General features: G+C 41.9%; 4 protein-coding genes across 6 annotated transcripts; 3 read left to right on the top strand and 1 right to left on the bottom strand.

Moving 5' to 3' along the window:
* Positions 1-4,189: 4,189 nt before the first annotated feature.
* LOC138596681 (uncharacterized) lies at positions 4,190-17,312 on the top strand. Its single transcript, XM_069667974.1, has 15 exons — positions 4,190-4,215; positions 4,754-4,803; positions 7,475-7,804; positions 7,883-8,191; positions 11,453-11,734; positions 11,815-11,962; positions 12,787-12,956; positions 13,060-13,341; positions 13,462-13,761; positions 13,850-14,134; positions 14,228-14,390; positions 15,261-15,421; positions 15,550-15,625; positions 16,778-16,805; positions 16,907-17,312. Exons 2-15 carry the CDS (start codon positions 4,782-4,784, stop codon positions 17,054-17,056), a joined length of 2,706 nt encoding a protein of 901 aa, XP_069524075.1. The 5' UTR covers positions 4,190-4,215; positions 4,754-4,781; the 3' UTR covers positions 17,057-17,312.
* A 487-nt stretch (positions 17,313-17,799) lies between these two features.
* rrp8 (ribosomal RNA processing 8) lies at positions 17,800-22,690 on the bottom strand. 2 transcript variants are annotated; one of them, XM_069668456.1, is made up of 8 exons: positions 22,506-22,690; positions 22,318-22,431; positions 21,640-21,901; positions 20,712-21,561; positions 19,096-19,225; positions 18,909-19,015; positions 18,723-18,819; positions 17,800-18,234 (listed from the first exon to the last, which is right to left on the bottom strand). In XM_069668456.1, the coding sequence occupies exons 2-8, from the start codon at positions 22,420-22,422 to the stop codon at positions 18,121-18,123; spliced, it is 1,665 nt and encodes a 554-aa protein (XP_069524557.1). In that variant the 5' UTR covers positions 22,423-22,431; positions 22,506-22,690; the 3' UTR covers positions 17,800-18,120. The 2 variants fall into 2 exon arrangements, with proteins under 2 accessions (XP_069524557.1, XP_069524558.1); XM_069668457.1 differs by having other exon boundaries at positions 22,544-22,690.
* Positions 22,691-23,760: 1,070 nt separating this feature from the next.
* Positions 23,761-39,452, top strand: LOC138596966 (integrin-linked protein kinase). Its single transcript, XM_069668458.1, has 13 exons — positions 23,761-23,855; positions 25,300-25,565; positions 33,374-33,539; positions 34,510-34,605; positions 35,289-35,385; positions 35,474-35,557; positions 35,795-35,880; positions 35,968-36,077; positions 36,270-36,397; positions 36,594-36,715; positions 36,874-36,973; positions 37,734-37,864; positions 37,955-39,452. Exons 2-13 carry the CDS (start codon positions 25,477-25,479, stop codon positions 38,102-38,104), a joined length of 1,359 nt encoding a protein of 452 aa, XP_069524559.1. The 5' UTR covers positions 23,761-23,855; positions 25,300-25,476; the 3' UTR covers positions 38,105-39,452.
* A 430-nt stretch (positions 39,453-39,882) lies between these two features.
* apbb1 (amyloid beta (A4) precursor protein-binding, family B, member 1 (Fe65)) lies at positions 39,883-50,708 on the top strand. Of its 2 annotated transcripts, none has more exons than XM_069668449.1 (14): positions 39,883-39,992; positions 40,667-41,320; positions 42,501-42,706; positions 42,790-42,846; positions 43,277-43,356; positions 43,463-43,529; positions 43,916-44,062; positions 44,449-44,576; positions 45,288-45,402; positions 45,522-45,603; positions 45,695-45,775; positions 47,049-47,164; positions 47,601-47,777; positions 48,016-50,708. In XM_069668449.1, the coding sequence occupies exons 2-14, from the start codon at positions 40,684-40,686 to the stop codon at positions 48,169-48,171; spliced, it is 2,049 nt and encodes a 682-aa protein (XP_069524550.1). In that variant the 5' UTR covers positions 39,883-39,992; positions 40,667-40,683; the 3' UTR covers positions 48,172-50,708. The 2 variants fall into 2 exon arrangements, with proteins under 2 accessions (XP_069524550.1, XP_069524549.1); XM_069668448.1 differs by having other exon boundaries at positions 40,662-41,320.
* The last annotated feature ends 10,240 nt before the right edge of the window (positions 50,709-60,948 follow it).

Genomic DNA, 60,948 nt, shown 5'->3' with positions numbered 1-60,948 from the left:
AGCTGAAATCCAGTAACTGTCATGAGTTTCTAGTTTAGTTCTGGTTTTGTCTTGTATTTCGATGTTCAGTTATTATTTCTTGTTTTACCTTGTCACTTTGTCTCCCTGTCATGAGTTCTCATTGTTTAGTTTTGTATTTAGTTTATTCTGTGTTCTTATCAGTATTTAGTCTTGTTTAGTTAAGTATTTCACTTGTGTCTTTTTGATTAGGTCATTTCCTGTTTTACTTTGTCACCTTGTCTCTCGTGTTGGTCCACTTCCTGCCTTTGTGTTTCCCGCTTGTTTGATCATGTGCCCTGTCCTGATTGGTTTCACCTGCCCCTTGATTGTCTCACCTGTGTCTGATTAGCCTCACCTCCTAAGTTTATTTAGTCTTTGTGCTCCCCTGTCTCGTTGCCTGTTCATTGTCGTCCATCGTGTGTGAGTCTATGTCCCTGACCTAACTCTGGATTATCTTCGTGCCTCCCCTGATTTCCTCGTTGCTCCTCATGTTCCCTTGGATTACCTTTTTTCCGGTTTTGTTTGTAAGTTTTTTGTTCTGTCTTTTGATTTTCCTTTTTGTCTTTTGTTGGAGTTTAGATTTTGTTTGTGCATTTTTGCCTTTTATTTAATTAAATCCGTATAAGTCTGCTTCTGGGTCCTCACCTTTTTGTTAAATTTGAAATCGTGACAGTAACGTAGTATACGTCTATAATTTAAAATGCAGTACTTTTGTACTGGCTAAAAATGTAGTTTGAACAGGATACAGAGTGAAATAAGAAGAGACGAATGGCTTCTTGTTGTTTGTTCAGTAAAAGTTACTGAAAGCCGCTGGTTAGCTTAACTTAGCTTAGCAGCTAGCATGGCTCTGTTGTTTCTACATGTCTGTTTTTGTACACATCAAACAAACTAGATGTAGCTGCCGTTAAACAGTCGGCTTTAGAAGTTGGGGTAAGTTGATATTAGCGTCTTTGGTCAGAACCAAGCTAGCTGTCTCCCCGTTTTAAATTAAGCTAGGCTAACATGCTGCTAGCCATAGCTTTACATTAACCAAACAGACATTCATCTTTTTCTATGACTCTTGGTAGAAAACGAATTAGCATATTCCTCCAAATTTCAAACTATTCTTTCAAGTACTTTTACATCGCTGTACTCATCCTGCTAATGCATTAAATGTTTGGAGCAAAGCGCTAGCTAAAAGAACGTATTTAGATGTCACATTGTGCCGGCCGTTTGAACACCTTTAAAGCAGGAAAGCCAAAAGCTGCTTCACCAAGACATAGAAAGGCTGTTTTAAATTTAAAAAAATATTTGTTTGCCAGATAATGAGCCTGAACAAATAAGAGGCCTTCCAACTAGACTCTTTGTACTTTATCTGTGGCAGAGATCACTTGTCCCTTTTGCAATCGTGAGTGGTTTGGCTTAAAGATATAAAGCCAAAAAAGAGGTTCATGCTAATTGTACTGATGAATCTATTTTTTTTGTTCCTCTTTGTACACAAATGCTGGCAGTTTCACGCGCAAATACTGATGTGACTCAAATTGTTTATTGTGGGCTTATCAATTAAGTTGTGTGTCAGTGTGGAATCTGCTCAAGCGCTTTGTGTGTGTGTGTGTGTGTGTTTGTGTGTGTGTGTGTGTGTGTGGGAGGGCTTCAGGCTTTGGTGATAATTCAGCTGTAAATGAATAACAGCAGGAAGAGATGGTGCAGATGATCAGTGATTTCCCTCCTCTGTAGAAAGTGATGATAAGGCTGCGCAGAGTTAAGTATGTTTCCACACATCCTTAAACAGGCCGGTTAGCAGTTTCTTTACTGCACGCACGTTTTTACTGGCTCATCACCAACTTCCCTTTTTCCAGCTGATTTTTCCACATGTGCACGTCCGTAGAGAAAGTGATAAAGAGAAAGCCAGCAAGGTGAACAGGATGCCAGTTGTACATCTGTGAAATATATAAGTACCTTGTCTGTGAAATGTTAACAATACATAGTCAGTAAAATACATTATCTTGCAGACAAAAGATTGAAGGTTTCCAGACTCCCTTCCCAATCTCTGCTCCGCCTACCTTCAGGGAATAACCACTTCAGGTAATTTAATTAGCAGGAGAAATGACCACCAGCTCCGTGTTCATGTGATTACAGAGTTTTAAGAGATAAACTCCGCTTTGTGTCACGTGTTTGACCTTGAAATCTAACCTCGCATGAGATTTCCGTAATAGACTGAACTGTGTTTTACCTTCCGCAGATATGATCGGCCACAGAGAGAAGTCGAAGAGCAAGACTGGAAATAATAAGAGCTGTAATCTTGCTTAAATCTTGCAGACAAAACCTCTTTTATCTGTCTGTGTGGTTCAGAAGCTGGTATCCTAATTTGCTTTAAAGGGCCAGTTCGCCGATTTTCAACTTCAGTCCTATCATGGTATTATGGGGAGCTAATGCCATTATGGTAGGAAAAAAATGCAATTTCGCTCTGTGCCTTTGGAGGACGCTATCTGCTTCTCCAATGGGCCCTGGAAAACCTCCGCAAGACTACTTAAAACGCGCCAGGGAGCTCGCTAAATTACACTCCCCCAATCGAGTACGGCCGCCTCCGATGTCATGTCTCGTTCAAAATTGTCAGGTTTGAAATGCAGACTGCAGACCTGAAGATTTTTTTAAACGATCCACCGGTATATTCTCGTCATATTTCAGATTCTGTACCGCTCTGAGCCGTTGCCTGCAGCGAAACAAAGTATTTCACTCCAGCATCTCTCGCTGGGCCGTTCCTTTCAGAGGGAGGGGTGCAATGCACCTGGGTGTTGTAGGAATGTAGAATGGGCGAAACCACAAGCTGTTTGTACAACTTTCTCCACAGCTATGGCGCCAGTTTCAAACATTATTGCTTCTATTGATTACAGAGGACACCAGCTTTGACTGACAGTGGCTTTTTCAAGGGGAGAATTGCTCCTTTAACTCATCTTCTTTTAAATCTGTCTTGATAAAATATGGTAACACAAGTTTACAACTTTCTGAAGGACTTTAAAAATGGAAGATAAGTTGGAACATATATGAAATACATACTTTTAAAGGGATTATACATCTAATTTAGACTAATGTTAGGCCCTAAATGTTGCTCGGGCTCCTTCCTCTGCTCTCACATAAATGATTCAGGTGTAGTTAAGCACCTTGTCTCCTACCATCCACATAAAGATACAACAGAGGCTTTAAATTCTGCATTTTACAGGAAGTGCGCTGATGAAAATGCATTTCAGACTTTTTAAAGGGCCCTTCCTGCTGCAGTGAGAGCAAAGCGAGAAAGAGGATGGCAATTATTTCCTTTGTCATAAAACCCACTTTCACACGCTTCAAAACGTCTGGCTGCCAGTTTCATACCAGACCATTCAAAAGAGCCGTTGCAAACCACACGCATTTGAAATGGTATGATGTATAACCTAATTTTTTCGGTCAGTTCATTTCATTCAGTCATCCCCCTGTGGTGTTGATGAGTCAACGCTGAAGTTGATAACAGGAAATAAAAGATGGCAACCTGTCGTAGGCACGGTCTGAAATGATGCAGCAGATTGTCTGCACCTTTCTCACCCACATTTGTTTCTGTTTGCAGTTTTCCTCGCAGGGTGAGAAACTGTGCTCAGCAAAATAAGTAACAGCCTCAGAGTGAATTAGAAAAGCATTAAGCCATAAAATAATACAGAGATGTGAGTGATTTCCCAAACTGCAGGGCATGAGCGGTGGCAGACAGGCCGTCTCCGCAGGCCTGAAAAGAGAAGGGATGGTATGAATGATGCATGGACTCACCAGCTCCCTCTGCGCTCTGCTATAGGAGGGAGGCTGAGTAACTGAACAGACACAAAAAGCACTAAAGAAAACAAGAGTCTGAGATCTGAAAACTGCAAGGGATGCAATCTGCAGAAACTCTGCTACACAGACGCCCAGTTATTGTTTCACAAAGCCAAAGAGGGAACACAGCTCTCATGCATGTGTGTGCACATGTATGTGGGTGTAAGAGTGGCAGCGAACGTGCACACAGAGGCACAAACTTGCACCATTCTCGGTTTCAGCTGTAGAGGGTGTGTACATCCTAACCAGAAACCACACAACACAAATTCACACACACACTTTAAATACCCTCATGCCTTACGTGCAGCCCAATCTGTTCACTCAATGACTCCATCATGGGACGCTCAGGGCTGATTATTCTGGGTCTTGTCCTAAATGTTGCTCACTGCCTGGAAATTCAGGGTAAGTCTGCAGGCTTGTAATCCGTCTGTGACTGTCAGCTGTTTATGGGCGTATTTTACAGGCCCTTAAGGTCTTGTTTAACCTGTGGCATTGACACTAAACAGAGCTGTTTTGGTTTTTCTTACTGATTAGTCCAATTATAAATGCATACAGGACATAGAGTCACATGCAAGGATGCACTTAATAACTGCAATTTCTGCAATATATTCCTCATGCTATGTTGGTATTGTCGTTCTGGCAGTCAGCTCATGATTATTGATCAGTTGGTGTCACCTAAACCCACATTAGTTTCTTTACAGCCCTTTAAATCTCATATATTAGGGTCGTATTTAATTTGTGAGAATCGTTAGAGGGGTTTTTTTTCTGAGTGTGAGGGGGAAAACCCTCTCCAGACTTTCACTTATTTAAAGTTCCTTCTGTGCAGGTTAACTTTCAGTCTCTGAAGTCTTTGTTTCTGCAGAGTCACAGAGACTTCCAGGTGCAGATGAAAGTTTAAGCTGTCGTTTAAACAGGTCTTATTTGTTTACCACATCCCCAGTCTGCGAAGGAAGAAGTTACCTTGTGCCATGGTTGAGTGGTTGCTGTTTGGTGAGAAAAATAAGCCCCTCAGGCTCAGGAAATGTGATGCAGTGCATGAATACCTGCTTTTTTCTCTCAGTTATAAGTTCTTTCCTTAAGGTGCGCCTTTTCCATGCTTGGCTGACATTTATTTTGGCAATAACCTGCAAGGATAAATGAATTATAAACCCACAAGGCACAACTGAAGCCGTGCAGCATATTTATGTCTCACCCTGTGTGTCCTTACCTTTAAAAAGGCTTTGGAGGCTCTCCACAGTGTTTCCATTTGCTGTGATGTATAGTGAGACAAACAGCATTTCAGCTCTAACAGCATTAATGCAAAATGTTTAGACTGCAGCAACTGCCTGTGTGTTCAAGGGTTTACAATGAAGCAGTGCAGCAGCAAGTTGTCATCATTTACCTCATCATGTACCTAAAGCTGAATGGAAGTTCTTGGCCACGGCAGGCAGATAGAACAAACGGTGTCCTCGTGTGCACTTTGATGAAGTCAGCAGGATGAGAGGGACTTTGTATGCATTAGAGTCTGCACGCTGTCCTCTCTGCAAGTGCTGAAACCTGTCAGCTTCTATTAAACGTCCATTTCTCTGAAACCTCTCTAATCACGGCTGATTTCTCAAGTGAGGATGGAGGAGGGCGTCTACGTCTAGGTTTGGATCAGGGCAAAGCTTTGGGTTTTTATTTCATTAACATAATGGAGTCCTCTATTAAATATACACTGAGGGGACGAGGCCACATTTGTCAAATGTCATTGTGTGCATAAAGTCTAATTCATGTCTTCAACCCTGACTATCAGAGGGCTACATCATCTTTAACGTACATATTTCTGGCTGCAGCTGCATGTTGTTTAGCCAGGCTGATGTGGCTGCACAGATGGAAATGTTGGCCTGCAAAATATCTCAACAACTATCGGACAGATAGCCACAATATGCAGCAGTTGATATTCATAGTCCCCAGACGATGAACACTTTGGTGATCCCCTGACTGATCTATGGCACCATCAGCAGGTCAAACTTCTCCCTGATTCAGCAAAATATCTCAACATCTCCTGAATGGATGATTGCAGAGATATTCATGCTGGTCAGAGGATGAATCTTAATCACTCTGGTGATCTGCTGACCTCTTCTCTAGTTTCTAAACAAGGTTGAAATTTGTGGTTTTGAGTGAATTGTCTCAACAACTATCGCATGTATTCAGTTCAGATACTCAAGTTACTCCAAAGGTAAGCTTTTTAAACTTTGGTAAATGTCCTGACATTGATTCTGCTGCCACCATCCCTTTGGGGAACAATAAAGTTATTGTTATTGTTAGTTATTGTTATCATCAGAAACATTTCTGTTTGTCCGATGCAGTAGTTTGGTTTATACTGTATTGATTTGTAATTTCACATTCTTCCATTCTCCATTTCAATTTGAATTCTTGCACAATGTCACCTCCAGCCCACCAGGACCCTCTAAATCAGTGGTCAAGTCTCAGATATTTTCAACCACTCAGATTTATTTAATGAAAAATGGTGCAGTTTACTACAGTAGTATTAACAGTACTCTAGTTTAAACAAAACAGTGAAGCAAAATGAGCAGCAGTGCATAAGAGGAAAATATTCCCTCTACAAATCAATCCATGAACAGCCTTTTTTCAACACTCAAAATGCAACCACTGTCGGGCTCATCAGGTTTCAACTGCCACAACTTTTCTTATCCAAGCACAGACCCACTGAAAACAGCTCCGCGACCCACTTTTGGGTCCCGACGCACCAGTTGAGAACCGCTACTCTAAATGATAAATAAGGTAGCCTTAAGCTAACAGATGTACATTAACTCTGGGTACGATGATGAACTGTATGACCTGCAAAACAACATTAACACCAGCTTCAGCTATGCTTTGCAGCGCTAATTAAATAATTTTGGTGCGCTAATATGCTAAACGTAGATAGTGAACATGATAAACTTTACCTAGCATTCTCATTGTTAGCGTGTTAGCTTGCTGATGTACGCATTTAGCTCAGTGCACTGCTAGTCTGGCTCACTCTTAGTGTTGTGTTTATTGATTTGTAATTTCACCCATTCTCCATTTTGATTTGAATTCTTGCACAAAGTCACCTCCAGCCCATCAGGACCCTCTAAATGATTGATGGGTAGCCCAAAGCTAACAGATGGATATTTATTAACTCTGGGTAAAATGATGACTAACTAAACTAACGGCATTAACATCAGCCTCGAATATACTTTGTATTTAGTGCTATGAAATAACTAGGATAGTGAACATGGTAAACTTAACCTGCTTAATGTTCAGCATGCTAGCATTGTCATTGTTAGCGTGTTAGCATGCTGACACAAGCATTTAGCTCACTGCACTGCTAGTCCAGCTCACTCTTAGTGTTGTGTTTATTGATTTGTCTTTGGCACGTTCTAATTATGATAAAATGAGTGAGAACACATAACCACTGACCCGGTGAGCCTACCTCATCCATCACAGTTTCATTTAACCAGTGAAAGACAATAGAACAGGCAGGAATCCCCTTTCATAGGCACAACAGCAGACATCTATCAGCCTGCTGTCCGTCCTCGAAGAAGAGGAACAATCACATTTAACGCAGGAAGAGATTTCTGCTTTGTTGGAGTTTGCAGTTTCAGGACTGTTCAGGTGAACTTTTGACCTTTTACTGCGTTGTTCTGTGTCTCAGGTCAAGGTGTAGAGCTGGTTGTTGACATCACGCACATCACAGCCGTCCTGGGTGAAGACGTGTACCTGAGATGTAGATATACGGGCGAGAGTGAGCTCCTGAGCGCCACGTGGAAACGAAGGATTAACTCTAAAAGTAAATCAAAGTCGCTGGCAGGATTTAATAAGGACGAGCTGTTCAGCCGACATTCTGATTTCTCCAAACCGGAGTCTGTCACCAACCTCACAGTTAGGATGAATGTGTCCAGCGTGGACGCAGAGGGAGAGTACATCTGTGAGTTTGAGTCAGACGAAGCGTCTTATTCTGACAGTGTAATCGTCACTGTAGAAGGTAAGACAAGAATAAAAAGTGTTATTAAAGTGTTCATTCATAATTTGTAGATTTAACGACATGTTCATTCACTCACAGCTCGGCCTGAAATCCAGACCCAGCTGACTTCAGAGACGATAAACGGCTCTCACTACCAGTCAGTGTCATGCTCTGCCATTGGTGGTAGGCCCAAATCAAACATCAGCTGGTTGGTCGGCGGCCTTCCTCCCTCCGACCACCCTTTCACAGTCGACGTGGAGGAAACTGCACACTCAAACGGCACCTCCACCCTGAGCAGCCTCCTCCGCTTCCCCACCCACCTGCAGGATGAGGACAGCGTCGTCTGCGTGGTCGAACATCCGACCCTCCCATCCCCCACACTCATCACAGTGAGGGTGGAAACGTACAGTAAGCTCACATTCACAGCTGAGGGAGTGTGTTGTTGTTGTGTGTGTGTGTACATCTGTGTTGCCTGGAGGTGACAGATTGTATTGCATCACCAGTGAGAGTTTTTGCAATCATGTATCATGACTCAGCATCTCTCAACACAGTCACTTTCTTATGCAGATTTTTCTTCTCAGTCTGCTTCACACACTCAGTGACAATAAATCACACTGCATTTTGTAATGCACAGTTTTATGGAACACAATAATGCATTAACAACCCAGTATACTGTATAATTAATAACATTTTACTACAGGGCAGGATGTAATTTATTGGCTGCATGTGTCTAGTTCCTGTTCTTTAAAGCAGACTGTTATTACTTACATAATTCTTGCACCTGAAGGTCTCGAATAAAGGTGCAAAGCAGCAAAAAATCAAGTAAATTTAGAACTTTAAATGTCGCTTTTTTATCATTTCTTTGGCCTCTTTGCCTTTGGTAGATAGGACAGTTAAGAGAGACAGGACATTTTGGGAAGAGAGAGTGGAGATGACATGCATCAAAGGGCCGCAACCCCGAGTTGAACCATTGGACAATATGACATGGACTTTGCCTCTGTACACAGGGCAACTGCTCCGATAAACCAGTACCCTGTAAAAGCTGCTCTACTGTAACTAACGTTTTCTATGGCTAAATGTTTGTAGCGTCTTTTTGGCTTGTGTTCATATAAGGCACCCCTCTAAAACATGCTTATAAGTTCACTCTTATAAGTGTGTTTTAGGCGACAGCAGGCAGCTGTTTCTACCGACTAGTTTTGGTGAAAACAAACTGACAATTTCAAATGACTTAAAGTTATAATATCGAAGATTTCAGTTCCGTTCTCTTTGGCGACACCTATGGTGATAAACGCTAATTGCTGGAGCACACTTCCCAGATATCCAGACAGTGTTGCATGTGTGACGTCCACGGTTGGCTCTGGTTGTAACTCTTGATTCTCCTTTTTAGACTGTTTGCCTTCATCTGAGCGTCGAGTTTGTTTCTTTTTCTTTGGATTTTCACTTATTTTTGAAGTTGTATCTGTAGTCATCCATCTTTTCTTTGTTTGTTCAGCCATAGTAGATTACTGTTTACTCACAACACTTGCAGAGAGCGGAAAAGCAGCCGCTTAGCTCCGCCTACCCTCTCTGGCAGACCAACCACTGCTGGCTGATGGAAAACACGTCACTAACTGGGCGCCGCTTGTGATTTTTGCCGTGAAAGTCGCCACAGACACCAAGTCTGTAATACTGCGAATGCAAAGGCTTTCATCAGTGGGCCATAGGCTCAATCTCCATTGTGTTACCTCATTCGGCAACAGAAAGTGACTCAACAGACATTTATTTAAATGAACATTATGAGTTTATTACTTTAACTGACAGTTTGGCAGCTGAATTTGCAAAGCGTTAGGCTTTAGTCAGAGGTGAGTTGCAGGCCAACTACTGGTTTATTTCACAGACAACAAACACACATGCTACATAAATAATGCCATTAATCACAAGCAACGTGTGATCATGGCAGCAGCCACACTTAAAAGAAACTGGAAGTCACTGGAAATGATCTCATTCCTCCTTCAACATCCTCTTCTGTCTTTTGGCCTCTGCCGTGATGACTGCATTAAGAGTACCAAGCTAGCTTCTTCTTATTTCCTGCTGAATACTGATTCTTGGTGGTGTGTGACTTAGTGCTGCAAAGTATAACACACTTCTTGCCCAACTAAAGTTAAATGGTGCAAGAACAGGCCTTCAGGGCGCAGAGTGGCAATGCAAGAGGTGCCCTCATCCCAATTACAAGTCAGTGTACCTGCAAAATTATGTTTTTAACTGTATTTTAAGGTAAAATAGCTTTTTCTTTGGATTTTCACTTATTTTTGAAGTTGTATCTGTAGTCATCCGTCTTTTCTTTGTTTGTTCAGCCATAGTAGATTACTGTTTACTCGCAACACTTGCAGAGACCGGAAAAGCAGCCGCTTAGCTCTGCCTACCCTCTCTGGCAGACCAACCACTGCTGGCTGATGGAAAACGCGTCACTAACTACCAACTCCATGAAAGTTGCCCCTGACACCCAGTTCATAATTCTGCAAATGCAAAGGCTTTCATCAGTGGGCCATAGGCTCGATCACCATTGTGTGACCTCATTCGGCAATCGATGACTTAAAAGACTTTAAAACATTTTTTTTTAATCTGTTATCACTTTAACTCCCTTTTTCCGCCTCATGCACGACCACCTCTTCTTCTGGTCTTGTTTCCAAGGTGCTGGCACGTATTGTTAATACGTCACTAGTACTTTATCTCTAACCCCTGGTTACACCAGAAGCCTTGAAAATTCGTCACTCCCAGAGGCTATATCCAAGTCCGTGTCAACACAGATAGAGAGTCCCAGGACTGTGTCATATCCTAATCTCAGCCTCTCTTTCTTCACAAAATCCCTCCTTCTTTCCAGAGACCACCACCAACCAAGATCCCCATGTAAGGGCTCTGGTTTAGACCATAGCACACATCAAACACAATAGATTGTAGGTTGTACAGTCCTACGTGGTGCAGCATTATGCCATTTATAACCAGGTAACTTCTTAATTAGTTTGACATGTTTATGAATTGACTTTCATACTTCAGGCAGTGCAGAGCGTCACTGAATATTCATACAGCAGACTGTACGTTAACGATCCCATAAGCATGAGCCAGGCCAGCCGGCTCATTTGTCCGTGATACATTCACAGTCCACTGAAGTCATTCTCATCTGCAGCGGTTAGAGCCACACCAAACTGTAACAGATAGAAGTTTTAAAGCCAAAGTGCTTTAACTCACTTTAATCGTACGTACCCTTCCCCGACACCCGAGCTGTTACGAGGTGTTAGCTCACTTGTCTCGCTCATTTGGGATGTTCTTGCTATTGCATGACACCACAACTTTTATGTATTTGATAATGGACTTGATCTCGGCTGACTCCCTGTATTAAAGCCTGCGGTTCTCTCAGCTTCGGTCGGACGGCAGCTGGGCCAGACATCTGCTCTCAGCTGCAGCGCGGCCAACAGATGGGACAGGTGATAAGCCTAAGTCAGCACTCTCCAGAACCCAAGCAGAAGCCCCTCACGGCTCGTGTTTAGCTAACATTCGGCTCATCCGGCCCCGGCTTCCTATTTAACAAAAACACCCTGAGCCTGTACTTGCTATCTGACTTTTTAATTTGCTGGAAAAAACATTAGAGCTTGTGAAAGAATAACTCTTCTCGCCTGTCTTCCTGCTCTGCAGCGAGGCCAAATGTGACCATTAAAGAAGAGATGGTGCAACGAGGAGGAAGTGAGTTCTGGGTGGTCTCCTGCGTTTCGTCTGGAGGGAGACCTGATACTGAGATCTCCTTGGCTTTGAACACCGAAGAAGAGCTGCAGAGGGAGAACAACACAGACTCAGACACGCAAACAAGCTCTGTCCTTCTCCCTGCAGTCGTCTATGAGGGGCGCAATGTCACCTGTGTGTTTGATCATCCCAAATTTACACAGACAGAGTCACGCGTCATTACACTGCCGACTTTCTGTGAGTATCATCAGTGTTTCACATTTATACTCTGCTGATTCTCAAGAGGTTTCATAACAGATGTGTTTTCTATTCTGCAGATTTGTCAGGAGTTCGCTCACAGCTGCAAAGAAACAACGATGACTTAAAAGACAGTGAAGTTTTAGAGCTGCAGGAGGGACAGAGAGACACCGTCATCAGTCTGCAGGTCACTGGGAATGTGCCACGCTACAACGTTAGCTGCACAAAGTAAGCTACCATTGAGACCCTGTAGTACCAACTTATATATATAAATATATTGAAATGCAATATGGGAATCATTTGAGTTTGACACACGCTACGGACTTATAGTGTTTATGTGTTGACCTCAGCTGCTTCTATTTCAACCATTATTGTGTCTATTTTGAGTTGATTAACTTTACAGACAGTCTCCAAAGCAGCTCTTTAAAGGAGACATGTCTTTTGCATATTCTCATATTTTGCATGGGTTTCACATTTTTGGGTGTTGTTTGTTCAAAGTGAAAAAATGTTTAAAAAGGTCGCCTTTAAAGGTAAACAAAACAAAAAGAAAATTGATTGCATCACTAAAATATGTCCCCTTTAAGACACAGTCTCTAACTTTGTCTTTGTACTGCAATGCACCGATATGAACAATATTGGACTTTGCTTTCACTGATTATATCCTCAGTGACATCTTTTGTGTATGTCTGTACCTAGTTGCATGAAGAGACGAGTCTGGTGTAAAGTATGGCAACTTCTGCACCTTCTTTGATCGTGTCTTTCTTTGTTCTCTTTCTTGGTTTTGTTATGTTTTTCTTTTTCCACTTAAAAAAAGTATTCAGAAACAGGTTCCTCTTTTTTCTCTTATGTACAGTACATAACAACTGAAGAAACCTACACATCCTGAGGAGGATGTGGTAACGTGCACAGTGGCACCAAACCACGAGTGAAAGACTGCAGGAACCAGACACGTTTCCTGATCGAAATACTTTGTTAAAGATCTGCAATGTGTACATTTTGATAAAACTAAAGCATTAATTGCACTTTGTATCTCTGCTTTTGTTTACCTCCAGAGATGATGGGCCCTTACCTGAGGGTGTGGAGATCATTGGAAGCAACCTCACACTTTACGGTGCTTTGGGGCCTCAGCATGCCGGCCTGTACGAATGTTTCTTCTCCTATCACCATCTTGAAGCTACTCTGACGTTTAATCTCACAGTTAAACCTGAAGTCATACAGCCTGGTGAGTTTAACTTGTTGCATATTTTCCTTTAAAGGTTCGTTCTAACATCCTCAATTTCTCATATTGTCTGACCATGAAATATTAATGCTAAACCTCCTCTCAGTTCCTCCCACTATACGAGTCAATGTGCAGACCGAAGATGGACGCAGGGTGATTGAGTGCTCAGCAGCTGATGCCGTTCCTGCAGCCAACATGTCCTGGCTCCTACCAGAGGGTGTGTCTGGAGTCTCTTGGTTCAATTTCACTTCTCATAATGGAAGCCACTCTGTCAGAGGAGTTCTACTCCTCCCTGCCTGCTCGCCCCGAGAGCTCACTGCAGAGTGTGTGATAAATCATGCTGCGTTTGAGGAGCAGCAGAACAGAAGTATAACACTCCCTCTTTGCGGTATGTTCAACAAATCGTGCAACGGTTGGTTTTGTCTAAGTAGCGGACATATTTGGAACCATAGATGTATCTTTTCCCTTAAAGAAACCCCTCACTTCCTGTGGTTTCTTTCCCACACAGCTCGCCCAAACATCACCATCAATTCCAGCACCGAGTGGAAAGATGGAGACGAGTTCATGAAGGTGGACTGCTCTGTGGAAAGTGTTGGCCCTGCGGCAACAATAACCTGGCATGTTGGAGACAGTGAAAGCAGCATCAGTTCTCTATCAGAGGATGAAGTCCACTCTGATGGTTCGGTATCTTCCCGTAGCTCTGTGCACGTCTCGTCCTCTTTGTATTCCGGTCACAATTTGACCTGCATGGTGGAGCATCCGAGCCTGGAGGCGGCAGAGAAAAGAACAATACGCATTCTTGTGCACAGTCAGTACTTCTTTCTTTCACACATTTCTCTCTCTGACTCACACAGCTGCTCAGCCTCCTTCCTGTCATCCCTTGTTTTGTTTTCCAGAAGCCCCTCAGCTGACTGTGTCGGTGGTGAGACAGCAGGACTCTCCGCTCTGGCTGGCAGTGTGTGACTGCAGAGGGGAGGGTGTCGGGACGAACCTGGCCTGGGTTCTTCCTGAAAATGCCAAAGAGCAAACATCTTTGCATTCAGAGTACGTAGGTCGAGTCCTGAAAGCCAGGCTGACCTATCAGTTTCCTCTGGCTCTTCATGAGGGGCAGAACCTGACGTGTGTGTATCATTTCAACGATGGAACCACAGAGAAGACGACCATTCACATCCCCAGATACTGTGAGTTTAACACAAACAACACTTATGTGATAAACACCTGCACACTTCAGATCTTGCTTTCAGATCTTTAAGGTTCAACTGACGTCTCTGCAGATATTTCCTCTGTGAGAGTCCTAAACCACACGACTCCTCTGCAAAGCCGCTACGGTGGTGAACCCATCATACAGAGACTGTCTCTCCAAGAAAATCAACACAACCAGCGAGTGCTGCTCCGAGTCGAGGGCAACGTGCCAGACTACAGCCTCAACTGCAGAAGGTGGTTATTACTATTATCTACCATCTAATCATCAGGAGGAAGCACCTGCTCCCAGTGCACTGTGCAAAACTCAGTTTTCCCATCATTTAAAGGAGTGAAATGGAGTCTGTAATGAAACTTTGACATTAAAATATAGGTTTGTGATTTTCTATAAACAATAAATTAAAGGGCCAGTTTGCCAATTTTCAATCTCAGTCCTATCACGCTTTTATGGGGAGCTGATGCCGTTATGGTAGAAAGAAAACACAATTTTGCTCTGTGCCTTTGGAGGACGCTATCCTCTTCTCCAATGGGCCCTGAAAAACTTACTAAACTACACTTTTTCAGTCGAGGACGCCCGCCTCCGATTTCATGTCTCCGTTAAAATCGTCAGGTTTGAAATGTAGACTGCACACCTGAAGATTTTTTAGACGATCCACCGGTATATTCTCGTCGTATATCGGATTCTGTACCGCTCTGAGTCGTTGCCTGCAGCGAAGCGGTAGTATTTCACTCCAGCGTCTCTTGCTGGGCCATTCCTTTTAGAGGGAGGGGCGCAATGCATGCTGGGTGTTGTAGGAATGTAGAATGTGCAAAACCACAAGCTGTTTGTACAACTTTCTCCACAGCTATGGCGCCAATTTCAAATATTACTGCTTCTATCGATTACAGAGAACACCAGCTTTGACTGACAGTGGCTTTTTCCAGGGGAGAACTGCTTCTTTAATCCTCTAATAAGCATTCTCGATGTAAATGGTCACTAGAGCACAAGATATATAAATCCGCGGCTGAAAATAGAATTATGCAGCGCAGACAGAAAAAGGGGAACTTAGAATGAAACAAATGGTTGGTTTCGGTCCTTTTAAGTGATTTGAATAACTTGTGTTTCAGGAGTAGCGGCTCGTTTGTCCAAATGCTACGGAATGCGATGGTCTTCCGGTCAGAGCTCACAGAGCGGGATGAAGGTCTGTACACCTGCCGGGCTGTCTTCTACCATCACACAGCCGAGGTCAACATTCAGGTGGAGGTCACGAGCGAGGACAGACTGTTTGGTGAGTAATTTCTGCTACGTTCAGAGAACAGAGAGGCATGTTTTCTTGAGAAACTCTAATCACAATGAGGTGTGATATCCGTTTCAACATGATGTTTTCTGAGACTTTCATGTCTGCATGTCTTCTAGCAATGGTGGCCATGGTCTGCATCTCTTCTGCCTCGGCGATCCTCCTCATCCTCGCTGCAACCCTCTGGGTTTGCTGGTGAGTTTAATGCCTCCTCAGGTGTTTCAGGTGACAAGTTGCAGCTCAGCAGGTGATGTGTTGACGGGCAAATGAGGGCAGCGCTGCCAGTGACGTACAATACGAGACAAACAGGATGTGTGTATCATTAACCCATCTAACCAAAACCCCAGCACCATGCTGTGCTTCACAAACAGGAAGTAATGTGGCTGAAGCAGACAGGTGTCTTTCCCGCCGCAGTCCCGCTTTCAGACAGGTAGACAATGTTTGTAGACTTGATTCATTTTCAAGTTTCCTGCTTTGGCTTTGAGCAGTGTTACATCTGGCCACTTCTGCTGCAGACTGCTTTTATTTGGACTGTTACTGCCAACGCCAAAGTGCAAAAACGGAGGCTAGAAGTTCAAAATGTCGACGTCTTCGGAAGTTATTAGCATAATGAAATTCGATGACAAAGAAAATCCCCAAATCCATCTCTTAATCTGATTAGTGTTGAAAGAAATAAGTGAGTCACTCGTCTTTTAAGACTGATGTGGGATGTCTGTCACAATCCCAGATCTGTTTATGGTTTCTGCCTGCAGAAGTCTGCACATTTCCACGTTCACTGCCAGATCTAACTTCTCTAAAGAATGTGTGTCAGGATCAGATCAGGTCACGTTTGAATAAAAGCCGCACGGAGCAGCAAAACGCTGGTACAGAAGCTTTTTCAACAGCTCTCTGGTCGGAACATTTGGTCAAGGTGCCATTGGTTGACAGAGCCCGGGTCCCGTTATCCCGCGCTCCGGTGGGAGGGTCCTGTCAGGCTAATTTGGGAAGGTCAGTCGCACAGCGTACACAAGAAAACATGACTCCCCGGGAGAGAAGCTATTTTGGGACGAACACCGCCTCCTGCAGCACTGGGGACACTTTGTAACAGCAGCAGGTCTTCATTGAGCGGATGTCACTGAGGTCATAATGTACAGAGCGAGCTGCTGATTGTGACATCACAGATCAATGATGAGGACTCGGGTCACCACCACTGAAATGCCTGTCCTGTTATAATGCTTTCACGCCTGTACACTGTCCATCTGATCCGACTCAGGGTCAGGTTAAGTCATAGTGCCATCTAATGGTGATGTTCAACATTACAGAATCAGTCAAACATGCTTCACACCTTTTTTTGGTTTTGTTTTACAGCCAAAGAAGTAACAGGAAACAATATATGGTAAGTCCAAAATTTGCTTACATGCAAGATGAAAAATATGTCAGCATTTTCACAGCATTCACAAAAAGTCCGAGATTTCAACCTGTTTGTTTATAATCCAGAAGCGGGAGTCTCTCTCGGCCCTGACGACTCTGATGCAGGCGCCTGGCTCTCCTGATGCCAAGAAACCACCAGTGTCAAACACGGACAGTAATGTGTACGCTCAGCTCGTCAGTTACTCCATAGTCATCGACGTCAAGACTAACGTGTGAAGATAAAAGGTGGACTCAATTTTCAGATCTGAATGCCTGCTGGTTGTACTGCATCATGAATGATATCAGTGTGCTTTTTTAGCATTAGAAGTGAAGCATCCTCCGTTTGCGTTCTGAGAAATGTGTTGTTTTCAAGGTTTTTGTTTTGTTTAATTGGCATTAATGATTTTAAATGCATTATTTTCGCACTTTTTTAAAACTTACTTGAACTTTGTCCTGCTTTTATTCACATGTACTGTAATTTCTGATAATAAAATCATCCAGTTGTTGCTGCACTTTGCTCCTTTGTTTGATGCGTCACCACGTGGCTACAGCGAACAGGCTTAGCTGTGACTTTAGTAACACACCATCTGTGCTTGTGATGTTTTAGCTGCACTGAATGAACGAGGAACCGTGAGCAGCGTCAACAGGAGTAAATTAATTCTTGCAGACAGACTCATCTGCGGCTCATCCGGCCACACGAGGCTGCAGCGTTGTTACACCCTCTTGTGGTAACACTCACAACTGAGTGACTCAGGTTTTAGTCATGACCATTCCCGATACAGCAGCGTCGCAACGCAAACATCTGTTACGTTCAAGTCGCTTTGAGTACTCACTCAGATCTATTTTGTGTGAATGTTTCTTGTTCTTGAAACTTTCTTGTGGTAATTAAAACTTTTATTTAATAAAACTGTAAATTTCAGTGAATATGAGGAAGTAGGAGACACAAGGCATTTATTTTCAAACATATGTATTTAGTTTCTTTTCACTTTTCCCCAGAATATTCAGTATTTTTCCAAATCAGTCTTAACATTTCTACAACTTCTTTTCATATAAAATCTTCCAAAATCGTAGCCTGGAAACAATGTATGAATAGAGGTTTCTATCCCGACAAGGCAGGAATATTTAACTGATCACATTAAACAAGACAATGTACGGATAATGCAGATAATTCAACTCTGAAATCTGTTACCAAAATAGTAACCGAACACAAACATTTAGATATAAATGTACAACTACTGCTTGAAAAACAGTCGACCCAAACCGCACATACAATCACACAGTAAGGAAAATGTCACATAAAATCATCTCTTCTTGTAGACACACGGCCTCAGCTCCAGTCCAAACTTCTTCACGTTTTCTGGAGCATCTCCCGACTTCAGTAATTCAAACGAGTAGAAGTGAGTGTTCTCTGTGTCCTAAAGAAGAAAGACACAATCATTATTTACTACGTGTGTTCATTTTAGTTTTATCTTACACTTCTGTTAGAATGATTTCATCACTTCAACCTCTTTGTCACAAACAATGAACCATTTCACCGAATGTTCCTGCTAACAGCACCACAACCACACGCTATCAAACATGACAGATACAGCTGCAAACTGACTTCTTAAAAAGGAAAACAAACTATGATACCTGCACTGACAACTAGTGTGTATTTTTGGACATTGAATAAAATTGTACAACTGAAAACAAAGCATAAAATATAGATGTTTACATGCAAGAATAACTATTTAATTCATCTTAATGAGGGTTCTCATAGTTGGAGTTTAAGCTTTAACTTTATAAGACCTGTGAGAATGCCAACATGGCTAATATCTTTAAAAAAAAAAGTTTGATATGGAAGTAGACAAATAGAAAGTGTTTCCCTCTCCTTGTAAACATGTCTTTTTGTCTGCAGTCTCACCTTTGACACAATCTTGAATCCCAGGTTTGCCAGCCCAGTGACGAAGTTTCGCACGTTCTCGAACCTACTCGCCACTTCTGCTATTTTAAGGACACCCCTGCAATAAATGTGCAAAATGGTTATACAAACATACACTATACACATAAAAATAACATGCCTGTACTGAATCAATGTTGCATGTTTTACCCTCTCTTTAAGACGCGATTGGCCTCTGCTAGAAAATCTGCCAGGTTGGTCCCCATGAGAGAAAGGCAGAACACAGCGATGTCCACGGAGGCGTCACGAAGAGGGACCTGCACACACAGAACATGTGTTATATTTTCTTACAACCACAGAGACTGTAAATGAATAATCATACAGAAAAACGACTCACGTTGGCCATGTCACAGACTGTGACAAGCTCACAGGTGGCTGCTAAATCAAAGCTGTGCACTTTGTTCTTCACGCTGCGGGCGATTTTACAGTCACCACAACCGAAGTCAGCGACCACCAGAGAGGAAGGTCTGAAACAGAGACACACTTCAATTAAACTAAACAGCAAACATTTCCAGAACAGGACCACGGACGACCAGCAAGTGTCTGCCAGAGTTGTTCATCTTCTCCCAAACTGCTGACATTTACAACACCGTCGTCTCACAGCAGCCAAATGAAGCATCAATTAAACACCCACAGCGCAGCATCATCTCCTGCATTACCCTCGCTCCTCAGCAGAGTCATATAAGGGATTTACTGTACACAGCAGATAAATGGTGCAGATAACGGCAGATCTGGACTAAAAGCACATTTATGTGCCACAATATAAAGGATAATTTATTCCTTTTTCTCTGGAGAAGGCCTGTTAATGGCTCGGGAAAGGGCTGACAATAAACAAGTTTGTCCAAATCGCAGGGGTGTTACAAAGTATTTTATGATTCTGTATTGATCAGTGAAGCGTTTAAATCTGGAACATCTACTGAATTAAATCAATCACCAGCCCTGCTAGTCAAAATGTGTTGAATAATGCAGATGGTGAGCTTAAACTATGCAGAATCTTCTGCTTTTTCCAGGTCACTGTTTTATTAGGTTGTTCATTTCTAATTTCAAATTTCTAATGCTTGTATTTGTCCCTGTGAAGCACTTTGAATTGCTTCTGTGTTTGAAATGTGCTATATAAATAACGCTGCCTTGCCTTTTTAAAGTGCTGCGTTTCTTGTCTTTGAGATATTGTATACAGCTTTAAAAGATTCTAATGCAGGAATAAAATGGAAGTTAGTTCAGACTTCTGTATTAAACTGTACAAAATCATCATCACACATTGAACTTAACTATGAATGTTGTGTTAGTTGTAATTCAGGGCGTGTTTGTTTATCTAAAGGTGGCTGCACACTGCCCAGACAAATGGCGACCAACTCCAACACCAACTGTCGGGTCAGTGTGCGCCGACAGTCTGTGTTTGTCAGATGGAGTTGTTCAAGTCTGACATGTCCAGTCAGGTTTGGTGGAGTCGTGGAAAGTCGGACCAATGTGCGCCTTTTCCCGCAACATTCTGAGGGTGCGTTCCCTTGGCAACTAGCCTATACTCGCGTGCGGAACATCAGTACGCACGACTTTCTTTTTCTAATGTCGGTTAACTATCTGTCCGTTAAGCACTCACTTTATTTTAGGTTTTATAAAGCAGGCAACAAAAGTCTGTCCAGTCAGCTACTGTCTGGGCAGTGCGGAGCTGGCAGTTGGTGTTCTGAACATTCTAAAGACTGAAACCAGCAAACTTTAGAGGTGTTGAGGTGAGTTGGGCATCGTCTGGGCAGTGTGCAGTCACATGGAGGACAGAAATATCTGTGTGACTCTAGAACCATAGTTTCAAATCTTATGTGTAACTAAACTTTCACGCCCAGATCACAAATCTTAGCTTGATTTTATAAATTAAATTAGTGATTTCTACCTCATTACACAAAGATACTTAAGAAATCTGAAGTGCTGTAAAAAATTGAACTGATTATAAGATCTCACTTTTGTAGAATGTACGAGATGATGGCATCCACAGGATTAGCAGGCCACCTCTGAACCTGTGCCGTGTATCCTCTGTGGTAGATCCCAAAGGCCTGTGGATCCTGTTTGAACATGCGCTTTGCCTCCCCGCTGGTCGTGCTGTTCAAAACTTCATTGATGTAGCGGAAACGAGCCGACTCCAGACGCTGCTCCATGCGGGACCTGAGGGAGGCCGAGCGGTCCAGTTTAATCTCCTCCTCTGGTACTGCCGGCTCGTCTTTCTGCTCGGCTGGACTCTCCTGTTGGGTCGTTTCCTGGCTGTGGAGCATTTTACGGAGCTTTTCTCTTTTCAGAATCTGCTCTTTGCTCAGCTGAGGTTTTAGTCTTTTTGTTGGTGACTGTGGATCCTCTTTCATCTCCACTTCAGGTTCACCTGCTTTCTGTTTTGATTCAGTTGCACCTTTCTCAACTTTGCCACCTTTTGCTTCTCTGAGTATTTGTGTTTCTGTCACACAGGATATGTCATCATCCTCCTCAGTCTTTTTCCTTTTCTGTGCTTTACGTTCCTTTTCCTTCTCCTTGGCTGGTGTCTCACTGATTTTTTCCTTACTGTTGTTGTTGCTATTTGAATCTGTTTTAACTTCTTCCGTTGGTTTGTGATTTTCCCCAGATTCTACTTTTTTTGCTTCCTCCTCAGGCTTCTTTTGGCTGTATTTATTTTTACATTTCCTCTTGTTCTTCATTTTGTTTTTCCACTGTTGTCTGCTCAGTCCATCTGTGTTCTCTGGTTTGTTTACATTCACTTGTATGGCCTGAGTTTTTCCTTGATCCTTTGTCTCTTCCACAGATGTGTTTTTTACTTTCTGGGCCCCTTTAGGAAAGAAAACATGTTAATAAAATCTAATAAAAACGCTTTTAAATGTAAGTATTTAATCATTTTATTACTCACTTAATTTGTTGTCTTTTTTCCTCTTGTTTGTTACAACCTTCTCCTCTTCAGCAGTCTGATCTAAGTCCCCGTTCTCTTGCTGCTCTGCTGTTTTCTCCGCTGGCTTTCGCTTCTTCCTCCGTTTCTTCTTCTTCTTGCTCGGTGATGGGGTTAGCTCTGTCTCACTGTCACTGTCCTGCTGATGTTCATCGCTCTTCCACTCTGGTACTGATCCGAGCGTCTGCAGGGTCCGCAGCAGGCTCTTCTTTCCAACAGCTCTAGACTGAGCCGGGGATGAATTCAAATAATATAATAACAAGTTTAACTGAAACATGCAGCCTGATGATACGATGAATATTGTATAAGACAATTCGAGGCTGGTCATATACTGTTACAGTGTTACTTTGTCTCAGGACACTACATTAAGACAGCGGGGAAACAAGTATTCATACACTGACTTATGTAAAAGAGACAATACCAGAATATACTTCTTTTCAAGTATAAATATCAGTTAACTAAAAGATCAGGAGTATTAGTAACACAATGTTCTCAAATATAACTGTACTACTAATGCAGAATTGCGGCTCTAAGTGTTATACAGTACAGTACTTCAAAAAATGCATTACTCCCATAAATGTAACGTATGTGGAAGTCCTGGCTATCACTGACATTAACACAATTTGCTTGCATCATATGTACCTTGACATTTGTGCTGCTGTTCGCCTTTTGGGTGTTTCTGATGACAGTTTCGCTCGGGACCTGAGCGTCTTGTTCGTCACTCCAGTCTTCCTCTTCGATAAACATCTTCTTCAACTTTAAAAAAACAAACACCTTTGTAAATCACTGAAAGGGATGACAAAAAAAACTCTCCCAGTGTCACATCTTACCTTTCAAAGGCACTAGCTCTGCTAATTCAGCTACCCACCTTTCCGTCTAACAGGAAGAAAAACGAGTTTATTCACTCGTCATGCGGTTTTTATGGTTGTTCATATGGAAATGTTTTCTCTAATAAACATGTAATAACGTTAAATTGCTGCAGAGTGTCCTTCCCTAAAGCAGAAAGCCACGTTGTTTCGTGTCATGTGCGCGAAGGAAGCAAAACACTACTACAGGCGCACGTTGATGACGCAAGCACACGAGAGATTTATGGAACATGTAGTTTTTACTTTTCTTTTCTATTGTATGTGAGGAGTTTTGGCTTTCCTCGAAGTACGGCATAAAATCCATCAATTTTAATGAGTTTACCCAATCAAAAAAGAAATAAGCAATCAAACAAAAAAGCGTCTTAATCACACACACACACACACACACACACCTAGGCGCCTCAGATTAGCTTTTGTTTTTACTTTTTACTAAGATAAGTATACATTAAAGACTATAGCTTTCTTATTTTTCATTCTCTGTATTATATGTAACATATAAGCACACCTAGATCAACTACTGCACTTTACTTTAATGTTTTCAACTAGATTTACACACACACAATATTTTGGCCTTGATTTTGGTGCATAATTTTGGTGCATAACCTTTCATATTTGATAATAAACAAATATTTAAAAAAAGGCTAAACATACTCATACATAGACCTAGAAAAAGGGAAATGCAGTTGACTAAAATGAAGCTATGATTAGCTAAGATTATTTATTTATTTTAAAACAAATGTTTTGTCAGCTTTAAAACCTTTATTTCAGCATTTTATTCATTCATAATTCAAATGATAAATAAACTTAAACTTGGACAACAGGAGAAAGTTGGCAAGTTTTAACATGAAATATTTAGCATCATATCATTCAACATAATGTCATAACACTGTGGTAGAATGTAACTACATTTATTCAAGGACAGCACACAAGTAGGCCTACACATTCACGTTTACTTTTGATACTTTGCTGATAATACTTTATCTGAATACATCTCCAAAACTCTCATGAATTAAAAATAAAGATGCCTTCCCTTTAGGGCATGCACATAATAACAATAACCTTGGCTTTGTTGATGCTTTAAAAAACTATGACCTGAGGCTGTGAATATTTTGACTTCCTGCAGTTTGCTCTGGCGCCTGTAGGGGGCGGGGCGCTCTTTTCCTTCAGGCAACGTTAACACGTAACGCACGGAGGCCGGTGGCGCTGAGGGTGTGGACGTCCCACAGCCACAGCATTCAATCTACTGGATACACTCACTGCTAGCAACTTCTTCTCTCTGTAACTGCATTACACCGCAACAGGCGAATATACTTGGTAAGTCTATCGCTATGCGGGGTAATTTACTGTCAGTTTGAACTGTTTTTACGGTTTATTCAACATGTATCTCTGTCAAGTCGGCGTCAAAAGCGGAGATAGTCCACGGCGTCAGAGCAGTTGGTTAGCTTGTTAGCCCAGCCTGCCTGTTGTGTCTCATTTGGTCAGCTAAAGGATGCTAGCTAATGTGTGGAGCTAATCAACTCACTTCTACTTAATCGAGAGTAACTCAGTGAACGCACACTAACTCACTGCCTGGAGCTTAAGGAACAATCACTTACAATAGTCAACGTAAACGAGCTGTTGCCCTGTGTTAGCTGGATAGCAGTGCAGCTAGTCAGAGTGCTGTGAAGGCTGTGAGGTGTTAATGGTGATCTCATTAATGTGGCCACAGATTGTTGCTATGTTTATGTTGACACACAACCAACTAAAACACAGTCATTCGGTGACTTATTATAATGGTATAATACGTTGAACTTCAGCCATAGTTGTATTGTCATATAATGTAAACATACATTTTTATATATGAGGGCATGTCTTACTCTTATAACATAAGATATATTACATCATTCATCGTGATCCTCCGTGGAAGTAAAAAAAAAAGTCATCCCTGTTCCCATGTCATTATGTAGAGTCTTCAGTATTTACTTGCACAATGCTTTTTTATTTAGCCAACAAATACTGTTATCTGCTGTTATACCTTGTGTTAGTTTAGTTTTATAAACAAAAAGCTGCAAGTGAGGATAATTTTCACTTTTAATTAATCGAATAATCAGCAGCTTAATATTCAGATTGTTTATATTCTGACCAGAATGTTCCAAAACCTGTTTAGTATGACATTAGAAAGAGAAAAGCACCAAATTCTCATCACTGTCCAAGTACCTTTGGACCAGGACAGTCAGCCTTTTCCTATCGAGCAGCACCTGGAACACTACACAAAACCAGGGGACATTACATCTTTCAACTCTTTCTCCAAATCTGTAACACAGTGGTAGCTGCTGGACCACCAAATATGTGCTCATAATCTGGAGTAGTAGTTAGGTCACTGAGGTCAAGTGTTCATTGTGATGTGTTACTTATAATTTGTTATTATATTAAGTGTTCCGTCAAACTCAAACTTAGAGACTGCCATGTTGTAGCCATGCAAGTTGGGTGTTTCTGCATTATAGATAACTAACATGTATACTTGTTACTATGACTATGATATTAAGGAAGTACAGAGTTTGACCCTGAGTGAGAATATGTATCTACCCTGGTGTACAGGCTGCTATTCACGGCCAAGTGTAGTGATTCACAATGCCATAAACTTCCCACCCTGTATTACTAATAAGGGATAAGATTACTCAACATTAGGTTGCTCGGATATTCTCTTTTTAGGTTTGAACAACAGTCTCAAATAAGAGAGGAAACGTGTGTTAACATGCTTTTTTGTCCCCTTTTTCAGGCTTTGTGTCCGTGCTGCTGCGCCTCTCTGCTTCTGTTCCTCGTTGTCCCAAATGAGGGACTGATGCTGGCCAGGACTCAGCTGAACCCCTCGGGTCGCCTCTCTCATCTGCCCCACTTTGGTTTTGTGACTACTCCCGCGGCTGCACCTTAAGAGAAGAAGAATACAGCAGCCAAAATGGACGATATCTTTACGCAATGCCGGGAAGGCAATGCAGTGGCAGTTCGCTTATGGTTGGACAATACAGAGAACGACCTCAATCAAGGGTGAGCCAAGGTTTATTTTCTGTTTTTTATCTAGCTTAGTGTTTTGAAATTTCCTCTCTTCTCTACCTTTATGTTTCTGCCAGTGATTGCTGTTAGGCAATTTTATTTTATCAGCAAAACTTGCCACAGCATGAATGTGTAATGCTTGATAACGACGATCGGAATACCAAGGAAATCATATTGGTTACACTCCACACTACATCACCGCTTTCTTTGAGTGTTTCTCTCTCCAACCAAGTTTTTGGCGAGGCTGAGAGCCCGCCTTTTCAGTCCCCAGCGAGATCTTGGCCTGTGATTGAACCCATTTCCTTTGGGCACATGTTTATGTCCAGAATGCCAGCGGAGTAATTCAAACACGTGATGTTGGACAGGAAACCTGCCGTGATGGTAGAGTTAGTCATGCTTTCAGTTGTTGCTGCAGATAAATGTAGGCATCGCAGAAAGAGAAAAAATCTGGATATAGAGAGTACACTGCAGGCTTCTGTAAGATTTGACATGTTTAGTATACAAAATATCTGTCTGGTAGTTACAGATCATCAGCCAGCCCTGAGCTGCTTCTGTATCCTCAGCTGACTCTGGGAAGAAAAACTTGGCAAAGCGTGTCAGTAAATTAGTAGCGGCCACCCGGGGAAGATTCTCTTTGGATCACTTTGTCTTAGATTTAGACTAGTGTTTGTTTTCAGAGCAAACATAAAGAAAAATGATTAATTATTATGACTTCGTAGCTTGGAGCTGCTCTCTTTTAGTATTTTCCAATGTTTTAGTACATCAGTCGTCCAAAAGTATGAATTTTCTTTGATTGCTGAGGTAAAGTTGAACATTAAGATGTTCATCTTGGTGCCAACCCTCTTATTTCACATGTAAAGTTCTAAAACTACAGTCACTTGCAAGAAATGACTTAAGTAAGGCAGTGCATGCAAGATGCCAGAGGCTTTACTTTCACATTTTTAAAGGGACTCAACCTTATCTGTATCAACCTGAGTTAGGTGCATAGTATGACAGATACAGATTGTGTCTGGGCAAAATCTGCTGCGCTTTCGGCCGGCAACGCCGTTCTTTGATGGAATAGATGGCCCTGAAGAACTACTGTCTCTCTGCACTTGTATTGGCAGTCCGTCCCTTCGCTTGTATCGCCAATTATGCTGTATACAGCCACAATATAATGCCAAGATATTTAAGCTGGGGATGCAACCGATAAGCATAGATTTTACTGTGTTTTGGTCGACTCAGATATAATACTCATTTTTATGCGGGACGAAGAAATGCAGCTAAGCAAGGTTGCTGCTGCCTGTGCGTAACGCATTCTGGTTCATGTAGGCACTGCCTAAACAGCTCTGCAAGCAGGAGAACTAAGCTTTCTCGGTTATGTCCTCACTGAAGAATTTATTTCTTTAAATGACTATATTTACTTTGAACAGTCATGGACGACCACGTTTAACTGAGGAAAAAAATCCTCTAAAGCTTTTGCTTTTGTGCAGAACTGAAGAGAGGTCTGCTCTCTGTTTTTACTGACTTTGTTTATGTCTCTGCTTTTCCTTATTTGTTACATTTTTCCTGTTGTTGTTAGACTGATTGCTAGGTGCTAGTGTGGATACATGCAGCCTTACATGTGACTCGTCCATTAGCTGATTACATGTCAAGTTCCCTTTTCCAGTTGATATATCTTCCTACAGTGGAGGTTAAACACACTTATACTTCTTTATTTCCCTACAGAACTGCTAGTTCTTCCCCCGATATATTTCACTGAACCTGCTCTACCTCTATACTTCTCCTCAGCCTATCGGATCTCCCCCGTTAATATTTTGTGTGCTCCTTGATGATGGCGTGTTTACACTGATGTTACTCCCAGATGTATAGTAGTAGAGGAATGCTGAAACTCCTTACAAGGAATAACACACAGGCCTCGAGGGAACAATCTAGCACCTACCGAAAACACAGAGAGAGGGGGAGGAGATTATCGTAGAGGGGCAGGGCTTTAAGAGTTATGTGTGACGAGACAGGGAATCTTTGTCTGTGTGTGTGTGTGTGTGTGTGTGTGTGTGTGTGTGTGAGCTAAATAGTGAATTTTTGAGCAGAGAAATGGAGCACATCACCGCCCCCTCCTCCACTAAAGTGCTTCCGGTATTCGTCTCCCAGTGGTATTAGATAGCTCTGCTCATTTCCCCTCAACATTTCCGCCAACTTGAGAAGAGATAATTACAAAGTTTAAAGAATACTCTCCTAAATGTTTACACTATATTATCTCCGGTCTTTTTTCTAAATATGATTACACTTTCACTTTTCTGTACTTTTGTTTGAAACATTTGCATGTAGGGTAGTATCTTCTCTTTTTATATCACGGCCATTTGGTTTTTCTAATCAAGTTAGATAAAGGTGTAATAGAACTGCAACTATATCCTTATCGACATCAATTAATCTGCTGTTGATTTAAAAAGAAATGTGAAAAATGCTCATCCCTCATCTACAAAATGCTTTTTTTAATCCAACTAACAATCCCAAAAGAATTTCCATTTGCTGTTATAAATGACAAAGACGAGCAATAAGGCGACGTCTTCAGATCAGCTGTTTAGTCAAACATCCAGTTCACTATCACATGTCATAAAGAAAGCAGCACACATCTAACAACTCTAAATCTAGAGAATGTTCCGCATACCTGACTAAAACAATTATGTTATAAAGGGAGCAGTTGCCAGTTAGTCGTAATTGATTGATTTAGCGTCAAAGTTGTTTGCTCCGGCATTGCATGCAGGATGTGTCGGTTAAAGACTCTTGGTCAGACAAAAGTCAAAACAAACAATCTTTGGCTGTACAAAATTCTGAAGGGGATCTTTCACTTTTCAGAGTTTTAAAGAAAGCAAGCTCAGTAAGCTGACTTAAAGAAAGAAAGAATATAGTTGGCATAATGTAAACAGGGGTTTTCATACAAATATAAGTATTATAAGGCCCTGTGCCTGCCCTCCATTACTCTCAGTTTCCCATTAGTGTTGTGTTTGGTCTCAAAGTGAGGACTGGCTTAGATGCCCCTGTGCTTTCTTTGGCCAAGGAGTGTGTAATCATGGCTTAATGGCTATCTGTATTTAGCCTCATCAAAATGTACATCCAGAAGAAGCCCTGCATGTGTGTACACTTTCCCTGTCACTCATGATTGTTTTGGACAGTTTGATGGCACCTATATTTATAGAATTTCTCATGCGGTTTATGTTGAAGCTTGTTGTTAATGAAGGAACTAGCTTTACACTGTGAATACTGTGATGGTATGCGCTGCAGTGTCAGCCTGTGACCCTGCGATGGTGACTGTTGCTAGACAGTGGTGTAGTGGCTTGTTGAAGCACGCAGGCATGGCTGCAGAAGGAGCAGATCTGTGAAAGAGCCAAAACAGCTCAATAATATTAGTAGTGGTTTGATAGAGTTGCACCACTACTGTCTGCTCAGCTGCTGTGCTCTGCCACATGTGCTGCAGAAGTGCTGCGAGTATTGCAAACTGTTGAGTCAACACATGCTCCTCTGGTCAAACTGTGTAATAAAACGGCTTTAAAATCACCCAGAGTATTGTTTTCTGCATGATATCTTCAAGGCACATAGAAAAACATATTAGCTGTGACAGGGCCCATATATTGGCAGTAAATATTGGCCGACCAACATGTTGGTCGGGCTCTATACTCAATCAGATCAATGACTACATTCTGCCTGAAAATACGTTCTTTTAATGTACTGTATAATCAGCATTATTTAAAAGAGAAAACGTTATTTATTGACTCTTCAGGAGCTGTCAGAAAAAAGAAGAGAAATACTATAGAGCTGTGTCCTGCAGGGTAAAAACATTGCTGCATTACCCACTGTAATGTCAGCTGATGTGACATTTATACAAGTCTTGGGGAAACGTGTTTTTTCTGCTTCTGTGGGTGTGTTTTACATCTGTTAGACGTGTCTGTGAATTTGTTTCCCTGATCCGAGCCTTGTTACATGACCTGGCGGGGATGTCGGGGCAGAGACATACAGGGTGCAGACAGGGGCTCTTCCTCTGGCTTTTCCGTCTGCCAAGCTGAGCACTGTTGGCAGGTGGATGGGCCTGAAATAAATTACCGCAGCCAGTGTGGAGGGGCTGAGCAGGAGAAAACCCTGGCACTCAAGTGCCTTTGGGTTGTGGGGATGAAGCCAGCTTAATGGGGAAATCTATCCTATAAAAAGGGCGCCTGAATAGAAACACGGAAACCAGAGGCTGGAGCCTCACTGGATGGTAAAGTGGAAGATTTTGAACAGTTTTATGTAGACTGGAAAAATTTTTTGTTTTCATAATGAATCATTAGTCAAAACAATTTTGGACTGAATGGTAAAATGGGGGAATAAACAATTTCCTATCACATCTAATAAACAAAAAAGTCACATAATTTCTCAACCTAAATTCTCTCTCTACTCTGTATTCTGTTTCTTGTTGGTAAAAATAACTGAAAGGGGTAAAACACCTAATAAAGTAGTGAAAAAAAATTAAGCTAAAAATTAAAAGCAAATTAAAATCAGTGTTTATGCAAAGCTCTTCGGCAAACACTTATTTTGCTCACCTTTTTTTCTGATGTCTTAGATCTAGAAATGTGATGGCTTATCCTTTATTGTGTTAAAGACAAAAACAAATCAAAAACAAACGAGATGTAAAAAGTGAAGGTTACATGACTTGAGACTTTTCAGAAGGTACACAGCTGGAAATGTGATGGCCATTCATCAGCCTGCGCTTACCGAGAATTTTGAGTTAAAAAGAAAGAACATCAGAATTCCCTGAAGACAGAGGTCGAAACAAACAGCAACATTCAAAGATATTCTGGTTAAAGTTATCATCTCGAAGATCTTATAGTTTTGTACTTTTTGGCAGGCAAACAGTAATTGCAGGAGCACACTTCCCAGATATCCAGACAGTGTTGCATGTGTAACGTCCTCGGTTGGCTCCGGTTGTAACTCTTGATTTTCCTCGCTGACGGTTGCTTTTCTTTTTAGACTGTTTGCTTCATCTGAGCGTCGAGTTTGTTTCTTTTTCTTTGGATTTTCACTTATTGTTGAAGTTGTATCTGTAGTCATCCATCTTTTCTTTGTTTGTTCAGCCATAGTAGATTACTGTTTACTTGCAACACTTGCGGAGCCGCTTAGCTCCGCCTACCCTCTCTGGCAGACCAACCACTGCCGGCTGATGGAAAACGCGTCACTAACTGGGCGCCACATTTTTTTCTGCGAAAGTCGCCACAGACACCCAGTCTGTAATTCTGCAAATGCAAAGGCTTTCATCAGTGGGCCATAGGCTCAATCACCATTGTGTTACCTCATTCAGTGATAGATAGTGACTTAACAGACATTTATTTAAATGGGAATCTTCAAGATGATCTCTTTAAACTATCAATCAACCTTTAAGACAGTTCCAGATGCAGAGAATCTCCTGTCATAAATATAAGAAGGACAGTAGTTGTGTTTATGTGTGCACTCTGGTTTCCAAAGAATACAGTCCTTCTTTATTTCATAACATTTACTCCTCCTCTAAACAGGCCTGAGCTTAACACAAAAAGCCAATAAAAATCTTAGAAGTGCGTCTGTGGGGAGTTTTTCTCTCATAAACTTTGATTAATTAGTTTGCAGGATTTGGCCTTTTGGTCTGAGAGGAAATAGCACACAGAGCAGATGTGGTTTGGCTGCAGCAGGTCACCCAGATGCACAGATAGATGTGTGTTGTGGGACTGAGGGTCTCTGTGGGGCTCTTGATGCTGCTTTGAGCAGAGCTTTGCAGGATGCGTGAATACAGGCCTGTGTATTGATTGCAAGGGGGGGGGCAGAGGGTTCAGATTCCTGCAGATTCATAATACTCCCCCAGTTCTCAGATCGCATTATTATGCCGTCTGCCTGCACATAATTTCAGAGCAAGTGCATAACTTTATTAACAGGAGGATTGTGCTGTGTTTTGGCACAAAGAGCGGAGGCTGCATAATGAAGTAAAGTGTATGAAAAGTTGAATATATCATCAATACGGTCCAGATGTTTCAGTGGAACGGAGAGGGAGAAGATGGATTTGAATGAGAGGACGTGGGAGTGGAGGGACTCGGATGAGGGAGGAAACTTGTCAGAGAGGAGGAGGTGACCGTGACCGGGCAGAGAAATGAAGAATGACACAATCTCACAGCAGCTGGAGTGTATACATGCTAAAGGAAGTCTCTCCGCCCCTTATAAGGACTTCAGTGAATGTTAGGCGTGCTGTATCTTTCCCTGATTGACTCCCTGTCACTCAGCACTTACTGCGTCTTTATCTCCTTTTTCTCTGAGGACGTATGCCATCAGTCACTCTGCCATGTTACCGAGGCCGCTGTCCTACATGTGTCGCTGCCACTGTCACAGACACAAAGAGGAATGATGAGCGCCAGAGGCCTGTTCGCTGTTGTCTCAGTCTGAGCTGCAGCAGCTTCCTTTTTTAAAGAGGAAGATGACAGTAATTCCTCTTTTATGTGCCATTTGAGCTGAGCGTCACTGTACTGAAGTAGAAAACAGTATAATTTAATAGTTGTAGATAAATATGCTCAGTGGCCAGTTTATTTACAATTATCGGGTAATCTAATGCTACAAATCTACAGTGAATTCAGCAGACGCCATGACGGTTGGAACATTCAGTTTGTATTGATCTATTTCAACGAGCCCTGTAACTGTAAGTGCAAAACTGAAAAGCACTAAATGAGCTGATATGAATTTTTTATGTTGATCAACATTGTTGGGCGATGTCCTCTGTCACAGGCTAAATGAAACACTGCAGGGAGATGGCAAGATGGCCAAGAACTAACAGAAAGAACTGATGGAGGTGGAGACAGGTGGGAAACATGAAGGGCAGAGTGATGCTGAACTGTGTGAGCAGGGCAGCGTTACTTCAGTCTGTTTTATGTAGTTACTTATTTATTTAGGATCCCCATTAGCTATTACCGCAGTAACAACTATTCTTCTTGGGTATCCATACAAAACGAATCTGTAATCTGTTACCGGTAATCTTGGTGAAATGTAGCGGTATTTAATTCCACTTCAACAAAGCCCTATACATGACAGTCCTCTTTAAAGCATTAGATTTAGGCAGAGGTAACATAAAGCGCTCCATACAGGCATGTCTGGTGCCGTAATTATGTCTATTATTTGTGTGTGTCAGCTGTGAGTAGAGGTCTGCAGGTTTTCTTGCGTTACAAATGGTTCTTATGAAAGCTGTACGGACGCTTTCTGCTCTGATGACAAGTGAAGTCAGCTAAGCCACTTGTGAAGCAGGCGATTGTAACATCGTCACGACTTTTTGTTTTTTGTCACAATTGATGACAATTGCTGAAGAAAGGCATTGAAACATGAGTACAGGTTCAGCAAGAACCATGTAGGCTGATATAGGAGTCTAGTGTGGCTCTGAGCTACAGAGTCATGGCTTTTAAATAGTGACTGTAGAAGACTTGGTGGGCGATGGCTGTCAGCCCTGTGCAATGGCACCACAATCAGCCCAACCACCCTGGGTGTAGGAATTCACTCATGTTGTCTTGAGTGGTATTTCGACTGTCAAAGCAAAACACATACGTTCCCAAAAAACAGTCCTCGGCTGTACCTCTTGGCCTCGAGCCAAATACACCACACAGTTGTTTGCAGGGAAGAACCTAATCTGGATAGCTGAGGGGCTGATGTTGCAACTGTACTTTTTTATCCCTCAAGAAAAACTCCTTTCCACAAGTTTCCTGCGTGTCCTGTAGTTATTCTAAATCTTGCCCTGCTTTAGGTTTCTGTGAATTCCAGCACTGAATGTGAATGCTTCTCCTTCTCCGTAGAGATGACCACGGCTTCAGCCCTCTCCACTGGGCGTGCAGGGAGGGCCGCTCCAGCGTGGTGGACATGCTCATCATGAGAGGGGCACGCATCAACGTCATGAACCGCGGGGACGACACGCCACTGCACCTGGCCTCCAGCCACGGACATCGCGACATCGTGGGAAAGGTAGAGCCCATGTAAACACCGGCACATGTACAGACATTAAAAGATTCCTTTGTGGTTTCCTTTGTTCATCCTGTAAGTGAAACCTTTTCAGATGATGAACATGAGCTTCCTCCTTCCTCGACTTCCCTCTCTGTCTATCTCAGAACAAATATTACAATGTGCACAATTAAATATGTTCTGAAACTTTACACACAGGTGTTCAAAGCGCGCTCCTAAAATGATGTTCAAGTTTGCTTCATAAAAACAGGATATTATGAAACCTGAAATGATGACATATGAGCAGCAATTATGAACACAAAGGTCTTGTCTGTTCTTGTAGTTCCACCATCAGCAATTTGAGACTGAAGGGAGTGCTTAGCAATTTGTCAGTGTGGAGGGTAAAAGTGATGTGTCAATGGCTGCAAGCATGATTATTAAAGGAGCTGCTCACAGCTACAGATGTTTACAGCAGAAAAAGAAAACTATGATGTGAGAGAAGACATTTTTCTTTATTTTTAAATATTAACAGGAACTGACTCATTTTCAAAGGGTTTAGACAATGGAACAAATGCGTCAGCTGCTACTCTATTGCTGATTGCTGAAGTAATTGACAATTTGCTGAGATGCAGTGTGGTGTGTAGCCACAAAATTATTCTAATATGCTTTGTAAAACAGCTGTCCTGGTGACCTCTGAGATTATTGTATTTGTTTAAAGACATTTATTTTATTCTTTGGAGAAATGCAAGAACTTGATGTATCTTAGTGTAGCGTATGAAATAAGGTGCTCCAGGGTGTCTGATTTAGAGTTGCTGCCAGGCAGCTATTGAGTTTAATATTAGGCATGTCTCAATACCTCTGGTATGTGTCCACAGGCAAGATGAACCTCCATGATTTTTGTTGGCAGCATTCACACTCATCCCTGTATACAGGCCAAACACGATCCGAGCAGCTTTGTTTATCATGAAATCTTTTGTTTCTGCTGCTCTTCCAGCTGATCCAGTGCAAAGCAGACACTAACGCAGCCAATGAACACGGAAACACACCCCTGCATTACGCCTGCTTCTGGGGCCAGGACGAAGTGGCTGAGGTCAGTGCGCCCCCTGGTGGCGTCAAATTTGAGTCTGATCTTTTTCAAAGGGGCCATATCTTTTAAATGGATATTCTCATATTTTGCATGGGGTTCACACTGTTGGGTGTTTATTGTTCACAGTGAAAAAGTGAAAACTGCATAATTCTGTGTTTTTCCAGACTGACATTTTTAAAAAGGTCGCCTCTGAAATGAGCTGTTCAGAACAGCTGCAGGTTTCTACGTCATTCACCGTCATTCACCTCAGGCTGCCTTCTTGCACAAGCTTGTAGTCAAGTCAAATTACCGTCCTGATACCTCCTGTTGATTCTGGCTCGTACATATAAGGCCAAATAACCGATCCTAGAGCAGCCGTGTTTTCTACAACTTTGGAGTGACAGTGCAGTGCAGCCGCTCCCCCACGTTGGATCGCACACGTGGGGGAGGGGCTACGCGGTCACTCTAAATACTGTCAGCTAATCATGTCTAAGGTCTGACCTTTAAATTGCAAAACGGCCTGTTCGTTTCAGGAGGAAGGAGAGGCTCCGAAAAATAATGAAATTAAAATATGTATTCAATTTTTAAAATGAAACCAACTTCACCAATGTGACTCAAAAACACATTAGAATATTAGAAAATTGATTGCATAGCTAAAATATGTCCCCTTTAAAATGTTGCTGACACCAATCTGTCCTTTTACCCAGGACCTTGTGACTAGTGGGGCTCAGGTGAGCATCTGTAACAAATACGGGGAAACCCCCCTGGACAAAGCCAAACCTCACCTGCGAGAACTCCTCAGAGGTATCACGACGACACTTTCATCTCTTCACATTCAAATGCATTTTTGATTGAATTTGTCATCAGTTTTCTCAATCCTTCCGTCATGCAGATAAAGCCGAGAAAATGGGGCAGAACTTGGCTAAAATTCCCTTCAAGGACACGTTCTGGAAAGGCACCACCAGAACTCGACCCCGTGAGTCCCACACTCACATAACCCGGTTTATTAGCAGCCCAGTTTCCATCAGTTGGTTTGGTCAGAGCGCTGCATGAAAGGAAACATTTCCATACTGGCGCCTCCACCAGTTTTAATGTGGTGTTTGAAATTTCCTCCTACTTCTCTCAATGGTTTTTCTAAATGTCACAGGAATAAAGAGGCTTTTGTCTGAGATTTAACTTTTAAATTATATTCCTCTCAATCTTGTGTGTTTAGGCAATGGCACTTTGAACAAACACGCAGGCGTTGACTACAAACAGCTCTCTCTCGTGGCCAAAATAAATGAAAACCAGTCCGGAGAGGTACATTATACTTATTTTTAAACTTTTAATTTATTTAAGATCCGCTGATGAACACTAACTCCTTCTCTATTTAATTCTCATCGGCAGCTGTGGCAGGGGCGCTGGCAAGGAAATGAAATTGTTGTTAAGGTGCTTAAAGTTCGCGACTGGACCACGAGGAAAAGCAGAGACTTCAATGAGGAATATCCCAAACTCAGGTTATTATTTAATCCTGACTTCCCCACAGCCTCTATGTTCTGTGCTGTTGTTGTCACTCATTTGTCTGCGTGTCTTGTATTATTATTTGGGGGTGTTGCATCTCACTCAAGCTGTCTGTTTATGTCAAATCCTCCGTGGGTTTGCCTCTTTTTGTCTGTCTGTCTGTCTCTCCCTCTTGGGCTCCATCCCAGGATATTTTCCCACCCGAATGTCCTACCCATGTTGGGAGCATGTCAGTCTCCTCCCGCCCCTCACCCCATCATCATCACACACTGGATGCCTTATGGCTCCCTCTACAACGTGCTGCATGAAGGCACCAGTGAGTACTTCTACTCCGGTCACAAAGTCTGTACTTGTCACCATTTGTTTGGTGGTATTGTTGGGATTTGTGATTTATTGCACTTGCACATTTGTCATTGCACTGTTGTCACTTTCTTTACAGTTACAATTTCAGTGTCATCCTGTTCTGTGGTGAAAATAAGAGTGCTATTTTCTTCCCCTCATCCTTCTGTCAGACTTTGTGGTGGACCAGACACAGGCAGTGAAGTTTGCGCTGGACATTGCTTGTGGGATGGCCTTCTTACACACACTTGAACCCATGATCCCTCGCCACTATCTCAACAGCAAGAGTGTTATGGTAAGACGAAGATTTAACACCGCTTTCTGGATCATTATTGTGTCAAATTCACATCTATGATGACCCTTCAAAGAACATTGTGTTTCTTAAAAGACACAGAAAACTGCAGGAGGAAAAGGAATGATGTCTGCTACAATTCACGTCCCTTGTTTCCACAGATAGATGAAGACATGACAGCCAGGATCAGCATGGCAGACGTCAAGTTCTCCTTCCAGTGTCCCGGCAGGATGTACTCGCCTGCCTGGGTGGCCCCGGAGGGTAGGCATCACTCACACAGCACAGATCCAAAGTGACAGCTGAAGCCACAAAAGCTCGAGCATGAAAGATGGATGCAGGGAACTCTAGACTTTCTCAGAGCTAAATGCAATCTGCTGCTGATTTCCCCCAGAGATACGGGGACATTTGAGCATATGGGAAACATAAACTGATTTGTAAAATGTGAAAATAAACAGGCTGCTTTTGATGATGCAACAGTACCAGTTATCCACAGAGGAGGTTTTAAGTTCACAGAGCAGTGTGTGGAGCATGATGGCAGTGGCTGTGTCGGATGTAGGGGGTTTGTAGGAGCCAGTTCCCATAGAAACAACCATACAGCATACATGTGGTGGGTAGTGAGCCATGAAATTGAGAGCACAGAGAGCACTGCTATTGATAAGGCACAAATGTAGAGATTTTGATAAGATAAAGAATTTCAAAAGGCCTTCTAATCTTAAGCAAGGCTGTCTTTGTGACATTTAAACCCTGTCATGAAAGAGATGGACAGAGCAATGACTGTTTCTCTGCAGAACTGAATGCAATCTGTGTTCAGAAAATTAGCATTAGAATTGCAACGTTTGTAAATAAAAACCTCCGTCAACTGGAGTCAAATTCATGTTGAAATATTTAAACCTAATAGTCTCTGCATTGTAAGATATCTCATATGGAAATTTGGAAAGTCTCCGTGACTAGAAGTGCATGTTGTGTAGTTCGGAGTGTTGGCTGTGCACAACCTTCACTCATTGCACTGTGTGATTTCCAGCCCTGCAGAAGAAGCCAGAAGAGATCAACCGCCGCTCAGCAGACATGTGGAGCTTTGCTATCCTGCTGTGGGAGCTGGTGACCAGAGAGGTGCCTTACGCTGACCTGTCCAACATGGAAATAGGCATGAAGGTGAGCAGAGCTGTCTTTCATCATAGCTTTAATGCATTTAAGTATCTCTTTCCTACATGAACAAACATCTGTGTCTGTTTTGGCTCTCAGGTTGCCTTGGAAGGTCTGAGGCCCACTATCCCCCCCGGCATTTCGCCCCACATTTGCAAGCTCATGAAGATATGCATGAACGAAGACCCAGCAAAGAGGCCGAAATTTGACATGATTGTGCCAATTCTGGAAAAAATGCAGGACAAGTGAAAAGAAAAAAACGTCCTGTGCCCTCCTGTACTGAACCTGAATCTTACCCCAGATGGTGGTGTGGTGCTTACCAGTATTGCCTTAAACTCTTACTCTACCGCTGCATTCAACGCCACTGTAGCTTCTGAGTTTAATTCAGCAGCAATCCCTTCTTTTACAATGTTTTTTTTGTGTCTTTTTTCAATGTGATATAAAGTTTTTATTTGTGTTTTCATCTTTGTCACTGATCTGCTGATATGAGCTTGATATTGACTGTTCATCTTCTTACCTGTAATCACGTGGACTGAGTACAATCATCTTCAAACTTTTAGACTGAAAAACCTGTGGAGGTCAGCATGACAGTCTGCTGCATTGCTTCAGTGGATTTAAGGCCTTGTTTTGTATCTGGATAGGGCTAACTATTAAATCATGGTGGCTCCTGATAAAACGAATAACATATTATCTCTATGCTTGTCTTGTGGGGAAATGTTTATGAACTGTATGCAACTGGCAAGCATGACAGAAGTCTGAAACCAAGCATTTAAACCTTATAAAAAGTATATGAATGAGTAGTGCCAATGAGAGCACTGAGCAGTGTTGTACCATTCAGCTTGGCTGTGTAGTGATGTGTAGAGCTTGAGCATTGGTCTCCTTTAAAACCTGCTAAAAATGATGTAAAACTGGCCTCACACACTTTTTATTCGCTGCAGCAAAAATGTTCTTTGAAATTTGGGAATATTTCTCTTGAAATGCATTGCAAGATTGCTTATTTTCTATTGTTAATTGTAATAATTAACTAGATTACTTAAATGTATTACTGTAATCTAGGTTATTTTGTAATTTTCCCTTAAAAAATCTTAACAGTTTTGTTTTATTTGAATTCTACAAGCTGTACTGCTAAACAAAGGGTGCAGGCAGTCTCTTTTGCAAGATGTCCAAGAGTGTTATCATGTTGCATACTGGCAGTCTATGTAATCCAACATGTAATACCTTGTTTTCCTTGTAGAGTCAGGAATGAATACTACAATTCACACTGTAATTTATTCATTTATATAATAGGTACAGTCTTTCCTCATAAGTTCATGGCTGCACGAGAAGCTGCTGCCAACAGAAGGTGACTGGGACATTAAGGGCAGGTGTTAACATCCTGCATACTGTCATATTGTTTTCTCACTTTTTATAATTTTGGTCCTTTAGATTACATCTGACTTTATATCATTCTCATGGGTTGTTTCTTCTTGCTGCGTTGTTTCTGTGCCTCCACCAGCTTGCTTGTTTGTGCTGAATCACAGGTTGAAGCCAAATCAAGAATGACTTATACAAATGTATGTATTTATATATAAGTATATTAAAAAGGAAAAATATGGGCAATGGGAATGTTTGAATTCATTATTGATGAAAATAGATTTTTATTTAGAGTCTGTAGTTTTAAATGAATTAATGAATAGCTATAGGAAATATGGTCCAAATGGCTACAGTGTTAGTGTTAATAAGCACTTAGCACACATAGAAGGGGACTTAAATAATTATTGATTTATTGATCTGGCTATGTACTGAAGTATGCCATTTGAAAGATCTTGAAGATATTGCTGATGGCACTCAAACTAAGCTTAATGTTTTATAGAGAGCTTTATTATCGAGAACATCCTCCATCACCGGTTCAATATTTCCAAAAACGGCAGTTTCATTGTATTTCAAGAAGTACCTTTGCTGTTTTTAGTTTGCCTGAGAGGCAGCAGTGGGCTCTGCCTGTGACGTTAATCCGTGACGCAGGTTCGCCTCCATCACTAGACGAGCCCACTGACAGAAAACACCACCTAGAAACGAAGCAGCCCTCACGATTCATGGAAACATGTAGTTAGCCGGCAGATCTCCGTATATTTCGTCAACAAGGGGTTCGGTGGAGCTGGTAAGTTACAATACATTTTATTCGCTTGATAAATCACTGCCAACGCACTCGCACTCGCTTGTCTGTTTGGAACCGCTAGCTAGCTAGAAGTGGAGCTAACATTAGCCTAGCCAAGACGACGGCGGTGATGATGGCGGATGGATCCGTTATTTCTAGCTGCGGCGATGTCAGCCGACTAATATCCTTGTATTTAGTTCGCAGTCCGCTTTTAGAACTGGAATTAATTGAACAGGCAGCTTATTTAATCTAAAATGACGCACTAAGCTGCTGACTTGCTCGGTATTGGGCTCAACATCAAAAGAGAAAAAGGCCGTGTTGGCAAATGCAAGATGAATTTGTTGAAGTAAGTTTCACATTCGTCCGATCAATCCAACAGTGAAAGTTACCGCATTAATGGCCAACCCGGAATAGACGTACATGAAACCGACTTCATTCTTTGGTTTGAAATGTTGCCACTAGCTTTGTGATTAATTTAACTTACCCATTTTTGCACAGAATTGGCATACTTGACGTTAACGCTATACGTTAAATTACTAGCCAGCAGTTACAATACATTTTGGTGAGCTCTGATGCGAAACCCTCGACAGAGTCACTCCATTAGTAATCGCTAAGATGCTAGGTAGCATGCTATCGATAATGCTAATACATCTCAACCCCTCTCTCTGCCAGAGCAGTTACATGGGAAGTTACCATGGGTGGCCATGATGATGAAGACATGTCATATGTAGTGAATAAACAAAAACAAGATGAAGAGCTGAAGAACAAGCTGAACGACAGCAGCCACTGGGGCGAGCAGGAATCCACTGGCAACAATGCCAAGTGGGTGAAAGAAGGCCAGAACCAGCTGCGGAAAGTAGCCGAGAACCATCAGGACCAGGACCACAACTGCAATATCAGTCAGAATGGGAACAAGGAGGACTTCCCTCATCAGACCACCACTCAGGAAGAACAACAGGGAAACGAGGAGCAGACCAAGTCTCCTAAAATAGCATTGAGCCCTGGCCTCAATCAGGAGGAATCAAAGAACATCCTTAATGAGCCACTACTCATCGACACTCTGGAGTCCACAGAAGAGAAAGATAAAGAGCGAGAAGAAGATGGCAAAGAGAAGGAAAAGCAATCAGATGAAGATGAAGAGACACCAGGTGATACCAGAGAAGTCACAGAAGATCAGAGTAAAGTGGAGTCTCAGAGGGAGGGCAGCGTTGTGGGGAGAAACGCATGCCTCCTGTTCTCCAACATGAATGGGACACCAAATGAGGAAGAGTCCAGCTGGCCTCCACTGTCCCAGGACAACACAGCTGACAGCTCTCCAAATGGCAACAGAGGTAATTATAAGTAAATAGAGTTGGAGTTTAGGTCAAACATTTATGGTAATATAAACATTAGAGGTGACTATAACATCAGTTGAACAGAAAATTAATGCATCAAAAGGGAAACACGATGCACAAAACAATTAAAATTACAGATGAAGAATACATGGGGTAAACTTCAGTATTCACTTTCTGAAACAAAAGAGGAAATCCTTGTGTACTGAACATTGAGCAGATTAATTGCCAACTGGATAAAAGACCAACATTTTAATTTCAGTCGCCCTGTTTAGCATTTATGAGCAGTATATAAGTATTTTAATAAAATGTTTATAACACACTTTAATGTAGTTTTTAGCAGATATTTGTGTTAAATGTGGATATCTATAAACCCTCCTGTAAGTACTGTAAGTGGTGCATCAAAAGATATGGAGTTATAATAATAATAATGATAATAAATCTGTAATGTTTTGTTACTAATACATAGTTATTATATTGATATTGGAATGGAGTGACACTTAAATTTCAGTTCTCTGTTTTGAGTGCAGTGTTGATCTGGTTGAACATTTTGATCAGTGATCAATGGCAGTGCAATGTCATTTTGTCAGTATAAGCATTTAGTAGTATAGTAGAATGAACTATGTTAATAGTAGTGTATAGTAGTAGTATAGTTATAATGTTATCAGTATAAAGTAATGTTGTGTGAGTCACCTGGCTTGTTAATGACATAATCTCTTCATACCAATAATGATGAGGTGAAGCAGCTTTACAAACAACACCTGATGGTTTGTCAAGTGTGGTTTTAAAGAGTTAGAAACGATGAAGTTCATCTGCAACAATGTTCTTAAAACCATTTTAATTCCTTATGAGTAATTTGATCAAAGGAAAACGCAACACTTATAGAATAATTAGAGGCAACTCAAGAAAACTGTAGTTATTGATACGTTTCAAAAGAAGATATACTGGCTATGCTGAATCATTGTCCATGTGTTTACATTCCAGCTTTCATTTTATAACTTTATAACTATTAAGAATCAGACGTTTGTATCCTGTCAGCATAAACAGACATTTCAGAGATAATTTGTCTTGACCTTGTTTGTTCTTGTCTCTCCTCACATGTTCAGTGATTTATTTCATTTTCAATTTGACTTTAAAAATGTCCCTTTCCCACGTTTCTCCTTTGCTCTCTGCCTTTCAGAGTCCTTTTGGGATTCCAGCGCTTTCGAGACCGACACAGACCTGCCTTCAGGATGGATGAGGGTGCGAGATACATCTGGCACATACTACTGGCACATCCCCACAGGCACCACCCAGTGGGAGCCTCCTTCCCCCCTGGGTAAAGTGGGCGACTCCATGATGTCCTCTACAATGTCCCTGGAGACGACACCCTGTGAGGAGCCTGAGGTGAGGTGTAATGCACATTTTGCCCAAATAGATGCACCGACATTAGACTCTGTAGACACTAATGTTTGTGTTAAATTTGACAGGAATCCTGGGCTCAGCTTTCTAGCACAGATGAAGGAGCTGGTGAAGAACTATGGAAGGTAAGTCATGGAAATAATGTAATTGATTGTACTTGAAAAAAAAACTAGTTTCTTATATTAAGGCGACAACAAATAGTCTTTTTTAGCATATTAACTCAGCTCATATTCAAAACTATAAAAAGGACATCTCTAATTACCAATACCATCAGACCATTGGTGCAGTATCTCAGGTACGAGTCCAACTTATTGGCAAATGTTTCGGGTGTTGCTCAACTTGACTAAAAGATGTGAATCCTTGTGTAACTGTCACATTATCCCGGATCGTAGGATTCCTAGGATAACATGACATGACAGTTTATGTTCACTGAGTGGTGAATTCTCTCTTTCTCTTAAGGCCAATTTTTAACAAGTAACTGTTATCTTTCATTTAACATCTTCCAACTGTTATAAATCGAAGTCTCATTGCTAACTGTTTTTTCTTTAACCTCAGGAGGAGGCAGAGGTTGCATCTGATCAAAGTCTGAAGGAGTTTGAAGGGGCAACTCTACGCTATGCATCCATCAACCTGAAGTATGCGCTGTTACAGCTTTTTCGCTTGTTATTATTCAGCACACTATCACCTGTTCCTGTTCTTCCTTTGGCTTATCTTGATCTCCTTTTCTATTTGTGATTGTAGCTACAATTGCTCCCAGTCTGAGGACGAAGAGAAGCTCGCTCCACTCTGCACAGATTTAGAAACTAAGGTAATCATTGTTTCATGTTGAATTTCTCCTATCTGTTCAGAGTAATTAAGGAGACAGTCATTGCTTACAAGACAGAAGACAGGCCCATGCACGCTGCAGGGAGGCTAACAATAGAAAGGGTGGTTCAAAGCTAACTAATTGCTTCTTTCCTGTAACTAGAAAAAGGCTTCAGCATATTCATAAATATGTGCAGCAGACATTTATGAACGTTTTGGGCAAGTTGAGAAGCAAGGCCAAATAATGCCTGTTAAATTTGCATATTTATAGTTGTACCCCTGCAAGCATTTCCTTTCAGTTATAGAGTAATTAACACAAAAGAGGGGAAATAAGTAGCATTAACTCTTAATCCAGATTTGTGCTAATGTGCTGCATATTTGTCCTGTCAGTGTTTTGCAGTGCGTTCCCTGGGCTGGGTAGAGATGTCTGAGGAGGACATGGCGCCCGGGAAGAGCAGCGTGGCTGTCAACAACTGCATCAGGCAGCTCTCTTATCACAAACACAACCTCCATGACACCGCCGGTATCTGGGGAGAGGTGAGGGGCGCAGACACAAGTACAAGTACTTATGTTTGGGTACTTGCCGATACCGAGTACAGATATGAGTACTTAATAATAGCATTACAGTTCTCATAATGACTTTAAAAACATGTTTAATTTTCATCAGATGTTCCTCACTTTTTTACTGTAACAAGGTAAATAGACTTAATGATGCAACTGCAACTGTTGCTGACATTTTAACACTCAACTTTGCTTCTCCGCCTACCTGGTATTCGGGTGCGGTACTCGTCCTAGATTCAGGTGTACGAGTACTTCAGCTTCCTATACTGGTATCGGTGGATCCCTAATTTTTGCTCATTTTTGTTTTTTACTTCAATATGCAACATATTTTTTAAGCTCATAGTTACTGTTTGTGGTGACAGGGTAAGGACATGCTGATGATCCTGGAGAATGACACCATGAACTTGATCGACCCCCTGGGCCAGACTCTGCTTCATGCTCAGCCGATCGGCAGCATCCGTGTTTGGGGTGTTGGAAGAGACAACGGCAGGTCAGTCTTCACAGTGCATGGTCATAGACAAGGACATGATTTGTTTATATGACTTCTTAGATGCTTTAAACTGAGATTTTTTAAATTACATCCAAAGTTCTTTAGTTTTGGTTTTAGTCATAGGATCTCACACTCCTAATTTTGTGATAACTCTACCATGGGTAACAAAACATCTGTGACTTTAGCTTCAAACTGTTCTGAAAATGTCCTATTATAGCTGCATAATGGCAAATTTAACTACATTTGAGTCTGCAGTTAGTGGTTAATTCCTCTAAAATAGTGCGCCCTCTTCCTGTAGTCATGACTCATCCATGACTCACAGGTTTGGCATTCCTTAAAGAATCTGTAATGGCAGGCACAATGAGCTTCTTTTGTTTGCTCTTTTTGTTGTACGCTGCTGCCCTCTGCTGGACTGTTAAGAACATTGCAGACAGAGATAACCCTGATTTTTTTCCCCTCTGTGTTCTAACAATCATGTTTTTTCTTTCATGCTGCATTTTCCACGGTGAACAGGGAAAGGTATACATTGATAATTACTTTCCTAAAAGTTTTATACAGTATTTGTCTTGTGCTGTTGTTACTTGTGTTTGTGTGCGTGTTTATTTATACATACTGGAGGCATATATCTGCTCATGAAGGTGACTCACACTTTATGGTGTTTTAATGATTCAGTGTGTGAATGTGACCTTTTCCGTTTGATTTCTCCTGCAGGGATTTTGCTTATGTGGCTCGAGACAACCTGACTCAGGTGCTGAAGTGTCATGTTTTCCGTTGCGACTCACCTGCGAAGAACATAGCCACCAGCTTGCATGAGATGTGTTCAAAGGTCAGCCAATAGTGGAGTTAATTTTGCATCATTATGAATTCAATGCAGTTTCTTTGTTCACAATCAACCTCGGATTTCTTGCATGGAATTTTTATTTTATTTCTTTTATTTGTCTTTAGATTATGATGGAGAGAAAGAACAAGCCAGGGGTGAGCAGGCTCAACTCTGACCCATGTAACCCCGGGCTCCTCCCTGTTGAAGGTAAAACAAAGAACATTTGTGACCTAACAAATATATCCTCGTAATTCAAAGAGTGGAAAAAGCTCACGTTGTTATCCTCCTTTCTTAACAGAGTTTCCTGCTCCGAAAAACGAACTCTTCCAGCACTTCCATGTTTATTACCTTGGTTGTGAGGCTGTGGCTAAGCCAACTGGTAAGAAAACACATCAAATGTATACACTCACTGGCAAATTTAACAGGTACACCTTGCTAGTACCGGGTTGGACCCCCTTTTGCCTTCAGAGCTGCCTTAATTCTTCATGGCATAGATTCAACAAGGTGCTGGAAACATTCCTCAGAGGTTTTGGTCCACATGTTCATGATAGCATCACGCAGATGCTGCAGATTTGTCGGCTGCACATCCATGATGTGAATCTCCCATTCCACCAAATCCTAAAGTTGCTCTATTGGATTGAGATCTGGTGACTGTGGAGGCTGTTTGAGTTCAGTGAACTTATTGTCATGTTCAAGAAACCAGTTTGAGATGATTTGAGCTTTGTGACATGGCATGTTATCCTGCTGAAAGTAGCCATTAGAAGATGGGTACACTGTGGTCGTAAAGGGGTAGACATGGTTAGCAGCATCACTCAGGTAGGCTGTAGCGTTTAAATGATGCTTAATTGGTACTAAGGGGCCAAAGTGTGCTAAGAAAATATCTCCCTCACCTTTACACCACAACCAGCAGCCTGAACCGTTGATACAAGGCAGGATGGATCCCTGCTTTCATGTTGTTTACGCCAAATTCTGACCCTACCATCTGAATGTTGCATCAGAAATTGAGACTCATCAGATCGGGCAACGCTTTTTCAATTTTCTATTGTCCACTTTTGGTGAGCCTGTGCAAATTGTAGCCTCCGTTTCCTGTTCTCAGCTGACAGGAGTGGCTCCCGGTGTGGTCTTCTGCTGCTGTAGCCAATCTGCTTCAAGGTTCGACCTGTTATTTGAGTTACTGTTACCTTTCTATCAGCTCAAACCAGTCTGGACCTTCTCCTCTGACCACCATCAACAAGGCATTTTGCCCAGAGAACTGCTGCTCACTGGGTATTTTCTCTTTTTCGGACCACTCTCTGTAACCCCTAGAGATGGTTGTGTGTGAAAATCCCAGTAGAGCTGCAGTTTCTGAAATACTCATCCGCCCATCTGGCACCAACAACCATGCCCTGTTGAAATTCACTTAAGTCACCTTTCTTCCCTATTCTGGTGCTTTCATTTGAACTTCAGCAGATAGTCTTGACCATGTCTACGTGCTGCCATGTGATTGGCTGATTAGATATTTGCATTAACGAGCAGTTGAACAGGTGTACCTAATAAAGTGGCCGGTAAGTGTATATCAAGTAAAAAGCTGCTGTTTGTGCCTGTACTTTTTGAGTCCCAATTATATTTTTTGGATGTATTTAATCTTTAATTCTTCTGTGCCCTGTTCTCAGGTATGGAAATAATCAATGATGCGCTAGAGGCAGCGGTCACCGGCAAAGATAAGAGTGAATGGATTCCTGTCTCTGTGAATGTCGCACCCGCCACCCTCACTATACTTTCAAAACAGGTAAACCATGAGCGGAGCATGACATGAGCTGTGTCCCAATCCAGGAGCTGCAGCCTTCGAAGGCAGTATTTGAAGACCGATTGTGTCACAGAAGCCCGTGGAAGGCTGTCCCATTCTAAGGCTCCTTTAGATCGAATAGTTAGAGATACACGTTTAAGAAAATGAAAGGGCCCTTGAAACAAATTTTCTTTAAAATAATAGGTTAACTTAATCGACGTTAGCTAGTTAACCCGCTAGCTGAATGGAGCATCCTCCGTGCACCGCTTCCTTCGACGGCTGCAGCCCTGGATTGTGACACAGCTATGGTCTCTTTTCTGATATGACTTTTCCTGTGTTTTTTGTAAATGTAACATTGAACATTTTAAACTGAAACCGTAACATATAAATATGCTACAAAGTATTTAAGTCGCTGTTGTTTTTATGTCTCTAATCTCAGAATGAGGAGGTGCTGTCAGAGTGCAGGGTGCGTTTCCTCTCCTTCATGGGTGTGGGAAAGGACGTCCACACCTTTGCTTTCATCATGGCGGAGGGCCCCCGCGACTTCACCTGTCACATGTTTTGGTGCGAACCCAACGCTGCCAGCCTGAGTGAGGCCGTACAGGCTGCCTGCATGGTGAGTTTGCATACATACAAGCTGTGCAGGGATGTGGAGATGAAACGGAGATGCAAATTTTAAAGGAAGACGGAGAGAAATGTGTTTTAGTTCTGTCAAGACTTAACTTTGTTGTTTTGAAAGTTCAAAGCAAATGTGGAACAAATGTGAATCAAAGTTGTTTACTTGCACGAGGCAGTGTTTTGAGTTTAGTGGAGTGTCTGTAATACATAATTTATGTTGTGTTTGCTTTTTATAGCTCCGCTACCAGAAATGTTTGGATGCTCGCCCCCCCAGCCTGGCCTCCTGCCTGCCCACCCCTCCTGCCGACTCCGTGGCTCGACGGGTCAAGAAGGGGGTGCAGAGTCTGCTGGGCAGCTTTAAGAGCTACAGGTCAGGCTCTCAATCCCCCTGAGTTGGAGCGAAGATGATCCACAGTCCATTAAACACAAAGTCCATCACCACAGTCTCACTCCTCCTACTCCTCCTCTCATCTTTCTGCCACAGTTTCGCCTTACGACCTTTTTCACCTGTCTAGTCACTAGTCTAGTGTGTGGAGTAGTTTGTGAGAAAATGTGTGTCTGAAAAGATTTCATTCACTCCCTGTTTTTGGCTTTTACTTTATACAATTTGAAACACCCATCTCCAGACAGATGAACCCCTGGCATCTATTCTTTTTCTTTGCTGGGATTCTTTCTGTGAGTCGTAACTATTTTTGTGTTTTAACAGAAACAATTATATGAATGTTGGACATGGATGTAATATATTTTACATGCAGACGTTAGAATTTGCTTGAAAAAGAAGTTGCTAGATTTTCTCACAGAAATGTCCTCCATCCCTCTCTCTCTCCTCGGTGCAATTATCATCTGTTACACTCCTCTTTTTCTACTGTTTAAAAGAAGGTACCGTAACACAGACGATGTCAGTTGGTGTTGCGTATCCTAATCTTGTTTTCTAAAACATCAGCGCACCTCTCTCTGCCACCTTAGCTTGTGATACAAACGCTGTAGGCGTCTCTGTAGTGTGCCACGTAGTTCTATGTCCCCGACCCTCCTCAACAATGTATTTTAGTCTTCCAAAGAAGTGTATGGTCATCTGTCACATAGTGAGCAACCACTGATCTGAGTGTAGTGTGTTTCTCATACATTCTGCATGAACATTTGCAAGTTCAGTGCTAGTGTGCAATAATCAGATGTTCCTGTATGGTGTGGTGACAAGCGATTATTTGTTCACTTTAATGAGAGCGTCTGGCTGGACTGAGTGCGAGGCTAATGGAACAACAGAGCCATCTTTAAAATTATTATCTTGTCATATAAATGATAGTAATAAAAAATACAAACTCTGGGTTTTCACACAGCCGTGTACCACCAACAACTACTGAATAGTACTGTAGAAACTCACAACAAGCTGCATGTTTTGATAGCTAAGAGTTCTCGCTGCTTGCAGCAGTTTAGTGCTTAAGATCCATCAATGTATCCTGTAAATTTTCTCCGTGTTACTGTACGGTAAGAGGAGGCTGGAGTTGATGTGTTGTTTCGTGTTTCATAGGCATGTCACTCTAGTTAGTGTCAGTGTTTATCATAAGCTAGCAGTAGAACGTTAGACTTCCTGTCGGTTCCTTCAAACTGAAAATATGAGAGCAGGTAAATGTTTGTGTATATGACAAACCTACGAGATTCATTTTTCCAGTGGTTTACTTTTTTGTTTTGTTTTCCTTGGCCGCATTTTGACGCGTGTGGGCCGCTCCAGTTAATGTATTTTTTATTGTTTCCACACACTACAATGTACACAACTAAGATGATTTTCACACTAGCTTGTTAGATTTACTTTTTATAAAGACCACACTAAATAGACAAGTTGTATTTTATCTTTATGTGTCTGTCAGTGATCAATACTGTATGTAGCACAATAGTAATAGTCATCTCTAATGTTAAAGATGCAGTTTGTAAGACTTTGTGCTAATGCTGACCTCTGCAGGGCGTTTGTTTGGCCACGTTGTCTGAGACACTGATAGCTAATGCTAGGCATCTTATGGTTAACTATACATAGACATGAAATCTTCTTACAAATGAAATTATTTTAGAGTGATTATATCAATTAATTCATAACAACAAAACTTGTGGAAAATGTGTGTAGAGATGCCTAACAAATACAACTTTTGATTTTCAAAAAACACATCTGAAACATTTCTTTTTGGGTAACATTGTGAGCATTGTTTGTGTTAAACAAGTGACTCTAACTGGTGCGTAATGATACATATCTTGTCTAAAATACAGCCATTTTTAATTCTAATTAAGTTTAATTTTCCTGCTGTCAGCATCAAATTATTAACTTTTTTTTAAACTTTCTAGATCTTTGGTTTTAACACTAATTTTTAATATTTTTTCTATTTGGCAAAACGCTAAATTAGAATTATCCTCAAAAATATTTAATACATAGTGTAAAACTTTTGTGGCTATAGCCTCAAAATATGTAATCAATGTTTGAATTGAAATGATTCCCATGCGACTGTAGAGAGATGTGACAGCGAGACAGATTTTCAACTATAAAGCTGTCATGGCGTCTCTTCTGTCGTCTGACCTCACTGAGCGACCTTGTCATTTAAAAAAGCAGAGCACTGCTCTGTGATGACTGGCCTTTCTTAAACTTTTAACCTTTTAGAAGTAATCACTAAAACTCTTACCAACTGCTTCTTTATATATATATATATGTAAGGTATAACACTTATGAAAAGTAGACAACATTGACTCATATTACTGCCTCGTCACTTCATGTGTCACTTGTTGGAAATATTCAGCTTCTTGTTAAGAGTTTGCCGTGTCCGGTCGGTGGCAACACTAAAGCCAGATGAGTTAAAGAACATTAGCAGATTAATTTATTTCTGTTTATGTAAATTAGGTGTATAAAATGTATGTATATAAAAGTCACTGCACAATAAATGTGAACATATCATACCTGTTTATCTTGTGCTCTTTTAATATCCTGGTTGTGTGAAGAGATTGGCTTCCAAAGGGCAGATCTGGTTAGCCTGAAAATGTCCTCTTTGGTTTCTCCTTGTGGACATTTATTCGTTTTCTATTAGTGGTTTTTATCGGTCATCCCCAGCTTTTCCATTAAAATGTAAAAGAAGCCACACACAACCTGTCTGGCCTGTTTGCATATGCATTAAAGCTGCTGACACTGGTTTTACCATGCACATTGACAGGCCAGCCACACAGTGCACGAACAAAAAGCCACAATATGCAGCCCCTCCCCCTCCTGTCACCTGTTCAGTCCGTATCAGCACTGCTGCCCCCACCTGGTGAGTTCAAAAGGAAGGCTCTGCCTGGTTATTGTTTCCCTAAGAGATGGCTTTTGGAGATGAAAGCCTCCCATCAAGTGGAATCCACAGCAGCCGCGGACTCGTAATAATTGGCTTCACCATCTCCACACAAATGCTGGGACTGCCCTGCCAGCGGGATCCCAGAGCTGTGGGACAGATCAAGGCTCTGGCTATAATCGCTTCCTTTTGAAGACAGAGACCGGGACCTTTGTGCCGGGTGATTTATTGGCTTCTCTTTGTGTAAATTAAACACATCAAAGGCCTGTACAATAGTCTGTCCTATTGCATCATATGTGTGCAACATGTCAGGGGTGTGTTTTAAAAAATAGAAATGTACGGCGCCTTTTGTACACTGCAAGTGTTGCTGAGGTTTACAACACAGGGGTCGTCCTGGGCAATGTGCCTGTGAATTTTTAAAGTATCTGCACAGATTTCATTTCATATTTACAGTTTATAGATTATTCATTAGACCTAGTAGAAGCTGATGCAGTCTAACACAACAGACCTGCACTTAATCCTATCTTCAAGAATTTAAACCAATGTGGGTTGGGAGGGATGGTAAAGGTCCGGACTTACATGTAACATGTATTTGAAGGCTGTCATATTATTCTATACAGGTATTTGATATTCAGCTGAAGTTTTTCTCCTATTTAGAAACATTTCTCCACATTTCTTAAAAAAAATGGCACCATTTTTGTACAACTGACACTCTCAGAGGATGAAGTCGACTTTGGTGATCATATGAACTTTCCTCTGGCGCCACCATGAGGTTGACATTTGTCGTTTAAAAGGGGACGTATTTTAGCGATGCATTCAATTTTCTATTATTCTAATATGTTTGTGAATCACTTTTGTAATGTTTGTTTCGATTTAAAAATTTTATACATCTTTTTATTAATTTTTGGAGCCTCTTTCTGCCATTCAAAGGTCAGACCTTAGTCACGATTGGCTGACAGTATTTGGAGTGACTGCGTAGCCCCGACCCCACGTGGGGGAGCGGTCACACTGGACTGTCACTACAAAGTTGTAGAAAACATGGCTGCTCTAGGATCGGTTATTCGGCCTTATATGTACGAGCCAGAATCGCCAGGAGGTATCAGAATGGTAAGTTGAAATCTTGATGACTTGATAGGTAGTGCAAGAAGGCAGCCTGAGGTGAATGATGGTGAATGACGATTGGTCAATTTCAGCGAAAGCAAAGTTCTGCGTAGAAACCCGCAGCTGTTCTGATCGGCCCAATTCAGAGGTGACCTTTTTAAAAATGTAACTCTGGAAAAACTGTGAACAATAAACACCCAAAATGTGATGCAAAATATGAGAACATCTATTCAGAAGATACGGCCCCTTTAAGTGAATTGTGTCAAAAACTGATGGGGTTTGCATTTTATTTGCCACAGACATTCATGTCGCTGTCAGGGTGAATTAGCGTTTGCTTAGTGCTAACTAGCAAATGATAGTATGCTAGCACCCTAAACTGAGGTAGTAAACATGGTAGATATTTTACCTTGCAAAAAACAGCATGTTAGCGTGCAGGTTGTAGCATTTAGCTCAGAGCACTGCTGTGCCTAAGTAGAGCCTAAAAAGAGCTGCTAGCATGGCTACAGACAAATTGTGTCTCAATGCTAGATACTATTATCCCACAATGCAATGCACTTTGGAAAAGAGGGGTAGCTATCATAGCTTGAAAATGAATCTCACCAGCATTATCTGTTCATGTATTGTGCTATATGTTACTGAGCCTCGAGAAAAACTTACATTAGACTGTTGGAGTGTATTTTGTACTTGTGTAATGTAACATATTATTCTTCATTCAACAGACATAGGCAGTAGTTGTGTGTAGCATTGTCTGTATACGTTGGATTATGAATGTGAGGCGGTGTCATGTTTACAGCCACCCTTGCCCTGAGTCCCTTTGTCCCCTCTGTATTCTGATGCCTGTTATTGTGCTGCAGTGTGTGTTCGTCTATCTCTGAAGCCAGATTTATGCACTCTGTTTTGCCGCTTGTCAATCACAATTTGCATAGGTCGGCCCATGGAGAAACTAATCACAATTATAATTATTCCTATAGCCTAATTATGCATATGGCATTTGTTTAATGGAGATTTATTTTGAGTAATGAATGTGTAGTCTTGTGGAACATTGCTTTTCCTCTCAGTGTGCAGGAGAGGACCCCGCGTCTCCTCTGCTGTGCTCTTCAATCTAATCACCGATCTCACGCAAGATAAAAAGAGTCGGTGCAAGCTCCGTCTTCAACCGGGTATCAAGGTCTGAGAGCGATGATGGAAATCCCTGTAAGGGCCTTTTATGTCTGATTCATACTGCAAGAATACACCTCTTTGAACAAGGATTCTTATATCCTCTGCATCATATCTATCACGATTTCTGCTGCTTTTTTATGTTTATTTTGTCCACTTCTGGATTCTGCAGTGATCTGTGCCTGTTGGTTATCTGGGATGACACCATCGTGTGCAGAGCTTTGCTCAAGGCCACAGCAAATCAAACACAGCCACAGGAGCTGTGTGAAGGCACGAGGTTGGATCCACTACAAAGGAAAAACAAAGGAGAGGATAATAACTCCTATGATGCAACTGTGTTATAAGAAAAGAATCCCTGCGTCCACAGCCTTACAATCAAAACAAACATGGAGTGACAGGTGATGCAGAATAAACAACATGAAATAGAGATGTGAATGCCGTCCCCTTCAAAGCCATGAGGTATTCATTTGGGGATTAAGCGGTCTAATCTCAAAATGTTCAGCAATTCATTCTCGCACAAATAACACAGTGATTGCTTTGCCAGTGGGAGCAGCCAGCAGCACACTGGTGTCAGAATAATCGCTCCTCCAGTGGTCCTCCAGCGACTCCAGCAGCTCAGCGGCGGTTAAGTGGCAGGTCAGTACACACACCAATCAGAGGGGCAGCACTGCTTTTACTGACTCTGCTGCCCGGTATGTTTACTTAGATTTTTATTTATTAAGAGTAATCTCATGACACTTGAAATTAATCCACCATGAGCCAGCACTTTGCAACAGTGTTAAAGTGAGAATGTTGAAGATCTCAGTTTTGTTCTCTTTGGCGGCACCTATGGTGATAAACGGTGTTGCCGTCCACGGTCGGCTCCGGTTGTAACTCTTGATTTTCCTCGCTGACGCTCGCTTTCCTTTTTAGACTGTTTGCCTTCAACTGAGCGTCGAGTTTGTTTCTTTTTCTTTGGATTTTCACTTATTTTTGAAGTTGTATCTGTAGTCATCGATCTTTTCTTTGTTTGTTCAGCCATAGTAGATTACTGTTTACTCGCAACACTTGCAGAGACCGGAGAAGCAGCCGCTTAGCTCCGCCTACCCTCTCTGGCAGACCAACCACTGCTGGGTGATGGAAAACACGTCACTAACTGGGCGTCGCTTGTGATTTTTTCAGCAAAAGTCGCATCAGACACCCAGTCTGTAATACTGCAAAGGCAAAGGCTTTCATCAGTGGGCCATAGGCTCAATCACCATTGTGTTGCCTCATTCGGTAATAGATAGTGATTTAACAGACATTAAATTAAATGAAAATCTGAGATTATTACTTAAGACTTTTCAACGTGCTGCAGAAACTACAAAATCAACAAATGATCAAACAGTGAGATTATCTTGAAGCCCTGGTTACCTGCTACGTCACTTCTTCTGCTGTCCTACGCTTTTATACGATATTTCATTTTTAGAGAAAATATAGTATGTGGGAGGAAAAGTCCTGTTAGACAAATGTTCCATTGATCCTCCCACCAGTTACCTTTTAATTAGTCACAGACCTTTTTGCAGTAAATGTGTAAATGGAAAAGCAGCTGAGTCTGAGGCAGAGCTCTCTCTGTGACTCACTGACAGGTCCTTTTGTCCTGAGACAAATACACTTCTGAGGCGCACCTTGGCCGCCTCTCTCCCACCTCCAATCAGTCATTTCTATTAAAATTTGTCAAATTCCATAATAGAGTAATTGCTCTGAAGAATAGCAACTGTCACGCTGGAAATGAATGGCCTTTTGTAAGTCACTGCAGTCTTTAGTCATTAAACCTTATGTGACAGACAGCAGCAGATTCATATTCATACTGTGAGAAGATTGGGGTTTTGTCAGACTGTAATGTTCAATGATCGGAGTTTGTGGAAAATGACATGTCTCATTATACACGAGGCTGAAACACTGCAACAGTGTTAAAGGGGTTGTTACAGACACAACAATTTGAATGCGACCTCATTTCCATATCGTCAAATAATAATCCACTGGGTTCACATTTTAGGGAATGAACTCACTTGCTTTCTTGCAGAGTGCCGATGAGAAGATTGATATCTATACAATGAGTGAGAAGCTGGCCATATTGTCAATTATATTTGTAACTTAAGCCCCCTTTCACACATGCACTGCACTCTTAAAGATTTAAAGGTAAGCTGCATGTGTGAATGCAAACGGCTGAATTTTACACCCCGACTTTATGCAGACTTTTCCTGCCAGCCGGCGAGTAAAATGTCCGCAAGAAGTCGGGGTGAGCCGATGCTGGAACAGAGCAGGTAATACTCAGGAACGTTCCCCGCGAGCGGGCGGGTGATGACGTTTATATCATGCAACCATTGCGAAACAAGACGAGCGACACACAACTGGATAAATGAACACATCCGAGGTTGGCGAGGAAGGATCGTTTACAAGACGACAGTAGCAAAGATGTCTGCAAATTGGAGAGATGAAGAAATTACCGCCCATCCGACAGGGAAAATCTCCTGCTGTGAGGGACTCTGGGAAGTTTCAGGGGCAGACTGTCTTAAAAATTTGGAGTGCAGGTGAAACACTTCTTGTACTAAGCTTCTCTGCTGGCTTCTCCCTTGCCATTCATATGCATTTGTGTCCCTCTGATTAATGTTGCTTACCTTTCTTCTGCTCTCTTGTCTCGTAGGTTGCTGTTGATCCGTTGCTGCAATAACTGAATATGGGGCTATTCCATGAAGGTTCATGAGCAGACCAAAATGCCTTTGTGCTACAGAAAAGAAGAAGATAATTCAGCGCTTTTCTACTCGCTCCTGGTGTCTTAACTCTCAACAAAACTTTCCAGGCATCAGACTCGCTGTGTGGGAGAGACTAAGCAGTCCGAGCTAACCGATCTCATGTCTTGTAGTCCCCAAGGTGTATCTCCATAGCGCAGATGTGTTTTTACATTTTTGAAGAGGCGAACATTTGCTACAGTCTAGCTACAGATCCTACGCACAAAGCTGCTGCAGGTATCGCATAATTTCTAAGCTGAGAAGTAAAAAAGTACAAAATAGAGCCAGGCTCTTTTTTTGGCATTAAAGCAGCTAAGTGTCAAAAAGTTCCTGTAACTCTCTGCAGCTCTGTGATGCCGCAGCCGCACAGAGCCCAGGCGACAACAGAACACTTGATTGTCGTACAGGTGTAATGGTTAACACTCAGATTAATTTACTTGCAGAGGAGTCTCTCCAAGAAGACAACAGCTACCCAGCCTGGTCTCCTGCGACGCTCTCCACAGGCCCCACCAATCCGACGGCCTAAACCCTCCCAAGGCATTCTGCAGCAAATTGCATCGTTACTTTGCAAATTTGTTCAAGCAATCAACTCAATCTCACTTGGGGTACCGATCTGACAACAGGAATGATTAGAATCCTGGGCGGCTGGGCGCTTGTCAATTGGGACCGAGATGAGAGCGGAATTACAATGAGGCCTGAAATTGCGTGCTTTTGTTACCTCCCTGTTGTTCCCGTCCTCTTTCTCCATCCAGCCTTTCCCTCATAGCCACGTCTGTCCCTTCTATTCTATCCTTCGAAGGTGTGCTAACAAGGTGTGACTGTTAGAGACAAAGCCAAAGGGCAATTGCCTATGAGGGGCGACTCGAAATAGCTCATCTTTTATAACGGAGCACACCTGCCATCAGCGGAGTGTAAAAACCCTCATTTGGGAGATGAAATATGCAAAGTTTGAGAGGAAATGCGACAGAAGATTAGACTTGATGGCCTCTAATGTTGTAGCGGTGGACAGGGAGTGCTTTAAAAGAGGAATAAATACTTCATCACATCTTTGCAGAGAGGCTGCTTAGCCGAGTTTCCTTCAGGTACGGACAAAATACATTAAAATGACCTCAGCCATTGTGGCGAGATGCAGAGGGCGGCAAGCAGCCAGCTCTCAACTTGCTTTATATTTATCAGTTTCTCCTCACATGTTGCCTTCAAGAGCAGGGTTAGGCGGGGTGAAATGACCTGACGGGGAGCTGAGGGGAGGAGAGGCAGGCTGTTGATTCTCATTTCACCGTTCCCATCTCCCAGCAGGATTGTCTGAGACATAGATAAATACTGCCAGCGCGGCGATTTATAAGCTGTGCAGCAGACACAATTTCACCCATTACCTGACCGACTCAAAAGTCCAACACGCTTCAGTCCCCTGCATACAGAGTGCCGTGATTTCTACCGCTTCTTCCCTCCCCCTCCTTTGCCTTTCATCTAACGCTCTTTTGTCAACACCACAGGAGGGACGAGGGAAACTCTGAATACGTATATTTTTTAGCAGTGATTTGCTTTGTGTATAATTACTTTGTTTCTGTTTGTTGGAACCTCAAATCAGAGAATCTCAAAGACTATTCTTTCTGTAATTATAGTATTCGTGCGACTGTGATGATCCAATCAACGCCTGAAAGTCAGCATACGAAACTGATGAATTTTTTGCCAATGTTACAGGACTTCAAAGATTGCAGGTGATCACGCTCACATTTCGAGTCTGGGCGATCTGAAAGCCATCTCGCCAAAAATTACCAAAATAAGCAGCGCTAAGAAAAAGAGGGTTGAAAAAGGCAAAATGTTTCTCTCCAGGTAAAAGCCCGTCTCCTCGAGCGCCGCCTGAACATTTTAAAAGCGTGAGGCTGGACCGGTCACACAACTTTATCCACACTTCGGTACAGATGCAGACGCGTACGCAGGCAGCAGAGGGGCACACGTTTCTGCAAATATAAATGGGCCATTTCTGCACTCAGATTATTTCCTATCTTTCGATTTTTTCACAAGAAAACAAGGCGGCCTGACAAAAACAAGAAGAAGAAAAAGAGCTCCTTTGTTTGTTGAATACGGCTGAACCAAGCCAAAAGGATGTCAGGTAAAATATGAGGCACATTTAACACAGTTTTATTTACAACCTGACCTCTTCTCATTTACTTACATAAATAAATAGTCTTCATGTAAATGTTGTAAAATGGTTTACGCAACGGAATGAGCCGAAGATACAGAACATGAAACATGCGTCAGTTTTGCTTTTCCAGTACATTCACACTCAGCTGATACAGTTCAGTTCTCTGTGCCATAGAGCTCCATTGTTGTCCGAAACCTGTTAAACACACTACAGTGAGCCACAAGGTTGCATTGGGTACTGTAGTTCATTTTCAGTCTACACCATCCTGCTGCTGTAGTTCACTAAAGCAGCAAATAGAAATTCATCCGCCGCTGAAAATAGACCCTTATATTTTATTTCACATCTGTTTACAAAATGACAGGTTAAAACAAAAAGTGGTCGTCTTTTTTCAGGTATTTCAGAGTTTTAAAACGTGATGTGTCTCCAGTAGAAGCCACTGTGCTTGGAGCTGAATGCTGCAGAAAGGGGAGAGAAGATGAAGAAGATGAGAAGACTAAAGAAGAAACAGAGCCAAAGATTTCTTATTCTTTAGGGGTCAGTGAGATCCATTTAGGAAACAGTGTAACCTTACTCCACCTTTCGTCACAGTTTGCTTCTAATACTGGAAGTCATTTCCAAGCCATATACAGCCATGTATTAGCGGCCTCTGTAGATAAATGAATGGCTCTCATGTATCCAGTGTAGCAGGAATAAAACCGAATTGCTCTACAGAAATAGTGGAGTGAAAATAAACATCAATATTTCTAAATCCTATTTGGTGAAGTGCTTTTTCCTCAACAGTGGATTACTGTACACTCATGTTGAATATATAAAAAGGATTTAGAGGCATGTTTGACTTTAAATCTCTGCTACCAAAAGCAGCAAAAAGCCTGTTTTCTGATTTTTTTCCTTCCTCCAGCAGTATTAAACACCACAGGCTTTCCTCCCCATCCTCATTCAAAGTCAAATGACTCCTCCAAGGCCTGCCAGTAATATGGGTTAATTGTTCTGGATGGCTGGATCACTTCCAAGCAGTTCATCCAATTTCCATTTAAATTGAGCTATCGGAGCGTGACACGGGTGACGCTTGGCTCGGCACTGTTGCAGACGTGCGACCGCCGGCTGGGATGCAGAGAAACCTGTTTACAGGTCATGCCGGAGACACCCAAGTGGCTCGAGACAAATGACATGCAAGCGCACACCTTGCTGGTTCTCTCGATAGGGTTTTAAGAGCAATCAGAGAAGAAGCCTCATGTAGACAAACCGGTCATGCTGTGTAGTCAGTGGGTCCTTTTCTGACCCGACAATGTGAGCAACAGAGGAGGACAGGGTGCACTGGATTCTTTCTCCTGCTGCTCTCCTCTTCCTTCGCCGCTTCACTTCAATTCAAGATATTTTCAGATAAGATGCCGTTTCCGTCAGCGCCCCTGCATGTCACAGTATATTTTAAACTATTGGACATATTCACAGCCAACACCACACCCCACTGTTCTTAATTTAGCTGTTGATTTAAGGCTTGAGTTCTCTCATCGCGCGTTAGCCCTAATGAGCCCTGATTATTTCCTCCCACTGCTTTTTTCTCGTACACATCTTTGTTGTGTTACGCTTTGTATAAAATCAAGACGCTGCATTCCATTTCAACAGTGTGAGTAAATCAGCTTTCATCACACAAGTCCCGCTGATAAACATTAAAAACACATTTTCTTTTGAACAAAAGCAGCAGAATTCATCAGATACACCACAGGACTCTTCTGTTGCTTCACTTCTTTTGCCTTTGAACTTGAAGTCCACATTTGCTCCTCTGGCTGCACATCGACATGAGAGGTAGTCGTGTCTCAGATCACAAATTGAATCTCTCAAGTGACGGTTTGATGGTACCTTAACTTTCCATCGAGACCTCAAAACTTCTGCAGGCCAAATTCTCAAACCTACACGTTTGCGTCAGACAAATTTAAACATGGTTAACTTTGACAAAGGGTGGAAGTTTAAAAGTACTGGGTTATGTTTGGAGAATAGATCGTGGTTTGGATTGTAAAAGTGTGGGATGCGTTCTTTACACGATGAAGGTGGGCACGTGACATCACACATGAACTTAAAAGAAGTCACATAACTTTTGTCTCAAACTCTGGTCCCCTGGGTGAAAGTCCAGTGTTAGTGCCACTTTTAAAACCACTTAATTGCCCTTTGTACCATGTAGTCAAACAACACAAGACACAGAATAAGAAATAATTAGAATAAAAAGTTGACTTTTGATTCCCCCGGTCTCATGGGGGAAAGCCTGGTATTTGTTGTTCCCTCCTTCCAACCAAGCCTGGCTCTCAATGTGGACTTTGTCGCTTATTATATGACATCACCTGACACCTAAAAGGTGAAAGTCGTGCTGGCTGTCACAAAAAACATTTCAAAATTAACACAATTCCACTTACATTTACTATAGGTGCCTTTCGACCAAAAGTACCAGGAACTTTTAGTTCCAGGAACTTCTCTTCAAGGAATGAAATGGTTCCTGTGGCCCGTTGTTGTCCCGGGAAAGTTCTGGAAATCAGGCAATGATGTTTGAAGAAACATGATTGTTAATAGTTTATATGGACATGAAAACACTGCATTAATCTGGTAGAATTTCCTGTAAGAAATGTCACAGAACAAACAAAAAGATATTGCTATGTTTTTTCCAATATAATGCAGCCCTGGTGAAATAAAAGGCTGTGAGTACTCACCCAATCAGAAATGATCAGCACT

The sequence above is a fragment of the Semicossyphus pulcher genome, unplaced genomic scaffold (assembly GCF_022749685.1).
Source record: "Semicossyphus pulcher isolate SPU_LCO1_2020_fin unplaced genomic scaffold, fSemPul1.0.p SCAF_19, whole genome shotgun sequence".
NCBI classification, from domain to species: Eukaryota; Metazoa; Chordata; class Actinopteri; order Labriformes; family Labridae; genus Semicossyphus; species Semicossyphus pulcher.
The sequence above is the reverse complement of the archived record's forward strand: the minus strand, read 5'-3'. Positions and strand labels throughout refer to the sequence as shown.

Bases quoted from the DNA above. Each gene is read 5' to 3' on its own strand.
- rrp8 (XM_069668456.1), bottom strand. From the start codon at position 22,422: ATGTTTATCGAAGAGGAAGACTGGAGTGACGAACAAGACGCTCAGGTC. The intron at 19,016-19,095 runs GTGAGTCGTTTT...CTGTGTGTGCAG, and splicing joins CAGTCTGTGACATGGCCAAC to GTCCCTCTTCGTGACGCCTC. The intron at 18,820-18,908 runs GTAAAACATGCA...CATTTATTGCAG, and splicing joins AATCGCGTCTTAAAGAGAGG to GGGTGTCCTTAAAATAGCAG.
- LOC138596966 (XM_069668458.1), top strand. From the start codon at position 25,477: ATGGACGATATCTTTACGCAATGCCGGGAAGGCAATGCAGTGGCAGTT. The intron at 35,558-35,794 runs GTGAGTCCCACA...TTGTGTGTTTAG, and splicing joins CACCACCAGAACTCGACCCC to GCAATGGCACTTTGAACAAA. The intron at 36,398-36,593 runs GTGAGTACTTCT...TCCTTCTGTCAG, and splicing joins CGTGCTGCATGAAGGCACCA to ACTTTGTGGTGGACCAGACA.
- apbb1 (XM_069668449.1), top strand. From the start codon at position 40,684: ATGGGTGGCCATGATGATGAAGACATGTCATATGTAGTGAATAAACAA. The intron at 42,707-42,789 runs GTGAGGTGTAAT...TAAATTTGACAG, and splicing joins CACCCTGTGAGGAGCCTGAG to GAATCCTGGGCTCAGCTTTC. The intron at 45,403-45,521 runs GTCAGCCAATAG...ATTTGTCTTTAG, and splicing joins TGCATGAGATGTGTTCAAAG to ATTATGATGGAGAGAAAGAA.
- LOC138596681 (XM_069667974.1), top strand. From the start codon at position 4,782: ATGGTTGAGTGGTTGCTGTTTG. The intron at 11,963-12,786 runs GTAAGCTACCAT...GTTTACCTCCAG, and splicing joins TACAACGTTAGCTGCACAAA to AGATGATGGGCCCTTACCTG. The intron at 14,391-15,260 runs GTGGTTATTACT...CTTGTGTTTCAG, and splicing joins TACAGCCTCAACTGCAGAAG to GAGTAGCGGCTCGTTTGTCC.